The sequence below is a fragment of the Nicotiana tabacum genome, chromosome 12 (assembly GCF_000715075.1).
Source record: "Nicotiana tabacum cultivar K326 chromosome 12, ASM71507v2, whole genome shotgun sequence".
Lineage (NCBI taxonomy): Eukaryota > Viridiplantae > Streptophyta > Magnoliopsida > Solanales > Solanaceae > Nicotiana > Nicotiana tabacum.
In genome coordinates this window covers 122,967,281-123,037,206 of record NC_134091.1, presented here as the reverse complement: position 1 = coordinate 123,037,206, position 69,926 = coordinate 122,967,281, and the positions used below count along the sequence as shown (strand labels likewise).

Here is a 69,926-nt window from a genome sequence, read left to right as displayed (position 1 = left end):
GACTCCCGGGATAAAATCCAACTCAAAAAGGAGTAATCAAAATACAAGGCAACAAAAGGCACAAGAACTTGCAAAGTGCGGACCGTAGAATTCCATCTGCTGCCGCAAACAATGAAGAAAGACCCAACAGGCTTCCTAGCAAAATGCACTCCGCAAAGGAATTGTGCGGCCGCAATTAAAGATTTGAAAATCAACTTCAGAGTGTGTGCAATTGTCCAAAGTTCAAGTCCCTCAAAGATTGCGGACCGCACAGGAATTGTGCGGCCGCAGAAGTAAAGTTGCGGACCGCAGAAGACCAAGTTGCGGTTGCAATGTTAAATCTGCGGACGTAAAAAGACTGCCTCGCGGCCGCAGATCAGAATTGTGCGGCCGCAAACCTCGAATTCCTGAAAAGTTAAAGAAACTTGCGGACCACACATGGAATTGTGCAGCCGCAGAACCTCCCGAGGGGTATTTTTGTCCGATATTGACACTAATTGTATAAATAGAAGAGTTTTACGAAATTATGTCAACTTTTGACATCAGCAACTACAGTAGTCATTTCTCTTTGCTTCTTTTAGTAGTTTTTCATATTTTGGGATATTTTAACATAGATTTTATCATTTTGATTTTACAATATGAGTTTAATTAGCATTTCTTCTTCTATTTCTTCAATTTCAAGCATGAGTAGCTAGATTTTTACTAGGGTTGTGACCCAACCCTAGTGTGTAAACCGTATGAGTGTTTAATTTAATACTTGTTTATAGTTGGGTGTTTATGTCACGACCCAAAATTCCACTAGTCGTGATGGCACCTAACCCAACCCGTTAGGTAAGCTAATTTCCAACTATCCAATTCCAATGAAATTAATTAAAAGAAATTATCTAAAACTGATACATCTCCCCAAGAACTGGTAGTACAAATCATGAGCTTCTAAGAATAGAGTATACAAAGCGGATATGAAATAAATACATAGTCTGTTTGAATAATACATAAACAGAACTTTTATAAATCTAAGGCTACCCTGAACAAAAGGCAGCTACAACAGGAACGCAGGTACATCTTCAAGTCCCGCAACCATCGAGCACAGCAACAACAACAGCCAACGTCTGCACGCAATGTGCAGAAGTGTAGTATCAGTACAACCGACCCCATGTACTGAGTAAGTAACAAACCTAGCCGTAGGTTGAAAGTAGTGACGAGCTTCTACCAAGGTCGGGTCCACAACCAATAGTACACAATAATCCATAACAACATAACGCAAATAATACCATAAATAACTGAGGAATAAAATACTCAGCCAAATAATGATTTCAAAAATTATAGTTCTTCCTTCCAAATATCTCAGTGAAAACCCAAATCGTTTGCCGAAGTTTTTAATAATATAAATAGTATGAAAACATAAATTTCTCCCAAAATCTTGTCAATAATAAATAAGATGTTTCATTTTCCTTCCGGATAACCCGTGTAAAACAAATGCATCACTATGCCCATCTGTCAAAAATGTGTGAAAACTCATGAATGATGTGATGTTGTACAGCATGAGGAAATACATCTCTATGCATGTATGTCATGTGTGCATGCCAATGCAATGCAACTCAATGATAAAAATCATAAACAGCCCCTCGGGCAGAACATCACTCATATACAGCCCCTCGGGCAAACCTCACAGTCACTCGTGCCACTCGGGCAAACCTCACAGTCACTCTTGCCACTCGGGCATACCTCACAATCACTCTTGCCACTCGGGCATACCTCACAATCACTCTTGCCACTCGGGAATACCTCACAATCACTCATGCCTCCCAGTCACTCATCACTCGGCACTCGCACTCAGTAGGTACCTGCGCTCACTGGGGGGTGTGTACAGACTCCGGAGGGGATCCTTCATCCCAAGCGCTATATCAAGCCAAATCATGGCATAAATCACTCAGGTATGCTGCAGGCGGGCAGCCCCGATCCACACTCATCCTCACAAATCAGGCCCACGGCCTCACTCAGGTATGCTGCAGGCGGACAGCCCCGATCCACACCCATCCTCACAATTCAAGCCCTCGGCCTCACTCAGGTATGCTGCAGGCGGGCAGCCCCGATCCACACTCATCCTCACAAATCAAGCCACTCGGGCATTTTAGTAAAACAGGGCATTCGGCCCAAAACATTTATATGCATCAAAATAGAGTCATAAAATTGAGTTATGATATGTAATGAAATGAATATGACTGAGTATGACTTTTCAATTTAACATAATAATTCACAGCAATATGACCTCTGTGGGTCCCAATAATACTGGCACATAGCCTCAACATGATTTGTAATATGCTTTTCAGCTCAATTTCTTTAACACATAACACCGCATGAAAAATACCAAGGTTATTTAACTATAACATTCCACATAAACAATTATGTCACAATTTCTATAGTGCACGCCCACACGCCCGTCACCTAGCATGTGCGTCACCTCCCAACAATTCACAAAATACATATATTCAGGGTTCATACCCTCAACTCCAAGATTAGAAGAGTTACTTACCTCAATCCAAGCAAATTCTTTAATCCAATAAACCTTTTCCTCGTGATTCGGCTTCCGAACGCCTCGAATCTTAGTCAAAATAATTTGATACAATCAACACGAGGTATAGAAATTAATTCCATATGAAAATGCTAATTTTCCATAAAAATCCGAAATTTAGCTCAAAAATAGCCCATGGGGCACACATCTCGGAACTCGACAAAAGTTATAAAATCTGAACACCCGTTCCGATACGAGTCCAACCATACAAAAATTATCAAATTCTGACATCGGATTGACCTTCAAATCTTCATTTTACATTTTTAGAAGATTTTACAAAAATCAGATTTTTCTTCCATAAATTCATGGATTCATGATGTAAATGAATATGGAATCATGAAATATAATTAATATAGGATAAGGAACACTTACCCCAATATTTTTCCATGAAAATCGCCCAAAAATTGCCTAAACCGAGCTCCCCAACTCTATTTTTGTCAAAAATGGTCAAAAACCCCGTTTTATAGACCCTCAGATGTTTCGGGCGTCACAGGTAGCGTGGGGCGCTGCCTGTGGCGCATTTTCCAGTACTCAAAAATTTCCAGCGCCAGGGCTAGCGCCCCACGCTACCTTGGGCGCTCGCGGCGACGGAAAAAATCGTTCCAGTTACGAAAATAGGCATAACTCTCTCATACGATGTCCGAATTTAATGATTCTTTTTGCTATGGCTCCGTAATTTCAATACGAATCTAATACTGCAATCAAAACTGAATTTGGATCTCATTTGCTTAATGTGATACCACATATTCTTGAAGAATCGACATCAAACATTCCATGTTCGATGCCGAAACATAGCAAATCAATCCGGAATAAACTCAAATTTTGTGCATAAGTCCTAATACCTCGTAGGAAGTTATTCAATATTTCAAATAGTTTAAAGGAGAGTAATTACTCAAAAAAATGACCAGTCAGGTCGTTACAGTTTATTATTTAGCCTTGTTCATGCTTTAATTTGTGTAATTAATGGTTGCAAACATTAGTTCATGCCTATTTGACTTAGTCTCTGCTTGAGAAAGAGAGATTTAGTCTAGGAAAACTTGGCTAACAAGAAATTGGGTCAATCGAGAGATTGAGAATCTCAATTAAAGGGTTCAACCTAGAGATAGTAATAACCCGACTTGAGCTTTTATCAACCGTTTTGTACAATACCCATTTGGATTTGAGAAAGTCAAATTAGGCAAAATCACTCTCTGACCGAGAGGTATTGAGTGGGTAATTGAGAGTTGATAGCTATAATACACCCGATCAACAAAACAAGCATTAAAGTCTATATCTCATTAGGCAAATACATAGGTGATGGTCATAGCCCTAGGCTTTTTACAAAACTTGAAAAATAACAAAAATAATTTCTTAGTTTCATTTCTTAACTTTGCAATCTTAGTTTAAAATAGACATAGAAACAACCCCAATTTGTGGAAGTGTAAATTGAGGTGTTCAAGCTCACATACTACAATATATACTCCTAACTCCCATATATAGCTCCCTGTGAAAATCGACCCCGACTCTTGTTGGGCACTATTATTGCAATCGATCGTTTCATAACCTTGATTTGAGGTGTGAAATTGGACGAGATCAGTAATCATATAGGATTCCTAACATGTAGAATTATATCTTATAACTAATAGGATTACAAAAAAAATATATAGAATTTTAAAAATTATGTCCTTTTATTGTGATTTATTATGCTTAATATTATAAGATTATTTTTGTAAAACGACATTGTATTCATACTTTTATAATAATATAGATAAATAAATATAAATAGATAGATATTGAATTGAAAAAGAGAGAAACTACACACGTGGTAGTATGAGATTAAGTTGGCATAATGCAACAATAGATAAATATTCGTAGATGCACAAATCTACTGAAGACATAATTAAGTAAATGAAAATGTGCAATATCTAACAACTTAATCATTTAATTGAAACGATCATACAATCCAACATGATCCTAAAGCAAACAGAGATCTTGGGTGCAAGTCTCACCGCTACCTTTTTTTTTTTTTTTGGTCATGAAAGCTACCCATTTATTAAAAAGAAACTGAAGGACGATAAACAACTTAGTTCTTTTCTTTGACAGTCTTCACAGTAGCCACTATTGGAACTTGAGGGGGAGGGAATGTTGGTGGTAATGAACCTATCGTATGTTTTCACCTAATTGATAGGATTTGGAATTGTGATGGAGATTTAGAAGGAGGATGTCATATTTATAATGCAGGATATGTAATGTTCATGGAAACTGATCTATCTTTATTGTAACTTGTTTTTAAAATGTCTTTAGTTAAGTACTTTATCGCACAATTTAAAAGGTGTAATCAACTTTGACTAAGAGTTAATGGCTTGAAGAAAGTAACCTGCGATATGCGATATTTACATGCATCTGTGGGGCAATTAGTAGAAATATTTATTTGTAGTTTATAAATTGTATTCCCTCTGTTTCAATTTAGATGAGGTAGTTTGACTCGACACGGAGTTTAAAAAAAAAAAAGGAAGACTTTTGAAACTTGTGGTCTTAAAAGCTTAAAGGGTAAAAGCTTTGTGGGGCTATGGTATTTGTGTGGTTATAAAAACTTCTCATTATAGATGAAATGAACAAAATAAAAAGTTTAAAGTTAAATTATTTCCAATTATAGAAATGTGTCATTCTTTTTTAAACAGACTAATAAGGAAAGTGTGTCATCTAAATTGAAACCGGGGGAGTAATACATCTTGCTTAGACCCAAGTCCAAGGATGTTGATCAAACGTGATAATTCTTTTTTCTTCGCTTTCAATTCAAAGTCCTATCAGTTTGTTAGGACGGTTGTTACGTATCGTTTCATAATTTATCGTATTGTATTATATTGTACTGTATTATTTGATGAATACAATGTTTGGATATATTGTATCGTTTGCCATCGTTTCGATAACACGCACCAGCAATATGAAGAATAAACTTATAAAGAAAAATTATGGTACGAGATAGAATTATTATATAAAAAGATAGGGTAAATGATAAAATAAGCTTATTTATTAATAATAAAGGGCAAGATGAGAGAAAAATCCAAGATAACGATGCGATCACACCAAATCGATCGTTATATAAAATGACACTTTTCATCGTCACGTAACGACGAATTTAACGATACGGATTTAAAGTGTATATTTTTTTGCTGGGCTCGACCCGCACTGGAGGGTTCTCTGGACTCTCGGCCCGGTTCGGGCCACTAGGAACCAAACGGTACGAAGACCCCGGCCATCGTTGAACATCATTTAACTTTCTTGAAATCTTGTGTACTGCTAAAAAAGGTTGTAAGATTTTTTTCACCTTTTGCTGTTAAACTTTCATGTGGTAGTTGAATAGCTTGAACCATTTTCTCAGTACTAGGAAGGAACAAAGCAATAAGAACAAAGAAGAAGTGAAAGAGATTCATTTTTTTTGTAGAATTTACCTTAACCTTTTTTTTGGCTTCTTTTTTTGTTGATGAATGGTCCTTTAAGAGCCAGTTTGGGCATAAAAAAATTTTCTCTTTTTTTCAAAAAAATTTTACTTTTTTTCGAAATTAGCGTTTGTTCATAAAATTTTCAATTTTCACTTGAAAATGCATTTTAAAAATTTTCGAAAATTTGAAAAACTCCAAAAAACTGTTTTTCAAAATTTTTACTCAACTCACTCACGAAACTTCAAAAACAACCCAAAATTATATTCATGTCCAAACACAACTCTAAATCTCAAAAATTATTTTCACTTGAAAAAAATTTTCCTCCTATTTTAAAATTTTACAATTCTTATGTCCAAACGCCCACTTAATAATTACCACAAAGATGGTGAAATTTTTCTTGCGAATTAAGGTATGGTAAATGCGTTAGTTTAGATGGTATGGAAATTAATGAAGATTTGGTGCTAGTGATTATCAAGTTGTAATGTAGAAATTGATTTACTATATATTCATAGATTTTACTTACAGATTTGTCATGGAGATTTGTAAAGATCATGCATTTACAAAATTTGATAGTTAATGTTCATCAGTCATTTTGGAAGTTAATTAAGTTATTAAATATTTCCTAATTTGTGTAGAAAGTTCCTATGTTGCATCATAAAAATATTCTCTTTTTTCCCTTTCACAAAGAATATTAAAAAGATCCATTAGTTTCGCTTATGAAAGGTTTCCCAAATTTATTAATTTTGAAAAGATTTTACATATAATTTTACCGATTTGGCTGTGATAACCTACAGGAAACACAAAAAAGCACAAATAGTTCTCAATGATTAAGCATTAGAAAACTAAAACAAAAAGGTGAAAATAATTTTTCCATTTAAATTTTGCCTTAAAAATCAAATTCTCCTATCAACTACATACATTGTTTCCTCGTATCTGGAGGGGTAAAATTCAAAAATAGTCAGATTTACAAGTGGTAATTGAAAAATAACCACAGTTTCAAAAGTAATCGAAATTTAGCTATTTTTCATGTAAAGATAAATCTGAACGAAAACACTGTTCAAAATTCGGAAAATATTTCAGCATAATATACTGGAGTTCGAATTTTTTACATGTGAACTTCCAGCATAATATACTAGAGTTCCAGCATAATATACTAGAGTTCCAGTATAATATACTGGTCCAACATAATATGCTGGACATTCATACACATGTGCTTCAATCTCTAGTATATTATGCTGGAACTTTCCATGTGTAGGAGTTCCAGCATAATATGCTGAAAGTTCATACACAGGTGCACCAATTTTGAGTATATTATGCTGGAACTTTTCGTGTTGCAGCAAAATAGTGGCTATTTTTCAATGACTTTGCAAACGTTGACTATTTTTCAATTACCAGTCTGAAAACTGGCTAGCCCGTGCTATTTTTCACTATCTGGAGCGTCTATTTTGCCTTAAAATTATCGGTTCCAATTTATGTAAGGTTTTTAAAATTATAATATTTTAGTTCTTTCTTCAACTTAAGTCCTTCGTTTATAACTAAAAAGAAAAAGATTATACATATTATTCCCCATTATGATTTTCAAATGCAAATCACCGATGATTTACTATGAGCCCGTTTGGACATAATTGATGGAAGATTTTTCCAAAAAAAAATTTACTTTTTTTCGAAATCAGCGTTTGTTTATAAAATTTTTAATTTTCACTTGAAGATGCATTTTGGAAACTTTCGAAAATTTGAAAAACTGCAAAAAAAATGTTTTTCAAAATTTTCACTCAAATGACTCACAAAACTTCAAAAACAACCCAAACTGAAATTTATGTCCAAACACAACTCTAAATTTCAAATACCATTTTCACTTGAAAAAATTATTCACCATTTTTTCGAATTTTACAATTCTTATGTCCAAACGCCTACTATGTAATGTTGATTTTACTCTCTCTCTCTCTCTCTCTCTCTCTCTCTCTCTCTCCGCGCATGTATGTATGCGTGCAAAATTTTCATATTGTAATACTTGTGTTTTCTAACCTATGCTATTTGATTTGCCTATATATCATCTCAATATTTATTAATGGAGTAAAATATAAACAAATTAGCACTCGGATATACAAATAACTTATGAAAGAAATTGAAGTAACAGAATAAACCGTTTTTAAAAAAATGAAAATGAAATTGCTCGTATCACAAATTTTCATTAGTCGCGTCAATACTCGAATATCTATCTACAAAAAATCAAAAATAGAAGTAGGGGTAGGGGACTCAAATACTTAATATAAACCACATACAAGAAATATCGATTGATTTTGAAACATGAAAGAAATTCATGAAAGAATTTCTTTATTTATAATTAGAACGAATCTAAAATTACAATTTGGAATAAGATTGCACACAATTAGTATTATAGATAACACAATACAAATAGAAGAGGAATTAAAATATTATAATGCAAAAATTTTACATAGAGAGGAGATTGACAATTGAGAAAGGCAAAATAGAAGGGACAAAAAGTCTAAAATTGGTGGGTAATATTAATTCTTAAGGCAAAGTTAAGGGGGGGAATGGAGTTGCAGAAAAGAATGGAAAAAAAAGATTTAATTAGAAAAAAGAAAAGGGTAATAACCCAAACCTAAACAATATTGAAACCATAGTCTATTATAGTTGCGGCAAAACCCAAACCCCACTCAAAGACAACTTATTACACTTCTTATTTATATTCTCTTCTCTTACTTTTCACATAATAATACTCAATCCCTTTCACTCCTCTTACTTTTCACATAACAATACTTACTCTGTTTTATTTTGTTTGATAATCTTTTGGCGACAACAATTCAATCATTATTTTAAAATCTAGAACTCATAATGTTGAAACACTGTCGCCTACGAACATGAAATTAAAGTCTGCCCCTCAATTTCATCCTTTAGTTGCTAAAGCTGCAACCATAAGTTTATCATCATTCGGACCAGGAGGTCCTTTTAGCTTCGATTCTTTCTCTCGAAACTGGAATTCACATAAGAAAAACCCCGAATCATCCAAAAAGAAGAAACAGGACAATTCCTTTAAACACGAGACAACGGGAAATGAATGGTTAGAGACAGGGAACTGTCCTATTGCCAAATCTTATAGAGCTGTGAGGAATGTCCTCCCATTTTTGGCAACACCTTTTCCGCTGCCTCCTGGAGTGAAAGCTGTTGATAAATTAATTTATTTCAAAAAATATTTTGGAATAGTATGTGGCTTCTTGCATGAAGTCATATGTCCATGTGACAATATCTTCAATGAAACTTAACCAATTGTCATGCTAAATAACAAGTGGCATATGTATGGACAAGTGTATAAGTGTCCAATATACTTGTCTTATTGCTAGCCCTCTTTAAAGTCTATATATAGGCTCATATTATACTTGAAAAGATCATCAGAAACATTCCCTTTCTTTCCTTTGCTTCTTACACGTTTTGGTCAGTATGCTTTCCAACCAAAGCTTTAGTAATCTCCATTAATCATTAGCTATTATTCCTTAATAGCTAGCCACTGAAAAATAGAGAAAACCTTTATTTTTCCTTTAAGAAATTTGTATTCTAATTATTCCTTAAGATTTGCTGGTATATTATTTAGTTTTGCTGATTCCTGTATCCTCTAAATAAATAGAGATGAGCTTGTTTAATTCTGAAAAAATATTTCACATTGCTGAAATAGTTTCTTAGGATAATGCCTAGCACGACTCAAGTCAATCCGTGTGTTTCTGCTTACAAATAATATCATTGCAGTATTATTATCGTTATTTTTCGGTGTCATTTCCCTACAATCTAAGAAACTATTTCAGCAAGTAATACTACCACGAAAATTTTTGATGGTGCTACCAATTTTGGTATTGTCTCCGCTGCTACTATTCCAGTTGTCCTGCCAGATATCTACGGTGTTGCAAATACGTTATTGCATCCACAACTTGAGTAGACACTGATATCAAAATACAGGTATGTAAATAGACATGGTTATATATCCAATGCTAATATTAAAACCTTCAAGAAAAATGCACCTCAATGCAAGTGAAGAGATGAGATAAATGACAATCTCGCTAAGTCAAAGTTAAATTTGACTAAAGCGGATAATATAATTGTTGCGGTCATTTCTCAAATAAATAAGGTGGCCAATGTGAGAAATTGGGTAATAGACTCTGGTGCTACTAGGCACATTTGTGCAGACAAAAATGAATTTTTGTCTTACACCCAAGTTGAGAAAGGAAAAGAACTATTTATCTTGGTGACTCAAAAACAACTCGCGTTCTTGGGAAAGGAAAAATTCTTCTCAAACTCACATCTGGTAAAACTCTAGCATTGAGTGATGTATTGCATATACCTAATATCCAAACCAATTTGGTTTCTGTGGGATTATTAGGAAAAGTTGGAGTGAAGGTTTCTTTCGAGAATAATAAGGTTGTATTGAACAAAAATAATATTTTTGTGGGCAATCGATATTGTAACCATGGTTTATTTATGCTTAATATTTCTGATACTAGATATGAAAATACATCTTCTTCTGCTTATATGGTTGAGTCAATTTCTTTGTGGCATGCTAGACTATGACATGTTAATGTCGTGTATATAAAGAAAATGCAGTCAGTAGGATTAATATATGGTTTAGACTCAAATAATATTAACAAGTATAAAATATGTACTGAAGCTAAAAGTACTAGAAAGACTTATTTTTTCGTAAATAGAGAAACTGAATTGTTATCTTTAATTCACACTGGTTTAGGCAACTTGAAGCAGACTATGACTAGAGGTGGTAAAAGATATTATGTGACTTTTATTGATAATTTTTCTAGATATACTAAGTTGTATTTGCTTAGAAATAAAGATGATGCTTTTAATGCTTTTATTTCTTATAAAACTGAGGTTGAAAATCAACTTAGTAGAAAAATCAAGAGAATTAGATCTGATATAGATGGAGAATATTTATCTTTGAATGAATTTTGTGAAAAAAATGGAATAATTTATGAAGTAACTCCGCCTTATTCACCTAAGTCAAATGGAGTAGTTGAAAAGAAAAATAGAACATTGAAAGAGATGCTGAACTCTATGTTAGTTAGTTCTAATGCTCGTGATAATTTGTGGGGTGAAGCTATTTTATCTGCATGTCACTTACAAAATAGAATACCGCATAGAAGAATTGGCAAAACTCCCTATGAATTGTGGAAGGGTTATAAACCTAACTTAAAATATTTAAAAGTGTGGGGTTACCTTGCTAAAGTTTTTTTGCCTGAACTTAAAAGGAGGAAAATAGGTTCTAAAACTGCTGATTGTATGCTTATTGGATATGCTGAACATAGTGTTGCATATAGATTTCTTGTATTAAAAAGTGATGTGCTTGATTGCAATACTATAATTGAGACAAAGGATGCAGAGTTCTTTGAAAATATTTTTCCACCGTCTGATAAAATTTCGCATACACATGTTGAAACAAATAATGAAATTATCTCTAATGAGGAACTGAGAAGGAGCAAAAGGCCTAGGAAAGAATATTTTTCTTATGGAAATGATTTTCAAACTTTTCTTGTCGATAATGAACCATCAAATTATTTTGAAGCTATATCTTCTTTAGATGTTAAATATTGGAAAGAGGTAATAAAAGTTGAAATCGATTCTATTTTGAAAAATAACACATGGATTTTAACTGATTTACCTTCTGGTGCAAAGCCTATTGGTTGTAAATGGATTTTCAAAAAGAAATTTAATCCTGATGGATCTTTAGATAAATATAAAACTCGGCTAGTAGCAAAATAATTTTCTCAAAAATAAAATATAGATTATTTTGATACATTTGCACTAGTGATTAGATGTCACGTCCCAAAATCTAACCATGGTCGTGATGGCGCCTATCGTGTTACAAGGCAAGCCTACTTCCCAAAATATTACTACTAAACCGATTATAAAAATTTAATAAAATATTTTAACATTTAAATTTTTCATAAACTAAATCAACTCTAAATATAATATAGAAAAATACGAAAACGAGCCCCAAACATCGGGGTGTCACTCAGTCATGAGCATCTAAAACTATGAACTAAGATATATAAGATGTCTAACTGTCCAAAAGAAGAAATGACAAGAGGAGTAACAAGGTCCTGTGGATGCTAACAGCTACCTTGCAGTCTCCAAAGATAGCCAGCCTGAACTCAACGATCGCCGCCTTCTAACTCACATGGATCTGCACATAAAGTGCAGGGTGTAGCATGAGTACAACCGACTCAGTAGTAACCGAAATAATTAAGAAACTGAGCAGTAGTGACGAGCTAAGTAAAACAGTCCAATTATTTATTTTTACAATTTAAAAATAAACAGAAATAAACAGGTAAATTCCATAACTCAGTAAATGCCACAAAGAAGTTTAACAGATAAATGCAACAACACAAATAAATACAACCTCACAGCAGTGTCACTCCATCACTCATCACTCGCACTCAGCACTCAATACTCAAAACACTCAACACTCTGCGCTCACTGGGGGTGTGTACAGACTCCGGAGGGACTCCCAAAGCCCAAGGGCTAAGCACGGGCAACTCACGTGCCATCATATCAATACCTGGACCCGCACAGTTAACTCACGTGCTACGCGGACAACTCACACGCTATGGTATCAATACCTGGACCCGCACAGTCAACGCACGTACTACGCGGACAACCCATGCGCTATGGTATTAATATCCTCACAACCAGGCCCTCGACCTCACTCAATCATGTACCTCACTAGCCTCACCATCATCAACAAATAAGGGAACACAACCCACATCAAGTATCACAGTATATTAGCAAATAATAGAGACTAAGGTAAATATGTACAATAATTTTTATGACTGAGTACAAATAATATGAGCATGAATAAAGCCTAAGCATGATCTCTAACATGAAGGCAGACCGGTTCAACAACAAATAACAACGTAAACATAAATGATGGCCATGAGGCCTCACGGGACGGACCAAGTCTCAATCCCTCAAGGTATACACCCACATGCCCATCACCTAGCGTGGGTATCACCTCCAAACAGTCACAAGATATCAAAATCTCCAGGTTTATACCCTCAAGGCCAGAGTTAAAACTGTTACTTACCTTAACAACGTAAAATCCTACTCCGGGATGCCCTCGTCTCTGGACTCGGTCTCCAAAAGCTCTGAATCTAACCAAAAATCATAATAGTACTGTCAACATATTCTAAAGAATCGAATTCCACAATAAAAATTACATAAATATGCCAAAAATCCGAAATCGGCCAAAACCCGGCCCTTGGGTCCACGTCTTGAAATCAGTCAAAAATGGAAGAATAATAAACTTCGTCCTCTCTCGAGTCTAACCATATAAAATTCATCAAAATCGAATTCCGTTTGGTCCCTCAAATCCTCACTTAAACTCTCCAAAACTCAAATCTTAACTCCCTCAATTTTACTTTGAAATTATCAATCAAATCCTAAAAACGAATATGGATTTATGAAATGTAATCAAAATTAAGTAGAGAACACTTACCCCAATCCTTATGATGATAATCGCCCCCAAAATCGCCCAAATCCGAACTCCCCAACTCAAAATATGACCGAATGAACAAACTCTCGTTTTATATATTTTCTGCCAGCTATTCTACCTCGTTTCTCATGTCAAACGATCCCAAAACTCGCTTTTTATGCCTCCAATAGATTTCTTGTGAAATTTTAGTTAAGTTAGGCTTTTGAATCACTCAATTTGACCTTATAATAAAGGAGATATGTAGGTTTTAATATTTACAAATAGTGCAGATTTTTAAATACGAATTCAATGGCAATTTCGTAATTAATTTGAAAAATCTGACAACACAAAGTTTTTAGTAAAATGACCATATATTCCTCATACGATTCCCAAATTCGACGATTCTTTTTTCTATGACTCCGTAATTACGATACGAATCTAATGCTTTAATCAAAATAGAAATCGGAGCTCATTTGCTTAATATGGTACCATTTATGCTGAAAGAAACGACGTCGAAACATAAGAAAAACGAGCACAATGCAGCCCAAACCTATCCGAAACTCACCCGAGCTCTTCGAGACCCCATACGAATATACTAACAAGTTTCATAACATAACACAAACCAACTCAAGGCCTCAAATCATGCATAACAACATTTAAACGACGAAATGCGCCTCAAATCAAACTAAATGAACTTTCGAACTTTCGACTTCCAAAAATTCGCGCCAAAACATATCAAATCAACTCAGAATTAACTTAAATTTTGCACACACATCACAAATGACACTACGAACCTACTCCAACTTCCGGAATTCAATTCCGACCCCGATACCTAATTTTTCACTGCCGACCAAAATTGCCAAATTTTTAACTTTCGCCAATTCAAGCCTAATTCTACCACGGACCTCCAAATTATATTCTGGACATACTCCTAAGTCTAAAATTACCCAATGAAACTAACCGAATCATAAAAATCCCAATCCGAATTTGTTTACTCATAAGTCAATTTCCGATTGACTTTTTCTAACTTATCTTTCTAACTAAGAGACTAAGTGTCTCATTTCACTCCAAAACTACTCTGAACCCAAACCTACCAACTCGATATAACTCAACAAAGCTGAACAACACATAAATAAGCAAAAATGGGAAAAATAGGGCTACAACTCTCGGAATGACAGGTCGGGTCGTTACACTAGAATTTCTTCTATTCGAGTTTTAATTGCCTTAACTTCAATCCGTAAGCTTTTTTTCCACCAAATGGATGCAAAAACTGCTTTTCTAAATGGTGATTTAGAAGAAAAAAATTATATAGTTCAACCTGAAGGCTGTGTCATTCCTGGACAAGAAAATAAAGTTTGTAAATTAATTAAATCTCTTTATGGCCTTAAACAAGCTCCTAAGTAGTGGTATGAGAAATTTGAACAAGTCTTACGAAGAGACAGTTTTTCTTCAGTGGAGGTGGATAAATATATTTATACTAAAGTGGTAGACAATGATTATGTGATAATATGCTTATATGTTGATGACATGCTTATATTTGGTACAAGTTTAGATATTGTGCAAAGTACTAAATTATTTTTATCTGCTAATTTTGATATGAAAGATCTAGGTAAAGTAAATACAATATTGGGTATTAAAATTATAAGGAATGAAGATGGAATAATGTTGTCACAAGAACATTATGTTGAGAGACTTCTTAAGAAGTTTGAATATTTTAATGTCACATATGTGAGCACTCCTTTTGATGCTAACTCTCAGTTGAAAAAGAATAATGGTGACCCAGTTGCTCAGTCTAAATATGCGCAGATTATTGGGAGTCTGATGCATTTAATGAATTTTACAATGCCTGATATAGCCTATGCTGTGTGTAAACTGAGTAGATATACTCATAATCCCAACAGAGATCATTGGTCTGCATTAGATAGATTAATGAAATATTTGAGAAGAACCATGAATTATGGTATCCTATTTAGTGGATTTCCTTCTACCTTAGAAGGTATAGTGATGCAAACTGGATCTCTGATTCAGATGAGACAAAATCTACTAGTGGTTATGTATTCACCCTCGGTGGTGGTGCAATATCGTGAAAATCAACTAAACAGACGATCATTGCTAGATCGACTATGGAATCAGAGTTTGTAGTTCTGGAGTTAGCTAGTTCTGAGGCTGAGTGGCTAAGAAACTTCTTAGCTAATATCCCTTTAATAAATGACGTATTGCCTCCTGTGTCTATACATTGTGATTGCCAAGCGGCAATAGCTATAGCAAAGAATAAATCTTATAATTGTAAAAGTAGATACATGAAATTGAGACATGATGTCATAAAATAGATGTTGAGAGATGGAATAATTTTCATTGACTATGTAAAGTCAGAGATAAATTTGGCCAATCCTCTGACTAAACCTGTGGGAAGAAAATTAATTCTTCAAACCTCAAAAGAGATGGGGTTAAGGCCGACATATTGTCAATCGATATGGTAACCCAACCTATGTGATAGGAGATCCTATGAAGTAGGTTCATATGGGTAATAACAAGTTGATATTGGCACTGAAGCACTAAAAGAGAGTGCTTAACTGCTACTAATTGAGAAGCTGAGTTATAACTCTTAATGAAATTCATAGTCCTTATGGATGTTGTATTTAAAAGCAGTATACACTTGATGAATTCACCTATATGAGAGTGGAGTGGGCCGCTCCTATGAAATTTTGGCCTAGTCTCTAGAGTTTTCATGAATAACCAGGCACGCGCATGGCCTGTTGGGTGCAAAACCGTGTTGAACAGCAAAATTATCGGGGGTCAAAATGTGATTGATAAAATCTCTGACTTACAATAAGAATTATTGGTTCATAGAAATATTATATTTCACCCGTAATTCTGTGAGTTAAATTTTATTGATCTAAGTTTGGTTCATAGTCCAGAAGACACCGAACCTATTACATATGGACCATACAAATCCAGCAAATCTTACTCTCCTATTCATTACTCCTAAATTCCTAAAATATCTTTTGATGTGGGGATTGTTGATAAATTAATTTATTTCAAAAAATATTTTGGAATAGTATGTGGCTTCTTGCATGAAGTCATATGTACATGTGGCAATATCTTCAATGAAACTTAACCAATTGTCATGCTAAATAACAAGTGGCATATGTGTGGACAAGTGTATAAGTTTCCTATACACTTGTCTTAATTGCTAGCCCTCTTTAAAGCCTATATATAAGCTCACATTATACTCGAAAAGATCATCAGAAACATTCCCTTTATTTCCTCTCCTTCTTACACATTTTGGTCAGTATGCTTTCCAACTAAAGCTTTAGTAATCTCCATTAATCATTAGCTATTATTCCTTAATAGCTAGCCACTGAAAAATAGAGAAAACCTTTATTTTGCCTTTAAGAAATTTCTATTCTAATTATTCCTTAAGATTTACTAGTGTATTATTTAATTTTGCTGATTCCTGTATCCTTTAATTAAATAGAGATATGCTTGTTTAATCCTGGAGAAATATTTCATATTGCTGAAATAGTTTCTTAGGACAGTGTCTAGCACGACTCAAGTCAATCCGTGTGTTTTCGCTTACAAATAATATCATTACAATATTATTATCGTTATTTTTCGGTGTCATTTCCCTACAAAAGCTTAAATGTCCGCGGGCAGTTGTTGCCCTACTTAGAGCGGAACAAGATATATAATCGAATTCAAGTGAAAATTACTTACCCACAAATTAGTGATGAAAATATCCTAAAAATCGCCTTTTTTCGAGTTCCAAAACTCAAAATAATGAAAAAATAGCTAACTCTCGAAAATATAAAGTCTACCAAGGGTATTGTATCTACGGAACAAAGGGTCGCTTATGCGATATATCGATCGCATCTGCGATCCTCACTTATAAAGCCCCCCATCGCATCAGCGGAGAAACTGTCACAATTGCGGCTCCGCAGATGCGACCAGAAATGCAAACCTGAGCCAGCCCAATCTCGCACCCCGCACGACCCCCCACGTCGATCATTAAGTAATGAGTAGAGACTTAAAGCTGATCATTAAGTCTCAACAATGTTCCTCAAACTCTTCTTGGTTTTGGCAATATAGGGAACATTTTGTGGGTGAGCTCCACTGATTGTTTCGCTCTTTGGCAGCTGGGGTGAAATTTTTAATACCAATATAAAGATAGGAGACGGAAGATGGGTAACGTCTTGATCAGATCGTTTTGGTAGGGCATACTCCAACTTAAGGGCCATTTTCCAAGTTTGTTCAGATTAGCATCTTTTTGGTTTTTGTGATCAGAGGCGGAGCCAAGATTTGAAATTTATGGGTTGAGTATTCTAATTCTTTTGAGTTAGTAAATTCTAAATTAATAATTTGTAAATAATTCAATAATTTTTTAAAGATAAATACAGAGTTTGGACAAAAGTTATTAGGTTCAGCCGAACCCGTATATGAAGGGCCGGCTCCTCCCCTATTTGTGACGGCATAAAATATTTCTAGTTAGGGCAAATGAGCTTTTGAACAGCCTGAAAATCTAATGCTCTAACTTGGTGAGATGAAAGAATGGCAAACTTCAGACAGTCTCAAATTTGAAATTTCAAACATGCGATTGATACTATCTGATATTTGATTTTGAGGCGGCCAAACATTAATGACCCGCTTGGCCATAAATTTTGTTAAAATAAATTTGGGTTTTATTTGGCAAATACATGTTTGACCATAGATTTTACCTATATTTTGGCCAAAATATCACTATTACATTTTTAAAAAATTACCCCAAACTTTTATATTTTATAAAAAAGCCCACCATTTATTATTTTGTAAGAATATTACTTTGTCTTCTCGGTCACCTGATAGTGTATCATATAGTTCATTATAAAAATGATAATTTTGTATCAAATTTATTTATGTTCAGGACTATGGTTTGCGATAATATAATGAATGTTATTGATAATGATACTGTTGGGTATTTGTGATAGTTTTTAGAACTTGTGGGTATAAATCATGTATCATGTTTTTCCAAAATAAATTTGAGAAATATATTTTGAAAACTGATGTCCAAACACATTTTCATCTTTAAACCAAACTTCAACCAAATCAGATTTTTCAGAACAAAATTGGAAATTTATGGCTAAACGCTAGCTAAGTAACTATAAATTTACTGTTGTCTAGATAACAACTTGCGACAGTTGTCCCCCTAAGAGATTGGTCTTTAAATATTGTTCCCGTTTTTTACTTGGTTGCGGAAATAGGCCTTTTTTTAGTTTTATATGTGATAGTTCCTCTTCATCAAGAATATTATAATTCTTCAATTTTAGAAGCTTGGGAATTGAAATTCTGATTTGGGGTTGGAAAGTGAAAGTTAATCATTGAGTATTGTTAAAAAATACTGTTACACAAATAGCCAGCCATATTTAATATTTATTTTTCCTAGCGAGTATACATAAATTATACATTCATTATACATATTTATACATGTATTATTCATGAATTACACATATATTATACATCCGTCGGCTATTTTAAGTTTAAGAGATTAGATGTGCCGCTATTTGGGTTAAACCTTCTTGTTAAAATCACTTATATATTGATAATTAGTGCTTAAATTTTAATTCAAACGCCGTTGCTAGTGATTTTTCTTAAAATCTCAAAACTCCATTGTTGGTACTTAGAAAGTGTTGAAGAAGATAAAATAAGTCTTCTTGATTTGATATTATTTGATGAAATTGGTGATTGGGGATCATTTGTATTGGTATTTGGAGGTTGTCTTAAATTTGAGATCAATTGGTGGAGATTTGAGGTTGTTTATTCGAAAATTGAAATTGTAAATCGAGAACATTTAGTTGAACAATACATGCAAATTATGATAAAGGATTGTTATACAAATAACTATCCAAATTTACTGTTTACTATTTCTAGTAGGTGTATATAGATTTTGCATTGAATATACACAATCATACACATATTATACATGAATTATATATATATGTATTATACATTCGCCGGCTATATTTAGTTTAACAGATTAGGTGGACGGTTGTTTGGGTTAATTCTTCTTATGATAATTAGGTAGATTTTGATGAACAATTTGATAGATATGACGAATGTAGATAATACAAACTCGTGCCAATCTGGTAGAGTTTAGTGAATATTTGACAAGTACAAAGTCATACCAATAAGGTAGAGAGTTTGTGAGTTATCCAACATAATAGCTAGATTGCATATAGCATGAAATCCTACCAATGATTTTACTATAAGTGAAAAATTAAATTTTTGACAACCTAATAGAATTTATGAGTTATCTAACATGATAGCTAAATTGAATATAGCAAAAATGGGGCTATTATTTAAGGACAAGCTCCTTATAAGGGTGGATATTTTTTTTAATTTTAGCCTGTGTCAGAAACTATTTATATTCACTAGCCGAAAAATTATATAAAATCTTTCGGTTATTATTTTGAGAGCGTGTATAGTGTGTTATTTTTTTATCGCTCTAAAAACGGCTACTGAAGAGGCCCGACTTTCACCCGACCCGTTAATACTGGCAGAGCAGGAAGCAGGTGACGTGGGTTTAGGGTTTAGGAAAGCTCATCTCTTTCAGTCTCTCTGCGTAAATTGGGAAGAAGAACCCAATAATAAACACCAAAAAGCAAAAGCTTGATCTCCGGCGCCGAATAAATTTCAGTTCATCTCTCTCGCTCTCTCTACCTCCGATCTAAATAAATGGTTGCACCATGATTTTTTGCAGCCTTCTCTTTTATAGAAACCTGAAACATAGCCGCAAATTAGTCGACATTTCTCGGAATAATCATCGATTTATTTCGGCGAATCAGAACACTGCTAATGTCAATGCTAAAGCTCTTTACTTTTCGAGATACTACTGTTCTGAGTGGACTGAAGATGTAGAATATCTAGATGAATCAGGGAGTGTTATTTACTCAGGGAAAGGAATAAGGTCGGTTGAGCCTGGGGTTGATGATCATGTAATGGTGGGTGGGTTGAAGAAGCCTATTTTGAATGCTTCCGCAGTTGCAAAACTTGTTGAGATTGTGAAGAGGTGGAAGTGGGGCCCTGATATGGAGACTCAATTGGATAAGCTCCAGTTTATACCAAATATGACTCACATTATGCAAGCCTTGAAAGTTATGGAAGATAGTAATGCTTCGTTAAGTTTATTTCGGTGGGCAAAGAGACAACCTTGGTATAAGCCAAACGATGCTTGCTACATTACCCTGTTCGATAAATTGAACCAAAGCAGAGATTTTGATGGAATTCAATCGGTTTTTGATGACATGGTCCTTGATTCTGGCGAAAATGGGGCATCTCTATTTAATGCGTATAATCGAGTCATCCAATACCTAGCCAAGGCAGAGAAATTTGAGGTGGCATTCTGCTGTTTTAACAAAATTCAAGAGTCTGGTTGCATAGTTGATACCCAGACCTATAACTCCCTTATCACCGTGTTCCTAAACAACGGTTTGCCATATAAGGCGTTTGAGATATATGAGAGTATGGAAAAAGCTGGGTGCTCGTTAGATGCATCGAGTTATGAGTTAATGATCCCAAACCTCGCAAAGTCAGGACGCCTCGATGCAGCATTCAAACTCTTCCAGCAGATGAAGGTGAATAACTTTCGTCCAGGTTTTGGGATCTTTGCCTCCCTCGTTGATTCTATGGGTAAAGCTGGGAGGTTGGACACATCAATGAAGGTATATACTGAAATGCAGGGCTTCGGGCTCAGACCATCTGCTACTATGTTCGTATCCTTGATTGAGTCTTTTGTGAAGGCTGGAAAATTAGAGACTGCTCTAAGGCTGTGGGATGAAATGAAGAAAGCAGGGTTTAGACCTAACTATGGGCTATACACCATGATTGTTGAGTCCCATGCAAAATCTGGAAAGCTTGATATTGCAATGTCTGTCTTCTTGGATATGGAAAAGGCGGGATTTTTGCCCACTCCTTCCACCTATTCTTCTCTGCTGGAGATGCATGCTGCCTCTGGTCATGTAGATGCGGCTATGAAGCTTTATAACTCGATGACTAATGCAGGTCTGAGACCAGGATTGAGTACTTATACGGCCTTGCTAACTCTTCTTGCCAAAAAGAAGCTTTTGGATGTTTCTGCAAAGATTTTACTGGAAATGAAGGCCATGGGATATTCAGTTGATGTGAATGCTAGTGATGTTCTAATGGTTTACATTAAAGACGGTTCTGTTGATCTTGCTTTAATGTGGCTACGGTTTATGGGTTCATCAGGAATCAGGACGAATAATTTCATAATACGGCAGCTCTTTGAATCGTGCATGAAGAGCGGATTGTACGACTCAGCCAAACCTCTCCTTGAAACATACGTGAACTCTGCTGCCAAGGTTGACCTCATTCTTTACACTTCAATTCTTGCCCATTTAGTAAGATGCCAAGATGAGAACGATGAGAGGCATTTAATGTCGATCTTGAGTGCTACGAAACATAAGGCTCACACTTTCATGTGTGGGCTCTTTACTGGGCCAGAGCAGAGGAAACAACCAGTTTTATCTTTTGTGAGGGAATTCTTCCAAGGTATTGATTATGAGCTAGAAGAAGGAGCTTCTAGGTACTTTGTTAATGTTCTCCTTAACTATCTTGTCCTCATGGGACAAATAAATCGTGCTCGTTGTGTATGGAAAGTTGCCTATGAAAACAAACTTTTCCCCAAGGCTATAGTGTTTGATCAACATATTGCGTGGTCCCTTGATGTTAGAAACTTGTCAGTGGGAGCAGCTCTCGTGGCAGTGGTACATACGCTTCATAGGTTTAGGAAACGGATGTTGTATTATGGTGTTGTCCCTAGGAGGATCAAGTTGGTCACTGGACCAACTTTGAAAATTGTGGTGGCACAAATGTTAAGCTCGGTGGAATCACCCTTCGAGGTCAGTAAGGTTGTTTTGAGGGCTCCAGGAGATGCTGTCTTGGAGTGGTTTAAGAAACCAATTGTTCAGCAATTTCTTTTGAATGAGATTCCATCAAGGGCTGACATTTTAATGCATAAACTCAACATACTTTTTCCAACATCTGCACCGGAAATTAGGTCTTTGTCCCCTCCTAAGCCTCTTGTTGCTGGAAAAGCAATATAGTTATTAATGTGTAAAATGGCTTATATAGTTCATACTAGAGATTTGGTTTCACTTGTTCTGGTGCGCAAAGAGGTGGAAAAGATATTATTTCTATGTATCAAAATGCTAATGTGTTTGGGTGGATTGAAATTAGATCTGAATCCGTTATAAAGGATATATAGTTGCTTGCATACAAAATACATGCTGGAAATGTGTACAGATGCGTGTACCTTTTATTCTTAATCTGAAACTTAATGGTAGTGTTTATTCCTAACTTCCTCCACCTGATTTAACTGGTAAACCTGTTTACTCATGAACCGACGCTGAGTGCCTTTTGCTAAAAGTTCAGTACTCTCGTCAAACAGTAGAATCAAAGCTAATACAGGTGAGTTCTTTCCTAGTCTGATTTCAGAGTGTAAATGAAAAGAATGTCAAAGCTGATGTGTGCATAAGCTGTCCTGGAGACCACCGTTACTGGAAAAAAGAATGTCAAGATAAGCTGAGGTGTGCGCAAGACAACCATTTCTGAAAATACATGATGTTTCATATAATTTGCTCTAGGCATTTTTCTCGCTGCTGAATCTTTTTTTATTAAGTACAGCTGATTCCGAATATGAATCTACCGAGTCCGATGACGATGAATTTCAGATCTGTGATATTTGTAATTCGGAGGAGGTACTAGTCCCTGAATCTTGGATCTCCTATTTCCCTTGGCGTGTTATTTGGTTCTTTTGGATTGATCTTCTTACTGCTATCGGTGGTCATCCGCGTAGGAGAGGAAAAAATTGCTCCAGTGTTCCTGTTGTAGCCAACTTGTACATCCGACATGTTTAATTCCACCTGTTACAGAGTCAGTTTCTGCGGATTGGTGTTGCCATTCTTGCAAGGAAAAGACAGATGAATATATCCAAGCAAGACATGCCTATGTAGCTGAACTTTTGAAAAGGCGGAACATGTGAAAATGTGCTGCTCTGATTATATTTTCTTTTTGGCTTCATCATAGATCATCGCACTCGGTGTTTGAGGAAGGTCTAACACTAACCACCTATATGATGTTAAGGTATGAAGGAGCTGTTGAGAGAAGGTCCAAAATTTTGGATATAATTCGTTCTTTGGATCTTCCAAACAATCCGCTGGATGATATTATCGATCAGGTTCTTCCCTTTTCTACTTATACGAGTTTGGTAATCCCTCTCTGTGTTGGGTTTGGGTGCTTAGTGTACTCTTATTTTGAAATGGTAAATATTATTAAAACAAAATAGCACAAGGATTTGTGCCTGGTTACATCCCCAAAAAACCAACAAGGAAACCCTGACTATCTGTGTAAAGTTTTTATACATTGTGATCACGCTCAGCTATCTAGCGGTCGTCGCAAATTATAATTCGGTTTAAGAGTCCGGAGTCGAATCCCACAGGGAATTAACTCATCAATCACAACTTAATATATCACAAGAATTCAAGCAAATCAATTCTCAAAAATATTCAAATAATGATTTTTGTTTGGTTAAACTAACTAATTGCAAATAATGGAAATGCAGTATTGAAGACAAGATTAAGGAGGCCTAGAGTTGTGATTTCTCCGGCTGCCGAAATCCTTCTCGCCACGTTACCTATAACTTCGTCAATTTGTTCTTTGCTGATCGTGAGCACTATACTTACTGTGATTTCTCTCGAGCAATCACAATAACTTACTAGAAATATTTTCTCCAACTACTCTAGCTTGCAAATTCTCACTGCTCACTCTGACCGCGACAAAGTTTCTTTATCTCTAATCTCGCTTTTAAACCCGCCGTATTGATTTTTCGTATACCTAAGGAGTGATGCTGTTCAACAACTGTCTAAATAGGTTCTAGAAACATATTCCATGTGAGGTAGACACCCTAATTGCTAGGGCATAGTGCCCAGGCACTTACCTCACAAACAAGATTTTTGCCCTTCACTCCCTATTTTCCCAAGTTTCCGTCTCCTTTGTTTGTACTCCCTATGTTCCACTTTATGTAACGTAGTTACTATTTGGAGAGTCAAATACGGTTTTAATCATTTTTTGCAAATATTTTCGAATATTTTAAATTGCTAACTATAGTGACTTATAGTATTTTTTCCATAGTTCCTAAAAAATTATTAAGTCAAGTTTTCTTCACAGTATTCCTATATAACAACCATTCACTATAAAAGTCAAAGTTTTCCTCATAACCGATTTTTTAAGTTGTATTTTACCTCTCTATAACTACTTTTTATCTATAATAGCAACAACCCTTGTATAATAGCCACATCGAATCTTTAAGGTTACTACTAGTAATTCTAAAAATATGCAAGCAATCTTTTCCATTAAACAACGTTTCTATCTTGCATAATATATAAGATTTGAAGATTTGCACATGATATCTTTTGCATTGGACAAATTTCAAAAAATATTTAGATAGAAAATTTAACTGTTAAGCGCTTAGATTGTCTTCAAGGGAAAGCTATTGGATATATTTTTGCTGAAAATTTGGACACAAACCTTCGCCAATGCAAGTATTGTATTAGTAAGAGAATGAAATCTATGAAATAAGCTACAATTAGAAAGTACTTCCATCAATCTTGAAAGAATTTATTTTTCTCGGTAGCTTTAAAATGCCTGACTTAGAGTTTAAATATGTATAGGTTTAGTTATGAATTTATTAATAATATATTAGCTTTCTTCTATATTTAATTACTGAAATATGCAATTCTTTTGAGATTTTGAATTTGAATAGTTTTCTTATCCTTTATATGTAACATTAAAAAAAGAAAAATAATTGATTTTTGAATAATTTTTAGCTATAACAACCAAAAAAGATTTAAACGTCAAATGCTGTTTTAGGTGTATAATAGCCATTTGCTATAAAAGCCAAAAAATATCGGAACAACTGAGGCTGTTATAGAAAGGGTTGACTGTATATTCCTTATCAAAACAATTATAATTATATCAACTTATAGTTGTACTAGTCTCTGCGTTCGTGCGATACATGAATATTTTATATCAAATACTATCAAACACGTTTCAAAAGTAATGTATAAAATTCAATAATCAATTTCTTTAAATTTTAATATATAATTCAAACGAACTCATTAATAATATTTTGATACAATCAAAGGACGAAATGGAAATAAACATTCGGGAATCAATTTCTTGTAATCAAAAAAAATTCTCAAGTTTTTTTTAGTAAATCTATTTTAGGAGTCATCATTGTCTATGTAAGAGTAACGTAGTTTCAAAAGATATAAAATACCGTCTATAATAGTAGGACAAGTGAGAAGTAGGAGAGAGGAATTTAATCAAAGTTGTAATTAATGCCTGATTGAAATTTTAACAAAGATAAAATAGCCCTAGGGTATAAGCCACGCTATTTATCTTTCAAGGGAGAGAATATATGAGTAGTCAATTTAGTTAGAGTTGTCGTTAATAACTGATCGTAATTTTCAAGGAACAAATAATAGGAGTAGATAATTTCATTAAATTTATAATAATGTCTTATAGTATTTATTTTAATTTTAAAGTATTTACTACATTAAGACTACGGACTATCCAAATAGAGCTATCCATTAAAATATATTGTACAGTACTATCGGAATAAAGTTACCCAATAAAAGAAAAAAGAAAAAAGAAAAAAGAAAAAAAGTTTAAAAAGTTATTACATTAAGTATTTTTTTAGAATATCAGAAAAACCACAAGTCTTATTTTGTACTTTAAAAGTAAACAAAGAGTAATTCTTTTTACTCTCACATAATAACCCAATTTTTTCTGTTGCGATTAATGAGAAAAACATATGGCCGGCTCTCTGTTAGTGTTTCTTAAAGTTAAACTTCAAAAAAAATTAAATGCAGAAATTTTACTTGTATGTATCTATATACCAAAGATTGTAATTCTGACTTGGGCTTGGATTCCATATTTGATTTGGATGCTTCGACTAATAAACTAATTTTATTTATTTGTCCTTTCCTTATCAAAAAAAAAAAAAACTAATTTTACGTTTTTGTACATTAATATTATAAAATTCAATTAATATTTTAGGGCTATTTTGGTCTTCCAACATTAAATTCGCGCTTTTATAATAATGTAGATAATAGTCATTTTTCTTTTAACTTATTAGCAATAATGGATTTGAATCGTTCCGTTGTCTAAAATAAGTTAAATTTCAACAATCTTAAATAACTAATTGACATATATATTTATCAGCCATTTCCTGGCACTCGTATCTGTACTTGTATTCGCACTGAGATCCATACCCTTGAATCTTAAAATTTATATGATGCCGAATATGACCTTTATATTCACATCCGTATCCGAGCAATATAGGCGTCATGGTTGGCAAGCATTAAGGTTGCAACGAAGGAACACGAGGAAGGGGGTGCCATGACTATGAGATAATGTGGTTTAGTGCTTGAGCTTCCACGTATGGAAGGGTTAAGAGTCCTTAAAAGTTGTTGCTTAGTGTAAGCAATTATACGGAGCAAATTGTGTGTTGTAACAATTGTGAAATGGGGCAATCCACCATCAAAAGGCAAATATTGTTGAAAAATAAAATAAAATCCTTTTGGGTAACAGTACATATTTTTCATTATCCACTTTTAAAATTTTCCATTTTTGTTTTCTAGAATATTGCTGATACTTATATTAATTCTTAATTTTTTAACCAAATTTTATGCATAATTTATAAAAAAAATTGAATTTTATTCTATTTTAATAATTTATATGTGTAAACATTAAAATTTCATGGTGCTTATGCCCTACGCTTCAGTTTAGTTCCCTCCCGAGCTAGGTGAAATGTGCCCCATTGTGGTCCGATTTTTTAAAATATGGTAATGATCGTAATGGCAAATCTGTTATTTGTCATATTCCAATTGATTGTACTAACGGATAAGGGTCTGATTTGCTCTTCTACTACCATAAATAGGCCTTATTTATCCTCCGTTTAAAATTTTTATCAAATATGTCCCTACCGTTATACATTAGGTGCATATATATCCCTTACACGTTAAAAACACCCTCCCAACTTTTAAAAGCCATGTGACATCTCCTTATTGGACCAACTGGCCCGCCCCATTTTTTATTTCAAAACCACCCGATCCAACCTCTTAAACTACACCCATCGGTAAAAAAAACCTTGTTTTTCATCTCACTATCTCCTTCTCTCTCTATTTTTAACATAAAAGACCAAAATCTAGGATTTACTGCATTATGACCAACTATCTCCTTGAAAGTGTTGAAGCTTTTTTGTTGTTTGTTTTGGGCTTGTAGTTACTACATTATGACAGTATAATTAAACTGTTTTTTTTGTTTAATTTGGTGGTAAATTGGAGGTCGTATTATGACCAAGGGTCTGTAAGTTTTTGGGGGTTATAATTTTGCATCCAACAGTCCATCAAACTGAATTCTCAAGTTTGCTAAGTTAAGCAATATGCAGTTATGCATCAAACAATCCATAAAACTGATTTTAGTTTTTGTTAAAGATAGAGTTCCTTCTTGTTTGTCATACTGTTATGCTCTTTTGGTAAATGCTAGTATCAATTACCATACTTCATCTAAACACTAATTAAATTTATCCTACGGAAAGTGGCACATGAAAAGAAAATCATGGTTCTCTGTCTACTTAGAAATTTGCAACAAAGCAACACATTCACTAGAAAATATAGAGAATAATATTAAAACATCACTACAACACTTCACTCTTTACAAAAGAAGTACCAATACACTAACTTGAAAAGTTGCACTTAATATATCAATTTCAGTTCATTAACATTGCGGCAACAAATCCTATAAATATTGCCCATGAAATCATAATGAAGATCTTCATATTTAGGACTTTCTCTTCCAATTGACGGGCTTTGTTCACTTTCGAATTCTTTAAAGCCTTCAAAACATCCACTATTTCCTTTAATCTGTCCCTTTCAAGAATAATCGCATCCATGACAAAAATCGATATGGTGGAAAACCTTCACAACCCAATGTATGAAGTTAAGAAGAAAGCAAGTGGCAGAGAAAGACTTTACAATTGACGATTTTTTTATTCTCCAAGTGAATCCAAGGTCTTTTTCATTTGAGAGGGAGATTTCCAGCCAGATTCTCTCAGTAAATCCTAGATTTTGGTCTTTTTATGTTAAAGATAGAGAGAGAAGGAGATAGTGAGATGGAAAAAAAAGGTTTTTTACCGATGGGTGTAGTTTAAGAGGTTGGATCGGGTGGGTTTGAAATAAAAAATGGGGCGGGTCAGTTGGTCCAATAAGGAAATGTCACGTGGCTTTTAAAAGTTGGGAGGTTATTTTTAACGTGTAAGGGATATATATGCACCTAATGTATAACGGTAGGGACATATTTGATAAAAAATTTAAAATAAGGCCTATGGCAAATTAGACCCTTATCCGTTGTACTAATTGTACAAGCATCCATTCTCTACTATAGTTGTAAGCCTTTTCCTGGGCACCAGTTACAACTTTTGAGGCATTACAAGTTAAATTTGCCATATCACACCACTATTCAATGGAAAAAATTAGGTAGACCGCTCAAATTGTTTAGGTGGTTTATGCATTTGCAAATTAGGCATTATAAGCACAGATTTACATATTTCAAGTCAGAGAAGAAGGGTCCATTTGACTTTGGAATTACCTTGGAGTGCTGATCGGGCAATTCAGCAGTTTGGAAGAACTCATCGCTCAAATCAAGCTTCTGCACCTGAGTATAAGTAGGTACCGTGTCTGTTTATACGTGAATAATGGTTCTGCTATATGATGGCAAACCTGGACTGTACGAGTCACCATTGTAACTATATGATGGCGTACCTGGACTGGACAAGTTGCCACTAAATATGTTTTTCATACTTGCCAAAAATTAATCTCCCTGTATAAATCACTTATTTCATATTTTTCACATGTGATATTTTTCTCTTTCTCAATATACAGGCTACTTTTTACTAATCTTGGTGGAGAACGGCGGTTTGCATCTGTGGTTGCTAAGAGACTTGAATCACTTGGGGCACTGACTCAGGGAGATCGTCGGTGAGTGCGATATTTTTTAGCCTATATTGCAAGTCTGTCTTATGACAACATGAATTAGTGACGGCTCTTTTCAATTGTTCTTGATATATTGCAGAGCTGGACTATCTCTTAGTGCTTATAACTATGATAGTTCCTTTGGGAAGAGGGCCCTGATGATGTTGTATAGAGGGATCATGGAGCAGGTGTCTGACTGTTGCTTGATACTGTCATTTTTATCTTGTATTCGATTCCTTTCCCACTTTAACATGTATATGTGCAAATCAAAAGTCAACATTCTATGGTTTGCAGGATCCTTTGCCACTTGTACCACCAGGTTGTTCTGCTGATAAACCAGATGCTATACAGGATTTCATTTTGAAGGGGAAAGCTGCGCTTGTTTCTGTTGGAATAATAAGAGACTCAGTTCTTGGTACTATGTTTAGCTCTTTGAATGAATCAATTTAAAGTATTGTTAATGGAGACAAATGAATACTAGCATAAGAAGTTTATCAGGGCTATGTAAGTCATCACAGCCTCTCAATCAAGGGCTACTAGACCAGCCTACTATATATCAGGGCTATGTAAGTCATCATAAAGTATTTTTGATATTAGACCAGCCTACTATATATGTTGTTCTTTCGGCCCTCAATAGGATAATAAGGTAAGGTCTAGCCCCCTTACTTGTACTTCCTCTTTGAGTTTTTTAGTATTAATAAAAATGCCCACAGATGCTCCCTGCATAGGTGGTATTGGATTTAAGGATAAAAAAGAGATCACTTATTAATAAAGAAATGGACATTGGGCATAATTCAATCCCGAAAGCTAGAAGGTGAGGATTGCTCAAGCCATATAAGGAGACCAAGTCCCCCATCCCCATCCAATGTGGGAGACTCTCAACACCCCCGCCCTCCCAACCTGCACACCTAGGCCTGCCAACTGAAGCGTGGACAATATAATATGGGGGTCCGACATCGGCGTAACAAAGAATTGGGATGTGTACGGCTCTGATACCATGATAGAGAATGGACGTTGGGCCTAACTTAACCACAAAAGCTAGTTTACGAGGTGAGGATTGCCCATGCCATATTAGGAGACCAAGTCCCCATCACCATCAGATGTGGGAGACTCTCAACACTTATTAAGTTGGTTTCTATAGCTTGGAGGGCTTTTATTAGAGACTCTTAAGAATTTTTATATTTCTGTGCTCGCACACATGGTTGTGCATACATTCATGCATCTTTATGGCCGGTGGTGTTTGTCCGTGTTTCCTTTATATGCTAGGAAGAATTGTTGTCCGTTGCTGAAGACCGTTAAGTTATCCTTCTTAAAAAAATAGTCAAACTTGTTTGGGTTTGGTGACTAGCATTTCAGTGTTCATCCTCTCATCCCAAACTTACCCTTTTTCCACTCTTTGCTTTTGCTTATCTTTAAGGTAATGGAAAGGACTCTGGAAAGCTTTCTGGCCGTATAGTTGATTCGGACATGCATGATGTTGGGCGTTTCCTTAACAGGCTCCTGGGATTGCCACCTGAAATCCAAAATAGGTCTATTATCTATCAATTTAAATATGTATGCTTGCTATCCATGACTGTAACCAAAAGGTTTGTTTTGAATTCAGGCCTTTTGAGTTATTTGTCAGCATTCTTGATCTTTTAGTTCAGAATGCACGCCTTGAATGACATTTAGACTCTGGAATTGTTGATATGAAAGCTACCACTGTTGAACTGCAAGGGATGCCAAAGGTTATGCTGTTCCTGTTTTGTCTTTGCATTCTTATATAAAACATATTGTGACATCAACCTATTACAGACTGTTCATATTGACAACTTGTCTGGGGCTTCAACCATATTGTTTACTTTTACATTGGACCGTGGACTCATTTGGGAGGTATATATATATATGTATATATTACCATTATAAACTTGAGTTAGATGGCTAACTTCCAAGTTTTCTTTGTAACCTTTTATTTTCCACCTGTAGTCAGCATATGCGTTGCTTGAAGAGAAGCAAAAGGATGAGTCTAGTTCAACTAATAGTGGATTCTATGAATCCAAACGAGAATGGTTGGGTAGACGGCATTTTCTATTAGCATTTGAAGGGTATGGAAATTTTTGGTCGGTAATTTTGTTATTTCTGTATATTGGTATTTTGGTTTGCAAGTGCAATCAACCTTATTCAACTGGGTATAAGGGACCAGGTTGTGTTTCTTTTGCATGCACAAAGGATTATGTCTACTTCAATCAGTCAACTACATTTCAATCCCGATCCCAAATCAGCTGAGCTTTATGAGTGATTTGTACCTTTTCCGCTCTATCCAAGTCCATTTCCCCGTGCATAGCAGGAACTTAATGCACATGGCTTCCCTTTAAGGCAACTTAAGGATTTTCTATATCTCGCACTTACCTTACATGGATAACTAATTATTTAATCCCAAATAGTTGGTAGAACTTATATAGATCCATTTGTTTTTTTTTTAGCTAAGTATGCATTTATTAGGAGAAACTTAAGGTTTTCTGTGACAACTTCTCTCCATGTGATTTTAGGTCTATCTCATCTAATTTTAAGACCTTAGATAATCATATTCAACTTAGGTCATAACTAGACCATCTCATGCTATCTTTTCTCATTTTAGCGTCTATTTATGCTTCTTGCATCTGCTGTTGTATGTGATCATTGTAATCTTGTTCAATCTTAAATGACTGTGCATCTATTTTAACATTTTCATTTCAACGGAATTCATCTATTTTAACATTACTGGCCTCACAATTGTCCTATATAACTTGTTAGGCATCTTCCAATCTCGTGAGGCTCTTCCATTTCAGAATTTTATCTAATTTCCTTGTTATTATTTGATGAAGGAATATTTTAGGAGAAAACCCCACTATACAGGTATACAAAAGAGTAGCGGACCTAGAGAAAATATGGTTCTCAAGAATGACATCCAATTATTTTAACCTAATAGACCTTGCGGTGGGTATGCAAAATATTCACCAGAAACAAAACATAACTCTTTTAAACTCTACAGATTCATATGCTTACTCAGTGGCTAGACAACTTTGGGCTCAGTTTTCTCGTATATTTGGGCTGAATTGGGTCATGCTAAACTGGATCTTCTGACACACTGCGAATCCCTTCTTTCTTGCATGAGATATTGTTATTGTGTGTTTAGAAGCTCTTCGTGAAAGAAGAATTTCTAGGAGTGAATTCTGTTCTACCAGTGGAGGTACAGACAAGATTTGTACCACAAAACAAGGGAACTATAAACCAAACTTCTTTGTTCTCGATAACTGTGATAGATGTTTATGTTTATTGGCATAAACAAGAGGATGTACATTTATACATAATACATTCTGTCTTACTTCTACTTCTCCTAAAACCCTTACTCTCCAGAGGGGTTCTCTACAGTTCCTACTTTTAGTTGGTTCCTTGCTGGTTTCATCAATTAACACAAAATTATCTACGAACAACGTGCACCATTTATACCTCATGAAACTTTGAAGTAAAAGTGTGCATTCTCAAGCTTTCATCTAGCAATTTGAAGATTTTGTATGAATTGGAAAGAGACATAGCGTGATTTCCCCTAGCTGGCCTTCCTTTCACAACTAATGCAGGCTCATGCATGGTCCAAGTCTTTTTCCTGTAGTTGGATTTTTTTTCTTTTATAATGTTCAGTTTTGACCAGTTTAAAGAGTGCAATGTTAATTTTGTTCATAAAAGTGCCTTCGGCCCAAATGCCCGTGATTTTGATCATTCTGTTTCGTGGTTATTTCAGTTCTACTTCTGGAATGTACAAGGTTATTCGTCCAACTGTTGGAGAGGCCCTTAGGTACTAAAGGATCGACTTTTAAGCTTTAGGTTAACTTCTTCCTTTTAGGAATTAACTGTTTCATGCTCTGCACCCTAACCCATCTTCCTCTTGCTTGTGCTGTGCTTTACTTAACACTTCTCAATGTCTAGGGAGATGCCCGCAGAATTGAATGACAAGTACCGGAAACTATCTTCCTTAGAAAAAGCCCGTTGTGGATGGGAAGATGAATATGATGATAAATTTGAGTTTATTTTTTTGATAAAATTTTGGCATTATTATTTTGTGATTATTGCGGCATATATGTATATATTGAGTGGATTGTTTGGAGTTTGACACGAGTTTTTTGCCGTGCGATTGTGATTGTAATTTTGTCAGTGCGGAGCAATACGGGTAAATATGGTGATTTATGCCATGGCAAAGCTATACGGTCGGATATTGTGATTTTGTCAGGGCGGAGTGATAAGGATGGCTATTGTTATTGTGACCGAAATGTGGTGTGATTCCATTTGATGACTTCTTGTTGAAGCTGAAACTTTACTTGCCTTGAATTGTTATCACTTGTTCTGAAGAGATTATTTTTATTGTTTTCTGTTATACTTTCTATTGCCAGACTTTAATATATTGCACAAGTTACCAATGCAAAGAACATTCTTCTACTAGCAAGATCAGAATGCGATTACCCTATTTTCTTGGTCATTGGTTGAGCACAAATGAAGTATAAGTTTGTTCTCCTTGATTTTATTATCCTTCTCTAAGAACCAGACACAAGAAGATAAACCTCTTATACCATGTTTACAGGCTGATGTTTACGTGAAACAAGTACAACAACCACCCTCAATCCAAACAGGTTGAAATCAGCCTCAATCTCAAGCAAGCTGGAATCAACGACTATATGAATATCATTTTCAAATAAGTTGAAGTTTGACTATATGAATATTAATCTCAAGCAAAGGAAATTGACTATATGAATATTAACGACAAACACGTTGGAATTAGCTATATGAATTTTTTGATCATGTCTTACTCATCATGTCGCTCTAATTTGTGATCATTAGTAGTAGTTGGAAGAAAGAACACGTACAAGTTTATCATTGAGGATTTAGCGAAGATGTATTCGTGCTCGTTCAACATTAAAGTATAAAAACAGGACAGAACAACTAAAAAGCAAGAAAAATAAAAGGAAAAAAAGGGGATTTAATCATTTGAACCCACAACCTAAGTTGCTCCGATTCGGGGCGGGTGTCCGATATAGGTGCTGATCTAGAAATCGATTCCTTCATGATCTAAATTTTCAGATTCGGCAATATGGATTTTGCTAAAAAAATTTGAAATATCTAAAAGTAAAGTTATAAAAATATATCAAAATTATGAGACACTATGAGGAAAACTTATAAGTTATTATGAGAAAGAGAAAATATTAATCAAGAGGAGAATCCAAAAAGGAAATAAACGAAAAACGATGACATAGATTCCTATAAACAAGGTATTCTATTTTCTTAAATTTCGCCCTTTCCCCCATCAATTTTGGTCAAAAGTACCCAAAATTGATTGACGAGAAGAGTCAGTGTATAGGCCAACAAAAAAAATACTTTTTCGACATTATAAGTGAAGAATCCGACCAACTTAGCCCACAACCATCACTTACTTCCAAGAAGAACCAATTACAGGGAAGTGATTCTAGTATGTATAAACTCAAAAATTAAGCAAGCAAATATTTCACAAATGATAACAAAGTAACCCGAAAAGGATCTTGTGAATAATACATACACCAAAAAGATTAAAGAAGCTAATATCAATTCATCAACAACACCATAATCATTTAGAATTATACAAAAATTAAGAAGAATGAAAAAAAAACGCAAAATGATAGATGAAGACTGTAATCAATGGAAATTAAGTCTTAACAAGGGATTTGATTGGTAAACCACTCCATAACGTGGATAGGGGCCTTTATCAACTCCAACGCCAATTCAACTAACAAAGTTACACATATGCAACACGGGCATATTATACTCAACATCAACCTGTACAAAACATATACTACAAAAAATCAACAATTCCACCGATCAAGTAAAAAAATGATCCAATTGCCAATTAAAAAAAAAACAAAACAAAATGAAATTAATGTATAAACATGAAGAGGCGCATAGGCGGATTCATAATTAAAATTTGAATTTTTTAAAATTTTAATGATTTTCACATATACTTAAATATAAAAAAATACTAAGTTCAGTTGAACGAGCGAGAACAAAAGGAGAGAAGAAAAACGAACCCGATGATCCAAACGATGACGCCGACGAGAGAGACGAGAAGAGAGAGGAGAGCAAAAGGGAGGCCTAGAAGAAAGGCCAACGGCCTGCAACCTTCTCCACAGCACATTTTGTATCTACTGTAAGTTTAAGCAGCGATTACTGTTTCTATTTTATTTTAGTATTCTGAGGAAGAGTTCCTCTGCAATTTGCTCCGCTTGATGTAATGTTTTCTATAGAAACCGTCTATACCACGTAATACATTCGATTTTTATTGATTTTTTAGTAAAAGAGAGTGATGCGATTTTGATGAGGAATAAGATGGACGCGTTATTTGCATTATCCTTTACGTGAAAGAGAGGTCTCTCTTTATATGAAAATTAATTGGGAAATGACACTGTATAGCTGCTATCAGACATAATAGTCGAAAAGATATATATATATATATATATATATATATATATATATATATATATATATGTTATATAGAAAAATATAAAAATTTTATATGTTTTTGCAGCTATCGGATATATAATTTTGGCCGCGGGTTAAAAGTGATCTTTGCCCATTAATAATAGCTTGTTTGACCAAATTTCTTTTGGGCCAAAAGTGTTTTTTCTTTTCTTTTTTGTTTTGGGATTTTTTTTTTTTCAAAGTTGAAGTGTTTAGGCTGAAGGGGAGCCTTGGCGTAGCTGGTAAAGTTTCTGCCATGTGACCAGTAGGACACGGGTTCAAACCATGGAAACAACCTCTTGCACAAATACAGGGTATATGGTTGCGTATAATAGACCTTTGTGGTTCGGCTCTTATCTGGATCTCGCGCATAGCGGGAGCTTAGTGCACTGAGCTGCCATTTGAAGCGTTTAGCTGCTTTTAGAAGATAAAAAATGATTTTGAGTGGAAGCAGAAGCAGTTTTTGAAAAACAGAAAAAAATAGTTTCTCTAAAAGCACTTTTGAAAAAATTACACCTAGAGGCAATTTTTAAAACTTGATCAAGTACTAATTGTTGCTCAAAAAGACTTTTTAAATTAAAATAAAAAAATATATTTATGAAAAGTACTTTAAAAAAAATATTTTCTAAAATAAATTGATTTTAGAAGCCCACCAAACAAGCTATAAGACTCTCTGCGTGATAATAATGCACTGCAAGCCAAAAGGTGAGACACGTGAACCCTACAGTTCCTTCAAAAAGCTACCAATTGATTGAAAGAGATCTGTGCGCAAAATTCGTTGCAACAGGTAACATAGATTAATAATTTTACTTAATTTTACTTATTTGTTCAATTTTACATAATATTTTCTTAGTGAACTTGTGTATAGTTAAAGTAATTTTATTGGAGTTTAAGTTTTAAACACCAGAAAGGTATATAGTTTTTGCATCATCACACAAGGTGTGTGTAAAATAACAGGTAGCTTTTCATAGTAAACTTGATATTATAATTTACAAAATTGAATATAATCTATGTATACGGGTAAAACCGAGCTCGATATTCGATCGAGCTTCCAAAACTCCCTGATTAGGCCAGGGTCGAAATATTTGTGATCGGGTAAAGTCGAGCTCGAAGATCGATCTAACGTCAAATACAATCAGCCAAGATCGAAACATGCCGATTAAGATCTAACCCAAAGCATTGTTAAAATTAGCCATCGAAACCATCATATTTGCCCTCGAATTTACCGAAGGCGTAACCGGTACTGTTTCTAACGGTGTCGAAGAAAGCTTTGCCAACTCATCCGACAGGGGTCCGTAATTCTCACCATTAACCAATCATTATGGCGGAAATCACAGAACGACTCAAAAAGGGAACCGACGGTTAGCAAATCAAGGACTTTTGCCTTTTATAGAACAATAAAATAATATCTCAAAAGGTAGATCTCCCCTAATATAAAAAGGGGACTTGACAAATTATTAAGGAGATGGTAATATATACTCACAAGCAGTACATTACCGTTATCCTAAAAATTCTTATTTCTTTGTTATCTTTGTGTCAATAAAAGTGCTTTCAACTCAAGGGTGGCTTGCTTTCCTAATCTGAAATCATCCAATTCATGTGGTTTGCAATCTAATTTATCGCTTTGTATCAAGTTAATCCGCATATCCTTTAAACCACTTACAAATTCAATTGTTATCTGATTTTAGGGGTAAATAGTTTGGCGCCCACCGTGGGGCTAAGGATATTAATGGTTATTTGATATAAATCTTCATAACGCACACTACTTTACGCTTGTTCTTTGAAGTGTCTTTGATTTGTGGCTAAAAATGCCAAACTATCAATCGGCACCCCTACATATCGACACCGAGTCCGGTCATCAAGGTGAGAATAACAACATGGCGCCCGGTAACGAAGGGCCGCCTGCTGATTTTGTTGGAACTCTGATCGTAAATCCATTTGACGTTAATTCACATGTGGTTATCGACGCAAACTTGCCTACCGACCCCGAAAATAGCGTCCGTGGTGAAACCCGATCGGCATCTCGAACCACACAAAATATTGAAGAATACGGTATCAGCCTACAGATGATCTTCGAAATGCTGCAAGCTCAACATGTGGCAATAACTCAGTTACAGAGCCAAAGTCGGGCACCGAGCAGGGTTCAACCCGATCTGCCCCGTAAAGCCATCCGCAGAAACGAACCAATCCTGGAAAAAATTAGCAAGAATGAATCAGGTACTAACCCCGAAATCCTGAAATTGCTCGAAGAATTGACGAAACGGATAGAAACAGAGGAAAAGAAAATCGAAGCCAATGATAAAAAGGTGGAAACCTACAATTCCAGGGTCGACCAAATCCCAGGAGCACCCTCGATATTGAGAGGCCTGGATTCCAAGAAATTTATTGAAAGGCCTTTTCCCCCGAGCGCGGCTCCGAAGCCGATCCCCAAAAAATTTTGCATGCCCGAAATCCCTAAGTACAACGGAACGGCCGACCCAAACGAGCATGTGACCTCTTATACATGCCCATCAAAGGGAACGACTTGGAAGATGATGAGATCGAGTCTGTCTTGTTGAAAAATTTCGGAGAGATCCTGTCAAAGGGAGCTATGATATGGTACCACAACCTTCCTCCTAATTCTGTTGACTCGTTTGCTATGCTTGCAGATTCCTTCATAAAAGCACATGCTGATGCTATAAAGGTCGAGACCAGGAAGTTATACCTTTTTAAAGTAAAGCAGAGGGATAACGAGATGCTCAAAGAGTTCGTATCCCGGTTTCAAATAGAACGAATGGATCTGCCACCGGTCGCTGACGATTGGGCTGTTCAAGCTTTCACTCAAGGACTCAATATTCGAAGTTCGGTGGCTTCACAGCAGTTGAAGCAGAACCTGATAGAATACCCGGCTGTTACATGGGCCGACGTGCATAACCGATATCAATCGAAAATCAAAGTCGAAGATGATCAACTCGTGGCCCCTTCGGGATCTGCCTATCCCGTCAGAACCCTCGACAGAGTTAAGAGAGACATCGACTGTGAACCAAGGCCAAACAGGGATCGGTACCAGCCATATAATGGAGATCGGAGAAGTAGTGGGCCCGGACGGAACTCCATGAGAAACGAAAGGAAAAATGACCGAGGTCAAGACAACCGGGGTCTCATGACAAAAAATGGCTTCGACAGGTCCGTCGGGCATAAAGAAGCACCGAGGCTATCAGAATACAACTTTAATATCGATGCTACCGCCATTGTATCACCTATCGGGCGCATCAAAGATACCAATTGACCTCGGCCTCTACAGTTCGATCCAACCCAAAAGGGATCCTAACCAGATGTGCAAATATCATGGCACTCACGGTCATAGAACAAAAGATTGTCGGCAGTTGAGAGAGGAAGTAGCCCGTCTATTCTACGATGGGCACCTTCGAGAATTCTTGAGCGACCGAGCCAAGAACCACTTTAGGAACATGGATTCTAACAAACAGACAGAACGAGAAGAACCTCAACACATCATTAATATGATCATCGGTGGAGTCGATATCCCACAAGAGTCGATGCTGAAACCCACCAAAGTATCCATCACTAGGGAGAAATAAACTCGAGACTATATACCAGAAGGAACTTTATCTTTCAACGACGAGGATGCGGAAGGGATCGTACAGCCTCACAATGATGCACTGGTAATATATGTAGTCGTAGATAAAATTCAAGTTAAACGTGTGTTAATTGATCCAGGTAGCTCGCCCAACATCATTCGCTCGAGGGTCGTGGAACAGATCGGCCTGCAAGATCAGATCATACCAGCGGTCCGAGTCGTGAACGGATTCAACATGGCATATGATACCACAAAAAGGGAAATAACTTTACCAGTAAACGTCATTGGGACAGTTCAGGAAGCCAAGTTCTATGTGATCGAAGGGGATATGAGATACAATACTTTGCTCAGAAGACCATGGATTCACAACATGAGAGCAATACCCTCGACATTACACCAGATGCTAAATTTTCCGATGCCAGGATGAACCAAAATAGTTTATGGGGAACAACCGGCCGCCAAAGAAATGTTCGCAATCGAGGAGGTGATTCCGACATCCACTCTCTCAATGACAAAGGATCCGATGGTCAAAAATAGGGCCAAATAGCAGTCACCGATACCAACCTCGACGGAATCAGAGTTTCGAGGGTCATACGAGGGCGAAGATTAAGGGATCCCCAGATCCTTCATAGCCCCTAACGATTCTGATGCTACAAAATCAATGGTCGAGGAACTGGAGCAAGTCGTATTAAGTAAACACTTGCCCGATCGAAAGGTATACATGGGCACGGGGTTAAACTCCGAGCTCAGGAAAAAACTCATTCAATTGATCATAACTAATGAAAATTATTTTGCTTGGTCCCATCTCAACATGACAGGTATCCCACCGGAGGTAATCACTCACAAGCTAAGCTTAGACCCGAAGTTCTACCCTGTCAAGCAAAGGAGGAGACCTCAGTCCGAGATCAAGCATGCTTTAATCAAAGACAAGGTATCTAAAATTCTTAAAATATGGTCTATTCGGGAGGTTAAATACCTGAATTGGTTAGCAAACGTAATGGTAGTCCCTAAAAAAGGGAACAAACTAAGAATGTGTGTGGACTACAAAGATTTGAATAAGGCATGTCCCAAAGACTCTTTTCCTTTGCCCAACATCGACTGTATGATCGATGCCATGACCGGACATGAGATCCTCAGTTTTCTCGATGCCTATTCCGGGTACAACCAAATACTGATGGACCCGGATGATCAGGAAAAAAATTTCTTCATCACTAATACGGCACATACTGTTATAACGTAATGCTATTTGGATTAAAAAATGCTAGTGCCACATACCAACGCCTAGTAAATCGGATGTTCGAGGAACAAATAGGAAAGTCAATGGAAGTTTACATTGACGATATATTAGTTAAGTCCCTGCGAGCAGGGGACCATTTAAAATATTTGCAGGAAAACTTCATCATACTAAAGCGATACAATATAAAGCTGAATCCGAAAAAATATGCATTTGGAGTTGGGTCGGGCAAGTTCCTCGGATTTATGGTATCCAATCGGGGAATAGATATCAATCCCGATAAGATCAAAGCCATCAAATATATCAGGGTCGTGGACAACGTGAAGGCCGTGCAAAGGTTAACCGAGCACATAGCCGCCCCGAGCAATTTATTTTGAGGTCATCCGACAAGATTCAGCGATTCTTCGCACTGTTAAAGAAGAAGAATGACTTCTCATGGACACCGGAATGCCAACGAGCTTTGGAGGAACTCAAGAGGTACTTATCGATCCCACCACTGCTTCACACACCAAAGACAGATGAACAATTATACTTGTATTTGGCGGTCTCGGAGATAACGGTAAGTGGAGTCCTAGTTCAGGAGGAGCAAGGTACGCAATTTCCAATTTACTATGTTAGCATAACCTTAGGTGAGGCAGAAACTAGGTACCCTCACCTAGAAAAACTGGCGCTCCCTTTGCTAAGCACCTCTAGGAAGCTAAAACCGTACTTCTAGTGTCACCCTATATGTCTCGTAACTACTTACCCATTGAGAAACATTATGCATAAGCCCGAACTCTCAGGTCGGTTGGCCAAATGGGCCGTAGAAATAAGTGGGTACGATATTGAGTACCGACCTTGGCAGACTTTATGGCCGACTTTACGCCGACCCTAATACCCGAGGTCGAAAGAGAACTATTAGTTAACTGAGGAATTTCCTCGGGAATCTGGACCCTCTTTACGGATTGCGCCTCAAATGCAAAAGGATCCGGACTTGGCATCGTACTAAAATCACCAATAGGTAATATAATTAGACAATCTATTAAGACTGTGAAACTGTCTAAGAACGAGGCCAAATATGAGGCCATGATTGTAGGCCTTGAACTAGCCAAGAGCTTGGGGGCAGAAGTGATCGAAGCCAAGTGCGACTCCCTCCTTGTGGTAAACCAAGAAAATGGAACATTCGAGGTCACAGAAGAACGAATGCAAAGATACTTGGACAAGTTACATGTGACATTACATCGGTTCAAAGAATGGACTCTGCAACATGTACCTCGGGATCAAAACAGCGAGGTCGATGCCCTCGCTAACTTGGGGTCGTCAATCAAAGACGACGAGTTCAACTCGGGAGAAGTCGTACAGCTTATGAGATCGATGGTGAAAGAAGGCCACGCCGAGATTAACTCAACGAGCCTAACTTGAGACTGGAGGAATAAGTACGTGGAATATCTCAGGACCGGTAAATTGCCCTCGGATCCAAAAGAATCGAGGGCCATGCGTACAAAGGCAGCTCGATTTAACCTGTCTGAAGACGGAACTCTGTTCAGGAGAACATTCGATGTCCCACTTGAAATATGTCTAGGGCCGGGGGATACTGAGTATGTTTTGAGGGAAATCCACGAAGATACCTGTGGAAATCACTCGGACGCCGAATCACTGGTCTGAAAAATAGTTAGAGTCGGTTATCACTGGATCGATATGGAAAATGATGCAAATGAATTCGTGCGAAGATGTGATGAATGCCAAAGGAATTCTCCGATGATTCATCGAGCCGGAGAGCTTCTACATTCAGTCTTGTCACCATGGTCATTCATGAAATGAGGGATGGATATCGTTGGCCCCCTTCCACGGGCACTCGGTAAGGCTCAATTTATTTTATTTACTACTGACTATTTTTCTAAATGGGTGGAAGCACAGACATATAAGAAGATTAGAGAAAAAGAAGTCATCGATTTTATCTGTGACCACATCATATGTCGGTTCGGAATACCGGCCGAGATCGTGTGCGACAACGGGAAACAGTACGTTGGCAGCAAAGTAAGCAAGTTTCTCGAAGACCATAAGATCAAAAGGATCTTATCTACTCCCTATCACCCTAGTGGGAATGGACAAGCTGAATCTACCAATAAAACCATACTCCAAAGCCTTAAAAAAGAGGTTAACAGACGCCAAAGGAAGATGGAAGGAAATGCTACCTGAGGTCCTATGGGCATGCCATACAACCTCGAAGTCCAGTACAGGGGCCACCTTTCTTTGTTTTATGGCACTGAAGCTTTAATACCAGTCGGGGAACCAAGCATCAGATTCTGATATGCAATAGAGGAATCGAACGACGAGGCTGGAACTATTAGATAAAAGACACGAAGCCGCCCAAAAACAGCGGATCGAAAGATATTACAATCGAAGGGCCAACCTTCGACACTTCAATACATGGGACTTGGTACTAAGAAAGGTCACACTAAGCACCCGAACCCCGAACGAAGGGAAATTAGGGCAGAACTGGGAAGGACCATACCAAATTATCGAGATCACTGGAAAAGGATCCTACAAGCTCGGAACGATGAACGACGAGCAATTACCGAACAACTGGAATATAACTCACTTGAAGAGATATTACTGCTAAGGTACAACCCCGTTCTTTCTTTTATTTACATTTTAAACTAGCACTTGCAGGTAACCAACAAGGGACGATACGAGATCCTAGGTCTGAAAGCACACGTTGTATTCTTTTTCCCTTGAACCGGCTTTGTCCCAAATGGGTTTTCCGGCAAGGTTTTTAATGAGGCAACAAGTAAATTGTGCTAACTGAGAGTTGAAGACCTGTTACAAATCGGTGACAATGATCACAAAAACATTCGAGGCCTCTCTTCGGTCAGCCCCGAACACTGGGGGCAATACCTCGTGATTAAAGGGTCTCAATCAATAGGATTTATTGTAAAGGCCAAATGATCAAATGAACCGTGTCCACTCAGATCACTCGAGCCCTGGCACAAAACATGTATACATGTACAACTATTATGCACAAGAATAAAAAAGAAGACTCTTCTTTGCACATAAACATCTTGACCTATAAAATATTTCTTGCATTTCTCATATCGAGCCCAAGGGCCACCTTAATTTGAGTTCGAACATTCACTCTCATTCGGGGACTACCACTTAGGCATTGCCCGAATTAAAAGGCCAAGGACATTCCCAATTAAAAACACCCGAGGGCACAAAGCTTATTTGGCATTGCCCGAATTAAAAGGCCAAGGCCATTTCCGTGTTAAAAAAACCCGAGGGCACAAAAGCTTATTTGGCATTGCCCGAATTAAAAAGGCCAAGGCCATTCCCGAGTTAACAAAACCCGATGGCATAAAAGCTTATTTGGCATTGCTCGAATTAAAAGGCCAAGGTCATTCCCGGATTAACAAAACTCGAGGGCACAAAAACTTATTTGGCATTGCCCGAACTAAAAGGCTAAGGCCGTTCCGTGTTAACAAAACCCGAGGTCATGAAGCTTATTTGACATGGCCCGAACTAAAGGCTAAGGCCATTTTCGGCTTAACAAAACCCAAAGTTACAAAAGCTTATAAAAACCTGAGCAAAGCACACTTTGGGCAAGTCATATTCTAAAAAATGTTGTGGGAGAAAACTTCCCAGACATGTCGGATTCCACGATGCCTTAGAGATTGATTCTATTAAAGGCAAAAGCCTGTTCGGAATTCCAAACAAGACTAATTAATGCTAAGGCATTTTAATCTTTGTAAAACATAAAAAGAAAAGCAAAGGAAGAACTCGAGAGTTATCAAAAAGAAATGGAAAATTTGTATTTACGAAATATTGTCTTTACAAAGGCAGAACAGCCTCAACACAGAATACTAAGTACAAAATGAAACAAAATCAAATAGAAGCCATCTGATCTTGGCCGGAGCTCACCTTGTCACCGGGATTCCCGGGGTTTTCTCCATCCTCGGACCCGCTTGAGTCCTCGGAATCTTCCTCCTCGGGATAGGCTAGCTTCCTAGCCTTGGCTTCGAGCACCTTGGCATCCTTGATCTCGGTCGATAAGTCAAAACTCCGAGTGTGAATTTCTTCAAGGGCCTGCCTTCGAGATTGCCACTTCATATGCTCGGCTATATTTTTTGATTGATCTTGAGCAGCTTCGGCATCAGCCTTGTACTGGGCCACCATTTCAGCAGCTTCGGACTTGGCCATGACGACCTTTGACTTGGACGTTTTAAGCTCCTTTGCTAGATTATCTCGATCTGAGACGGCAGAACTGAGCCGAGATTGGAGCTCCTCAACCTTTTTTGTCTGAACCTCAGCCCTTTCCTTTGCCACTCTTAGCTAGATTTCGGCCGAAGTTAGTTGTGCCCGAACAACCTCTTTTTCCGAGGTCAAGCGATCCATTTTGCTTCTCCATTCATCGGTCTCAACTTTGATTATATCCATTACAGCTCAGAGTTGAGCAATCCGATCGAGCTTTTGCTGGACCTGCGGATTTTGACCATCAGTCATCGAATCAAACTCATCATCACTTACTTCGAAAACTTTTACCTGCTCGACCAAGTCAGCATGATCCTTCCGGGCCACTTCCAGCTCAGCACGGAGGTTCTTAGTCTCCCCTTCGAACTGCTCACTAAGAAATTTAAAGGCGTCTCTCTTCTCAGTAAGCTCTCGAACTCCGGCTTCGAGTTGTTTCAGGTCATCCCGGTACCTCAAAAAAGCCTCGTGATAAAGCACCGAAGCCTACAAGCAAGATGGGAAATGCTAAAACATCTGTAGAATAATCTAAGTATAAATCAAAAACTCACTTAGGAAAGCAAGAAGTTACCCGGTTCAACGCCTGTTGCACTTCGTTGAAAAGGCAGGGTGCATCCACCTCGTTTATCTTAGCTTGATCATCCTCGGTCACCAGACACCGAAGATAGCTGGCCACCCCAACGGGAGCGGAGAGAACCCGGGCATCCTCCGGAAGGGAAAAACAATGGTGTGTTTTCGATCAAGATATGCGCTCGGGGCAGGGAATCGATTGACCAATTTCGCGCTCGAGGAAGGCCTGCTTACTTCTGAGGGAGAGCTCTTCCTCGGTATCTCTATATCGCCAAATTCAATGGCGTCCTCCGTGGCCGTCGAATCCACACCGTTGAAAAAACCACGGAAGGGGTCGTTCAATCTATGGGCCCCCTCGAGGGGGCGTTCTTTTACAACCTGGGCCTCGTTAAACACCAACTCAGTGAACGAGGGAGACTCGGCAATCTCTATCGGGCCAAGTGATTCCTGCAGGTCTTTGCCCTCATCTCGGGAAGCCTCAGCTCCTGCCTCCACCCCGGTCTTCCCGATATGATGAAATTCGGTCTCACCTCCCCCTGGTTCGGAGGTCTCTTGACCTTTGAGCTGCGACGACATACTGGCCACGAGATCAAAGGCCTCTCTTTCCCCCTCAGACTCATCCTCAATCGAAAGAGTGAGTCCGGGGACAGTGTTCGACCACTGGTGCTTCCCTTGGGTTTACGAGCCAACTTTTCTTTGGCCTCTTCTTCTCAGGGCCCGGAGAACTCGGAGCCTTTTTCCTTTCCTTCTCTTTATCCTACCCCGAGGCAGGGGGCTCGGTGAAGATATTGTCGTCACCGTACGGAGGACTCATCTCAACATCTTTTGGTAAACCAGCAGAAAAGAAGTAAAGCAAGTTAGAAATCGATAGCGCGAAAGGGAAATCAAAATCACTTGAGAAAACTCTTACCATGGGAACGGGCCTCCCATCGGCCCTTCGAGAGCTCGCGCCACGAATGCTCGGAATAAAGTCTTTGCTTCATGATGCGCTCGACCCATTCTTTGAATCGAGGAACCGCATCCGGCATCCGAGCAACAACTGCACCACCACAAAATATAGATGAGGGGGGAGAAAAAGAAAATAGCAACAAACGAAATCTTAAAAGCGAGATTATACTTACGTTTCATATTCCACTTCTCAGGAAATGGCATATGCTAGGCTGGGATCAAATCCGAGGTCTTCACTCGGACAAAACGGCCTAACCAGCCTCGATCCCGATCTTCATCGATGCTGGAAAATGGAGCCTTACTAGCCCGACGGGCCAGCTTAATCAGTCCACCTCGATAAAGCCGGGGGTCTATACAAGCGCATGAAATGATCGATGGTAAAGGGACACCCTTCGATCTTGCTCACAAAGAAGCGGAGTAGAATTACTATCCTCCAGAACGAAGGATGAATCTGACCGGGGGTCACCTCGTACCTCTTACAGAAGGCGATGATGACCGGATCTAAGGGGCCCAGCATGAAAAGGCAAGTGTAAACACTTAGAAAACCCTCCACGCGGGTAGTAATCGTCTCCTCGGGCGTAGGGATCACTACGTGCTTATCAACCCAGTTACAGTCTTCCTTGACCTTGGCAAGGACACTATCGGTGACCGAGCATATATATCTCGAGACCGGCTCACACCAACCCGGTACCGAGGAGGTTTTCTCGACCTTGAAATCAGCTCTGACTGGGCACCCCGTAGGGACAAACATTTGCAGAGGAGGTTCCGGTGTCGGTTCCTCGGCAGCGGCGGACGAAATATTTTTCTCAACAACCGGTCGCGAAGCAGAGGGAGTTTCTTTTTATGGAACTGATTTTGAAATCTTTGCCATTGCTTTTAAATAGTGAAAAAGGTGGAGAAAGGAGGATGTTAATGGAAAAGAGGGTATGGTTGGCATATGTGCAACTTTTACGGAAGTTTTCAGAAAACCTGAAGGGAAGAAGTTTGAATGTAAGCGAGAAAACCAGAATATGAGAGGGATGAAGTTTTCTTAAAGCACAAGAGCAAAAGTTTGAATGTAAAAGTTCTAAATGAATGGATGAGGGGGTATTTATAGTTTTCTCAAAATGGCGGTTCGTATCCTGAAGTGGCAGACCGTTAACTGACACACATTTAATAACTTGAAAACTAGACCGACAGGACATTTTAACTATTCTTATCACTTACTCATGATTTCGTTATATCGAAGTGAGAATCGGAGGCTCATATCGTTTCTCATCATTTACTCTCCGAAAAACAAGAGGATGTTACGTCATGATTTTGTCACTTACATCATGATATATCAAAGTGAGAATCGAAGGCTCATATCGTTTCTCGTCATCCATTCTCCGAAAAACGAGGGGACTATCTGTATACGGGTAAAACTGAGCTCGATATTCGATCGATCTTCCAAAACTCCCTGATTAGGCCAGGGTCGAAATATCTGTGATCGGTAAAGTCAAGCTCGAAGATCGATCTAACGTCCAAAACAATCAGCCAAGATCGAAACATGGTGATTAAGATCGAACCCAAAGCGTTGCTAAAATTAGCCATCGAAACCATCATATTTGCCCTCAAATTTACCGAACGCGTAACCGGTCATGTTTCTAACGGTCTCGAAAAAAGCTTTGCCAACTCATCCGACAGGGGTCCGTAATTCTCGCCATTAACCAATCATTATGGCAAAAATCATGGAACGACTCAAAAAGGGAACCAACGCTCAGCAAACCAAGGACTTTTGCCTTTTATAGAATAATAAAATAATACCTTAAAAGGTAGATCTCCCCTAATATAAAAAGGGGACTTGACAAATCATTAAGAAGATGGTAACATATACTCATAAGCAATACATCACCGTTATCCTAAAAATTCTTATTTCTTTCTTATCTTTGTGTCAATAAAAGTGCTTTCAACTCAATAAAAGTGCTTGCTTTCTTAAGTTGAAATCATTCAATTCACGTGGTTTTGCAATCTAATTTATCGCTTTGTATCAAGTTAATCCGCATATCCTTTAAACCACTTACAAATTCAATTGTTATTCGATTTTTGGGGTAAACAATCTATGATAACCAGTTAAGTTACAATAACAATGTAATAATATTTTAAATCCTTCCCATATCTTTTATTCATGTTCTCTCTTTTTCTTTTCTTTTTTTCTTTTTGAAACGTAATTTTTTTTCGAGGCGTAAATTCTCTTTTTTCCCTGCTGTTTAATTCTTTCGACAGAAAATTATGTAAAAAGTGATTCTTCAATTTGGACCAATAACTTTTTAAAAAGGAATCAGAATTTTATATTGCACTTATTAAGCATTCCACGCTTTATCTTTTTTTTCCCTCTAAAATAACTAACTAATTCTATTCAATTTGTGACTTTTCTTTTCTTTTCTTATTTATTGAACAGATAGTAGGAATTGGATTCCTTTTTTGCTACTTGTTACTTTCTTGGCTCAGCCAGAAAGACCCAACCAACTTTTTCTATTTCTGCAGCTCACTAGTACGAAACATATATCTTTATACAATAACAATTACAAGTCCAGTATAATTTCACAAGTGAGATCTGAAGAGAATAATATGTATGTAGATCTTACCCCTACCTTGAGAAGGTAGAGAGGCGGTTTCCAATAGACCCTCGGCTCAAGAAAAGATGAAAAAGAAGAAGCAGTAAACAACAACACCGGCAAAATAACAAGAATATGTCTCTACATATACTATTATTATTTTATTTTATTTTTGGAAAATTTCCAGGAAAACCCGCAGTCGCTGCCCTTCGGGTGTGCATTGGGTAACCTGCTCAATGTGCAATAACTCGCAAAATACACAGGAGACGTAAATCGTACTAGGCAAGCCCGTTGCGACGAACTCTAACGGAGGAGACTGTTGTTAAGAAGAATCAATCCCAGACCTCCCATTTGAGAAACCACTCACCCAACCAACTCAGCTAACGGTTGCGAGCTTTATATATACTGTTATCAGTTAATCATAGTGGATTAAGACACAACTCTTACCTCATTTATATCACTAATCATGGTAAATAAATGTAATTTGGTATAAACATGCAATATGAGCAAGTTATTTTTTATGTGAGAATACCATGGTTGCTGTCGATTTCATCCCAATCTCTGGAGAAAGGGAGTATACTGCTGGGCATACTGCCAGGTAGATTCTGGAAATGAGAGACCTTAATCAAATAAGAGGAAATGAGCAACAAATTAAGGATAGATTGAAAATCATGAAGATCAGTATCAAAGATGTTCTACAGGTAAGCAAATTACTTTTTAGAGACAAATGTGTCTTCATTCAACACTCAAAATCCCTAAAGTTTGGTTATTTTAAAACTTACAACCTTCCAAAAAATTGAAAAAGAAAAGGAAAAAACTGTAATAGCTATACTTGAATACCAACATTTGTCCTGCCAAACAAATTCTTGCCACCGCAGCATGAGTAGAAGCTGGAAGGGAGAGAAGTCTTCAAAATATAAAGAGCTTTGATGCTATGTCAGTGTTCTGATCATGAGAAAAAGCCGTCCTCAATCCAATATGATGCTAGGAATCCAATGCTTGAGTTTTGATGGACAGAGTTACCCGATACCAACTGGTGGTAGGCAGCACATACCCAGTAGAATAGTTGAAGTGTGCGCAAGCTAGCATGGACACCACCATTATCAGAGAAAAAGAATGATGCCAGGAATCCAGCCATGAAGGACGAATACCTTTCTACAAACCATCAGAGTTGAGCTCCAAATTTACGCTTCTGAGGCCAATAGTCTAGGCTTTCTGTTTGAAAGACCAATGTGGTTACTTAAAACATATTCCGGAAGTACTAGAGCCAAGGCAAATAGGTTATAGTGGTGGCAGTAAATCATGCTCAGATTGTTGGATCAAAGATGTACTCAGTTTGCTTACAATTGACAGACCAGCTCCCTGAAATTTTAGCTGATCTGTTTACGAAGTCAGTCTAGAGCCGGAGCTACTCCTGCAGCAAAACTAAACTTTCCACCAAATCGAGTATATCCATCGGTGAACCAATTGAGCATTCACTTGAAACGGAATAATCATCAGAACCAACTGCAGTTTATTGATCAAATGAACTTCAGGCAGAATCAATTCCTCCGTATAGGAATTATTGGGGTGGAGTGCCCAGGCTCGAGTTCTCCTTTTCCATAGAAATTATGCATTCCAATCTGTCATAAACCTGCAATTTTTTTCCATGTCCTCACATTTCTCGGATGCAATAGAGAATATAAATTCATCAAGGAAACTATAGCTTTTCTAAATTAAGTTTTTTCGAAGTCCAAGGACGGAATACCTGAGATAGCTTCTTTTGCTTACTTTCTACATTTGATGAAGGAGGATCATACCTACGTACAAAAAATACAGAGTATTCTCCATTTTATCAGACAATAAATGTGATCTATCAAACTGTTAACTTACCATTCCCGTGGAAGACCAGCTTCATCTCTAGCCAAATGGTTGAATGGTCCTTTTAACTCCACATTATATTCCTCTAATAAATCTGCCAAAGAAGAAATTGGTGAATTCACTAAAGAGGCTAGAGAGTGCCTGCACCTTTTAAAAACACACACACACACACACACAAATAAGTGGACCTCTGAAAGTTGTGCAGGGGATGCGTCCCATTTGCTGACAAACCGAAACAAACCAGAAGACACCGACAGCCACATGTGCAACTTCTTCATCAGCAATTCTAGCCACAATGTTGGAAGTCCTATGGTCTCCAAAGCCAATGAGCTTTTGCACCAGCCGAGGCCCAGCATCAAGACCTCGTGCTTCCTATAGGAAACAAGAAAATTCATGAATTCACATAACATAGTAGAAATGCATCTCCTAATATGACAGCAAGAAACAAGCACCTCATGAAAACATATTCCCATCCGCAACACCAAAATTTAAAGATCATACTGATTACAAACTTTCAGGCCAAAATATTAGAGCCTATGTGCCCATTTTTAATACGTGTCAACATCTTATTTAATGCACAAGCCAAAAAGAATTTCCATCTATATCAACATTTCTGCTGTAATTAGAATTGTGCTAAAACACAAGATGTTTTACATTGCAAGATAACTGACCAGTTATGGAAGATCTCTATTAATCTCAGGGGCATAGCTTGGACAATGCCTAGTAAGATTACTGAAGTTCTTTTCAGTTGGGATGAAGATGGAACTGGAGCAAGAGACAGAGATAGATGGAGAACTATCCCAGCATGTATTTGGTGGACAATCTGGAAAGAAAGGAATTCCAAATGTTTTGAGGATAGAAGAAACTCTGTGCAGAAGATCAAGCTTAATTGTGTTTTGCTTTTTTGCTTATGGTGTAAACAGATCTACGCAAAAGATACTATTTCAATCGTAGATATCCTAGAATCTTGTTAGGCCTGAGGACCAAGTTTTTTTCTTTTGGCTACTCACTTGTAAATATGATTTCAGTACAACCTATGTACTGATTTTATTATAATATACAATATGTTACCATCTCAAAAAAAAAAGAATTGTGCTAAAACACTTGCAGGAAATTACTCCAACAGTAGAACCCAATCTGAGAAGTGAGCTTGGCCACTTCTTCAGTAAAGGCGCCTGGGCTTTGGCTATTTAGACGTTAAAATCACTAAAGGGGCCATCCCGTTCTTGTTTTCATTAATGAAGCCAACTTTAATTTATTCACTTGGATAACTATGCCTTGAAAGAAGAGTTGAGTGACATTGTTCTGACTCATTGATAGAAAGCATGAATGAGCCAGAATAGCTTTATCAACTCATAGCCCAATGAAAAGTGGTTTCGTGTGTACTATTCATTGAAAACATACTAAATGAAAAAAAAAATTGGAGAAAGGAAAGAAAAGCAAAAACAATGTCCACCTACGTACTGTCAACATCTAAAAGTTTTACTTTCAAACAGCGGATGAATCATGTTTGGAATTCATCTCGAGCATATGCTATTTGGCCCTTATAAACCAACCAAGCCACTCTTCAGGACACAGGAAGTATGTCATGAGTCTTAAAGTGCGACTTCTACATTTTGTATTTCAAAACTTCTAGTGCTTTCTGTTGTGGAATAAGAAGCTGTCATATCTAACTAGTACATTTTAAGATCAAAATATACACCTAAATCTAATAAAAGGGCACGTAAATCAAGAGACACACATACACAACCATGTTACTTTTTAGTCCAGCGTCATCATTCAGTAATGGCACATGCCGGTTGTCTCTAGTAACAAGTGCTTGACCCTTGACCTTTATTTTACCAATTTAGCTACATATACCCTTGAAGATTCATAACCGGCCCTAACTAGTTTAAGATTAAGGCATAGCTGTTATTGTTGTACAACTGATTTTTCCAGAAGAGAGGAAATTCAAAAAGAAATAGAGATGTAGCGATCCTGCAGGCTAAACTGTTGAAGAAGAAAGAGATCTTAATTAGAGGCAGAGTAGAAAATGATAGTGAGAACTTCATCCAGGAACTTGCCAAAATTCAATATTCGCACCTCTAGCGAAATCATTTAAATGAATTTTCTGATAAGAGAATCTAACATGACATACTTAAGACAACCTAAGAAAAGTCCGACACCATATTTATGATTGCCCACATTTACCATTTATTAAATTGATAACACCATTGCAGAGACTTGATCACAACACCTTTTAATGACAGAGTTTAGCCTCACCTAACTGCAGACTACGCAACATCTGCCATCGCTCAAGTCAATTTAATGACGCAAGCAGCGAAAACTGCTTGAGTAATTCAATCTTTAAGCAGTAGCAGAAAACTGCTACATAGGAAAGTATATTATTTTTCCTTTTCTCTTTCTGGAAGTAGTAGTTGAAACTTTGACGAGTAATTCAATCTTCATACTTCTAAATTTCAAGTCAGGAGAACATACTCAGAATTCAGGATACCTCATAGCCAACACTAAGACTACTGAAATATTTGTAAGAATAAATCTTCTAACATTTCCTACCACGTTAACTGCTGAATTTCCAACAGGATATGGTTATAATTGGTCTATGGAAAATATACTGATAGTTCATTCACTCGTCCATATTTCTTAGCATCTTTCCTCCACAAGTAAGTAACTACACCTAGAAGCTTTCTTAGTATATTAGAAACCAACCTCGTCTAACTACTATTACTTAATTGTCAATAGGCGATGCTTGCCCATTTCTAAAGTTGATTATTATTTTTCCTTTTATCAATTTCTTCCCAATTTTAAACACACTTATTGCACTTCCCAGAGAAAGCATAATCACACAGCTTTAAAATAGATCCCCAAGCAATCAAAGACAAATAAGTGGAATGAGTTGAGCAATCGTCACTGCATAATATTCCAACAGTTTAAGCAATTGATTTATCGTTCATATCTTTTTCAAAAATAGTGGAGGACCTGAACAAGTGGGATTGCAGCGAGCCGTGCAGCAACATTATTTGAAGATTTCTCACACTCCCTCCAGAGCAAATTATGAGCAGGCATGTCACCGTAGCTGTTCAAGGAAGCAAAGAGATATAAACATCCATCTTATTAAATACAACACATTTCATAGCAAAATTGAAGACATATTCACCTAAATCCAAGCTCAGATAATCTCTGTGAACACCAAGCAAAATGGCGACTCTCATCATCAGCCACATGTGCAAAATCAGCAAAGAACCCCTCACCTAAAATCTCACTGTATGGTGAGAAACGGACTACAGTATCCCAAGCGAGGTCAACTGCATTTAACTCCACGTGAGCAAGATTGTGAAGCATATATGCATTGAGAGGTAAACCCGAGTGTTTAGGAGGTGGAATTTCTTTAGATGGAACCTGTATTCAAGACTTAGAACACATAAGCTAAAGCTACAAAATCATTGGCGAGAGAATCAAAAGAAAGTAAAAACATCAGCATCTTAAGTTTTGACTGAACTACTTCAAATTGGGGTTTGTAGGGCGACGTATCACACACAGTTCTAGCACGAAGTAGCACTGAAGTCCCTAGTCGTTTGTTGACAATATGTATGAACTTGGTAAGACTATACACTTTTAAATTTCGAAACTATCTATATGTTACAAATGGAAGACTGTAGGTACACGTACCCACTGCCAAGAAACTACATGCACCTATGTCTTTAAAGTGAAGACTAAAGTCAAATAATCAAGTAATTCAATGTTAAACAACTGATGAAAACCATCATAAAAGTAAAGTTCACCCCTTTGCCAATACATCTCTTAAGAAAACAAATAGAACGAGCAAAGTTGGTACTCCTTCCATCTCAATTTATGTGATCTGTTTCCTTTTAATCTGTTTCAAAAATAATGACCTCTTTCTAAATATGGAAACAATTTAAGGTAAACTTCTCATTCGGCATTGTGAACCTTATTGAGAAGCTTTTATAGATACACAAATGTTACGACACAATTAATTTCAAAAGCTTTTCTTTCTTTCTTAAACTACGTGTTCAATCAAATAAATTCACATAAATTGAAACAGAGATTGTAATTGAATTCAATTTACTAAAGAACTTCAAATAATGGGGAAAACAATACCAGTTCAGGTTTGGAAGGTCGAGCAGGCCGAGCCGGGGATTGAAAAGTACCAACAGGGAGACCCTCTTGACGCCACCTACAATAAGCCAAATGGGAAAGCTTCGATTTCATTAAAGGATCACTGGTGCAAAGAACAGCAGTACCCATTTCAGCAAGAGACGACGCCGAGTTAATTGATTCCCACAAAAGGGATTCTTTAGTTGAATTTGAGGGTATAATAATATTATCAGGGCCATTGGGTCCCCATAAACGCTGGTGGTTAAGTGGGCTTTGTCTCCAATTTTGCAAACCTGACCACTGGTTTGGTAATTCTGGGTAATGAATAGTTAAAGAAGAGGAAGAAATTGTGCTTTTCTGTGAGGAGCAGAGAGTGAATCTTAGCGGGGTGGAAAATATTGGTCTGAATTTGAAAGTATATGCTGCCATTTGGGATGAAATTTGCGGTTTATGTGAAGTCTGAAAGTGAAGGCCGAAGAGGATGATAACTAGATAGTCTAGGACTTGAGATTGAAGTATTGAACTATGGCTCCACTTCAAAAAACTATACTTTTCGAAAAAATATTTTTTTGGGAGATTTTTTTTTTTTTCTTTCTTTCTCAAAAATTACTTTTGTTTTTCCTTAAAAAAAAAAAAATTCTAGAAGCTTGGCCAAACAAAAAAGTACTTTTGCCCAAAAAAAAAAAAAGAAGAAGCACTTTTGCCACAAAAAAACTTCGGCAAAACAGACTATTTGTCTATAGGATGTTATTGTTATAGTAGGTTAGTTATTATTTATTCTAGACTACATATCAATATCATTAGATATAGTTACTTGTAATAATCTTTTAAATGATTTAATTGTGCAAATATTTTTCATAATTAGTATATAGAACTTAAACTTTGACAAAAGTGGGTTGCTCTAGTGGTAAGCAATCTCCACTTTCAATTAAGAGGTTGTGAGTTCGAGTCACCCCAAGAGCAAGGTGGGGAGCTCTTGGAGGGAGTGAGCCGAGGGTCTATCGGAAACAGCCTCTCTATCCCAGAATAGGGGTAAGGTCTGCGTATACACTACCCTCTCCAGACCCCACTAGTGAGATTATACTGAGTTGTTGTTGTATATAAAACTTAAACTCTTTTGTTATTATTAAGGAAAATATAGTGAGAGAAAATGGTCCTTTGAGTATAAAGTTAAACATGGCCACTTCTAATAGTCGTTTAAGATTAGTAGTGACTAGTGACTCTGTTACTTACTTACTAGTAGCATTGACCTTTTCCATTAGCATTAACTTTTTTTCTGTTTGATTTATGGTTGGCGATTGAGGTTCTTTTGCATTTGAAGGGACTTCTAATGTCTAGATTTGTATATAAAGGATCAAAGTTAAACTTACCTTTATCTTTGAGGCTAGTCCACCATGGCTATGGCAATTCCTATGGGGGTGACATTTTGGTAAAGTGGACACCACGTGACATGCACTTAGTCACCAAATTCTTAATAATATTTTGCAAAAATAAAAATCCAAAGTAAAATAATTGCAAAAAATAATCTAAAGTAAATAAAAAATTTTAGTTGCCAGTAACCAGTTAGTCAAATTCTTAGCACTAAAACTAGTTGGCTATAACTCCCACTCTTTTAGGTCCTGGGAATTGCAGTTAGACAGTTAAGGTCTAAACAAGATTGGAGGTTAGAGTAATGAGATGATATGCCGCGTAACGTTCACCTCATCAAAATTATGACTAAGTATAGTTTTATTCACAAAATATAACATAAATTAAATAAAAATAATATTTGAAAGTAAATGGGTAAATCCGACCCTTAAAAAGTCATTGACGCTTGATTTCGAACATACTTCTTTAAACATGTGCTTCTTCGACAAAGCATTTACAATTGTATCACGAACTGCTCACCGTTGAGCACACAAACGACTAGGCCAAATATAAAGCAAAACAAATATAACAGAACCTAATATAAGCATAATTTCTCAGTAGAAAAAAAAAGAAAATTAACAAAAAAGAGGGTTGTTCATTCAAAAATATAAAAATTGGAAAAGGATATTAGTTAATTGTCCTGATTGACTTATTACTACTTTATTAACATATGTACAGAGCATCTTTAATGTTACGAGTAGGACAGATAAAGTTCTACCACATTCAAGTGATCCAATCACTAGAAAAATATGACTTCAAACTGCACAAATTAGAGATCCACAAGCGAATGTACATAAGCTACAAACTACAGGCTACTATTATACAATTTGAGACCAGACAGCATATGCCATTACCACCAACAGCACCCTCTTAATTGAAGGACGACATCAGTATGCTCGTAGAACTTGAAATCTGCACACAACTAAAAGAGAAATATTAACAACTCGAGTTCATCAAATTTGCACACGACTTATACAGAAATATTAACAACTCGAGTTCATCAAATATGCACACAACTTAGAAATATTTAATTAGTGTTAAATTGGATGGGAAAGCAAAAATAAGATTAACTCAGCAGAAAAGAAAGCCAGCCACTCTAGTTGTGGCAAACTTGGTATCAATCAACATGGAGCCAAATATACTGTCTAATTTGTATCTTGCATCACTCTATCAGAAACGCCAGCTGTAAGGAATTTCCAAAAGTTGATACATCCAAAGAGTAGATATTTCCGAATTATTGTTTGGTCTTCACCTACAAACCTGGAAGAGCAACAAGACTATGGGGCGCTCAAAATATTCTCCCTCCAGGATATTGGGAGCTCAAAATCTTCTCCCGAAAGGATATGATAGCAGTTCACCTGAACACCAACCATTCAATGTAACATAACTATGATGTTCAGACCTCTAGCATCTCACATAGGTGGTACTTTGTCATTTTACCTACACTACGTCATAATTGCATTGCCTTCATGATGCATGTGAATTCGTATTAAGGGCCCTCTCTACAACAACAACAACATCAACCCAGTATAATCCCACTAGTGAGGTCTGGGGAGGGTAGTGTGTACGCAGACCTTACCCCTACCCTGGGGTAGAGAGGCTGTTTCCGATAGACCCTCGGCTTCCTCCCTCCAAGAACTCCCCGCCTTGCTCTTGGGGTGACTCGAACTCACAACCTCTTGGTTGGAAGTGGAGGGTGCTTACCACTAGAGCAACCCATCTTAAGGGCCCTCTCTAGATAGGCATAAATATGTTTTCAACTCTAAGCCACTAGATGTGACGCAGTAAAAGAGGACTATATTACCCCTACATAAAAGGCATAAAATCATGCCAGCAAGACTTAAATTACATTCATCAAACATATTATGCAGCTTCTATATCATTTGCCGACTCAATGCCATCAATGTTACCTCCTCCGGTAAATCATCCAGTCCCAGTAATTCAAAGAAGACACCACTACAAGACCATAATGTTAAGCTTTACCGTTCTATGTTCAGCATTCTTTATTTTGCTGGTTGACTGCTAACCTTTATAAATTTAGAGGTCGAAAACATTGCCTTAACCTCCGGGTATATAATTCCTTCTGCATAACTTGCAAGATCAATCAATAAAGTATACCTCGATCTCAGACTAATAAGAATCGACTATATGAATCCTCTATATCATTCCACTCGTTTGAATTATATCCTCTGTATCATTCTACTACTTTTAAGCTCATTCTATTCCAATGTCCTTTAAAACAAATTAGGTGGTCTCTACAACTAGAAATGCTCCAAAGCTCATACCTATCCATACAGTGTGCATACAAATCTCTACAACTAAATCTCAGTCCAAACAAGTTGGGGCATACAGATCTCTAACCAAACTAAAAACTAAAAAGAGTCCAAACGAACACTGGACCTAATGTAAGTGAAACAACATGTAATTCTTATCCAACAAACTGGTATCGCTTATATGGTACCTTTGCATTGTTTTAATTAGGTAAGCATAGATTTCGAGATCATACATATATTGAAACAACTTCTCTTAATGTGATCTTAGATCGACCTTATCCCCTTTTAGCTCCTTCAATTATCATAGCACCACACGACATCATACAGCCAAACCATCTCATCTCAGGTGTGTTATTTGCACCATCTATCAGAGTGTGATTATTTCTAATATTTTTCAATTTTATATGATTGCGCATCCACTTGACATCCACATTTTTATGCCACTCATCTTGAGAATATTTTGAACCTTAAATCGCAACAATGATTCCCTATAACATTGTTGGTCTCAGGGGCGGATGTACCATTATAAGTACGGGTTCAATTGAACCCATAACTTTCTAAGCGAATTATAATTTATGTGTAAAACTTTCCTGAAATTGTAATAAATAGTAGACATGAACCCATAACTTAAAAAATATAACGGCTTCAACGCTAAAAGTCTTAAAAGTTGAACTCATAAAGTTTAAATCTTGGATCCGCCTTTGGTTGGTCTCACAACCTTTTTAACCTATCACATAGTACTTGCTTAGCACTCCTCCATTCCAACTATCCTATTTTAGTTACGTGTCACATCTTCATGTGTCATGTCATTCTCTTGTAAGATGGAGCCTAGATATTTGAATGCCTGCATTTAGATACTATAATCCTATCTTATGTTGCTTACCCTTCAAAATCCCTGCCGCACCCGACACGATTTGAGTGTGGGTGTGAGATCCACACTGGATTTGGTCAACTTACCTTGGGTGCTTTAGCTACATCTATGACCAACAGACCAAGCAGTATAGATTGCTTCCGTATTTGATTTAATTTTTTGGTTTATGTCATATATTCATATAACGTATTGAGAATGCTTGGCTCTACACGAGATATGTTATGAATAAAATATTAGGTGTTTATAAAGAATTAAATTTTATTATCTTTAGTTTAATAACTTTAATTAATCGGATATATACTTGCATATATGTACAGTTGTTGGCCGTATTTCAACACTCGTATCCACACTCAGATCCATACCTTTGAATCCTAGAATTATGTGATGAAGAATCCGACATCTAGATCCGCCCCCGAGTCCGGGCAACGTAGATTTCATCTAATCTCACTTTAGCTTCATTCTTCATATGGGGTTAGAGTTAAACTTTAATGGATATACACTTTCTTCCTTCTATCCATCTTAAAACACTTATTATCTAGAGTGCCTTTCAATAGTTCAATCTTTTGATTGACTCCGTCATCAGTTAGTTGATTAACATAATATCACATGCAAATAGCATGCACATTAAAACTATATGATTTGTAAACTAAATTACAACTAACATAAACAAGTAGGAGCTCAAGAAAAATATCTAATGTACTGAAGTATACTGGAAGCTCCTTTATATTTCCTCTAACTATTCTCACACTTGTGACCTACTTTCTTAGTTAGGTTCTATTATTCTAGAGATTATAAAGCGATTCATGTTTGATATCACTCAAAAAATTGAATATCTTAAACCTTCTCATCCTGCAAACATGGCGCTCCTTGATACATGTCCTTTATGATGTTATAACATTTTAGTTGAACTTATTTAAACTTAAAAACCCACAACAGGGCTTATCTTGACACTTTATTATGTACTTTTTCAATGTTCACGAATAACCCTTTGGAGATACTTTCTCCTCCCCTTTTAAATTCCCATCAATCGTTTTAGCAAAAAAAAAAAATAGCTTTTGTTATAAACCTACTAGGTATAAACCAAAACTATGCCTTTGCCACCCTTGTAATCTCCTAAAAGACGTTGTATCACTCTTCTAAAAAGTTTCATAGTATGATCCTGTTTAGAAAAAAGGTTTCATAGTATGATTATAAGTTTTACACCACAATTGTTCGCACAACTTTGATGTTCAGAAAAATACCAGACTATAGAGTTGACCAGCAGTATTCTATGTTCAGAATTTTTTATGACTCTAAGTGACTGGAAACCTAAAGGAACTTAAAAGTCCAAAGCATCATCTTTAGTTATGTTATAGTTTAAGAACACCAGAGCCCAACCAATCACCACATTTTGAGTCATATTTGATACCTTGTGACCAAGTGACTGATACTTAACATTTTCTCCTCATATTACATTGCAATATTAGGCTGATCCACCATCAAAATGGTGGCATCACATCTCTGGAGCTGAATGTAATGAGAATACCAGGATGCTTCCAGAGCAAGACATCTATAAAAAGGCTTTTGGGATTACATTTGTTCTGATTTACTATTAAGAGTTGGTTCTAAATGCTCTATTCCTAGAAGGAGAAAGCACAACAATTGAAAAGGTGCCATCTCAGACCATCCTCTGATGGTCTTGATCACCAATCCACTATTCACTTCAAAGAGACACCCTTCAAAATTGTCAAAGATAAAGGAAGCCGTACATCACCTATCTAAAAGAAATTAATTTATGCAAAAACGACAGGTGCATTGGTTAAAGGCAAAACAATCATCTGGATTATTCAAATTACCTATCAGTCAATAGAATCTTAAGAGTAAATATAAAAATAGATCCAAGGGAAGTTGGATTGCTGTTGTACTTAAGGGAGCAAGTCAAAAGATTTCAGATAGCATCGACAGAGGAAACAGATTCCAGCATTTACCATAAGACTTTGAAAGAGAGAACATTATATCTGGACAACAGAATCAACTCTTTGGTGAATGATCTGCATCAGATCCACCTACTGAAGAGTTTTCGCTATCAGAATCTGCAATTAATGTGAAACAATAAGGGAAAATGAAGACTTAGACTAGAGAACGAATCCAATCATGACACCCCAAAAAAAGGCAAATGAAACAAAAGTGAGAGAGAGAGATGAAAGAGAAAAATAATCACTACCACTTGATGATGACACTGAGTCAGTGCTACAGCTGCTTGCTTGACTAACATTTTCCATTTGAGCAGGATTGGAGGAAGTGCCTTTCTCTTCTACTAGCATATACAACAGAGTTAATAACTATTTCCAACGAGATTACTGGGCATGGAAATTCTCACATTTTAAGAACTTACCTGCTTTGCTTTCTTTTGGAATTTCTACCACAACTGGGTTAGCATTCTGCAAAATAGCAAGAACGCGAGCTCAAAACATGAAAAAATTACTCAAACAGAAAAAAAAGGAGAGAATCAAATCGGAAAAAATTAATGCTCGATATTTTACCTTCTCCTGGACATTCTTCTCAGCTTCACTTTTTCCTTGATCTGCAAGTCCAGCTTTTCTTTTGTTCTTGCTCAAGCTCTTCTTGTAATTGGTAACAAACCTGTCGAGCTCCCATAGGGTCTCAGTATCAACACTATCAATATCCACTTCAATCTCATCATCCTGTTGGCAAAGAGATGAATTCCTCTTTTTGATGATCTGTACTACCTGTTCAAGTTTTCCAGAAGGTAAATTCTGTAGGCTTGTGCTAAGCTTTTGCTTTTCATCATATGTCATCTCTCTTTTATTGGGATCCTTTGCTTTCGGCTTCTTTGGTACAGGGGTCCTTCCGGATTGGGGGAGAGCGACAGCTTTAGTCTTCAAATCAAAGGGATTGGATGTTGATTCTGACCTGTCTAAAGTCCTCCTCATTACAGGGGGTGGCAATGGTTGGGAATGAGGCTTCTTAGATTTAGGAGTCTGCAAACTCACCTCAGAGTCCATTGTCAATCTCAACTCGCGCATATAATCAGCCTCTATAGTGGCCCACTTTTCCTCAAATATCTTGGAAAGTTGCTCGGCCATCATATGAACATCTTGGCCCTTTGGATTATACGTCATAGCATTTTGAAACGTAAGTCTCACATCCTCGGCAAAGTCTTTAGGAGACTTGTAGCAATTTGTATCCAGCCTGGACTTCACGGTTCCCAAATCCATTGGATTCTTAATAATGTCAAAATAGTCATGTAAACCAAGACCCTTTGTATCAACAGGCTGGTTAAACACCCAACCATGCTTGTGCTTCATCAATCTTTCAAGCAAAGCACGACAATTCTTGAGTATTTGATTTGAGAACTTCCCCTGGCCCATACCATGTACCGATTCTGGCCCACTCACTTTCTTTGCATTTGATTTCGACTTCTTGTTGCTTTCAGCTGGGGAAAACTTATCTTTAGCTAATAAGAAATCTGAGTTCCTATAAAATTTGTTTGCCTTTGGTGTCCTCTTCTCTTTCTCCGCATTATCAACCACGCCATGGCTGTTCTCCAAGACGGATACGCTTAACTGATTCAAAGGCCTGGACTCAAGCTGTTGCCCCATTTGTGAGACATCTGAATGTACCTGTCGTACCCCACTATCCTTATCAATTCCAGTGCCGATCTTCTGTGCATCTTTCCTCTCGATCTTCTTCACCAAACTCTGAACCAAATCCAACTCACTCTGCAGCTTCCTTCTTAGCTCTCTCATCTCACGCTTGGACTTAAACGCTAAATTGATTCTAGCACTATTCTCTTGGCCATTACCTGCCAATATTCCGGTATTCTCTAATGTTAAGAAACGGTTCAGACTCGAAGAACCTTCTGAGGCAGCATCTAAGCAAAAACCAACTATTTTTTTAGACGAATTGCCATCTTCCAGAGCTGTTTTCCCTATATTATTTAACCCTTTAAATGACTTCCGTCTGTAGACTTTGCTTTCAGTCAACCTCTGCTGCTCTTTCGATCCTCCATTTTCATCATTCGCCATTGTTCCCGAAGTCATACATTCAACAACAAAACCCTAATTGAATAGGTATGAAAAAAGCAGTTGCATAAATACTTGTCAATTAACTTGCTCTTCAACAAATTGAGTAATTTGTCATCACCAAATTCCTACTGCTTAAGAAAAAACTAAATCCCTACTGATAAAAAATAGTACAGAATTTCCTCTCAACAAGCTTATTTTACACAAAGAACAAAGTAGAAGCGTACGCGCGCGCACACACACTTGTATATGTACTGATAAGAAAAACACTGCATTTCTTCTCAATCAAGCTAATTTTACACAAAGAACACGTAGTGCGTGCGCGCGCACACACACACTCTAGTATATGTACTGATAAAAACACAGAATTACCTCTCAAGCAAGCTTATTGTAGACAAACAACACGTAGAAGCACACGCACTAGTATATGAAACGAGATAGAAACCCTAAGCAAACAGCCGTTAGAGACGATATGATTTCATAGCACAAACATATAGCTCAAAACAACGAGAAACAAATCTTTACACACTCGCAAGTTGAGAACTTTATAAGCCGTAAATACTCATAGATGCCCCAAAACAAAACGGATTTATGCAAACTACATCAATTTTATCCGAGATTTAGGGTTTAAACTGAATCACAATAATGAACACATACTTTTGGCAAATCTTCACCCACGCACTTTCTCTCTCTATCAATCAGCTGCTCTCTCTCACTAAGATTTTAGTGTTTACTGCAAATCGCTCATTTTGTTTTTCCTAATATCGGAGAAGAATAGTGGTCGGTAAGAGGAGGAGAGGCGAAAATGCGAGTCGCGTGCTGGCCACGGCGGAATTGAGGGCTAGGATTTTGTCACTGAGAAGAAGGGAAGAGAATGACGGCCGTAATTTCGATTTGGTCGGAACGTTGACATTTGCTTGGTCTTTGCAGATGTGACCCACGTGTTGAGGGTGGCGCGTGGGAGTAGACGTGGATCGGGGAATATTTGGCCCTTTTTGACTCGGAAGGTCATGGGGCAAGTGCACAAATATACCATGTTAATACTTATTTTATCCTAAAATTTAAATTAAAAATCTTAATTTGAGGACAAGTCCGATGAAAAATTAAAATTCAGGATGCACTGATTAATTCCTAAATAACAACCCTTTTGTAATGACTCGGCCGATTGTTTTGAGTATTACAGTCTCGTTCCCCCATTTACTGCTTATCCTGTGTTTAATTATAATTTTGTGACTCGTCGGAGAGATTTCAGAATGAACTAGTACACTTAGTGGGTATTTGGACATAAGAATTGTAAAATTCCAAAAATAAGTGGAAAAAAAATTCAAGTAAAAATTGTATTTGAAAATTAGAGTTGTGTTTGGACATACATATAATTTTTTGGTTGTTTTTGAAGTTTTGTGAGTAATTAGGCTTGAAATGGCGAAAATATGAAATTTAAATTTGGAAGTTTGACCGGGGAGTTGACCTTTTGATATCGGGGTCGGAATTCGATTCTAGAAATTGGAATAGGTCTGTGTATGTCATTTATGACTTGTGTGTAAAATTTGAGGTCAATCAGACTTAATTTGATAGGTTTCAACATCGAATGTAGAAGTTGGAATTTCTTAGTTTCATTAAGTTTGAATTGAGGTGTGATTCGTCGTTTCGATTTTGTTATATGTGATTTGAGGCCTCGAGTATGTCTGTAACATGTTTTGGGACTTGTTGGTATGTTCGGACGGGGTCCCAAGGGGCTCGGTGAGTTTCGAGATGGTTTCCGATCATTTTTAGGCCATTTTTATTGTTGGTTTTGTTTACAGAGGTGTGCATCGCAATCGCGAACATTTGGTCGCGTTCGCGAATAGCAAACAGCAGTTTGTGGCCTTGTGAATCGCGATTGCGTAAAACAAAATCTCTGTTGTACTGACCCGACTTTGGAAGCTTATATCTCGCAATCTATAAGAAATTTGGATATTATCCAAAAATAAAAGTTGTAGCCCTTAATGTCTAGTTTTCAGAAAGTTAAACCATTTATCATTTGGAGTTATGTACAAAACATTATGACCATTATACTAGAGGTTATCTGGAAGAATTGGGGAGTTTGTTCTTTGCGATCGCGATTGGTTTTACGCGATCGCGAAGGGCAAATTTTGGGCTGAAAAATTTTGTGCTTCGCAATCGCAAAGCATTTTCCGCGATCACAAAGAGTAAATGTCTAGACAGAAGCTATATTTTGAGGTTTCGACTATTTTAATATATTTGGAGCTATAGAGCTCGGATTGAAGCGATTTTTGAGGCGATTTTCACCATATGGATTGAGGTAAGTGATTCTAACTCAATTTTGGTTAAATTACATGAATATATTATTGTTTTCATCATTAAATTAGTATTTTGGGTTGGAAATGGTAGAAAATTTCATAAACTTTAATTGAGGATTTGAAGGCCGAGTTGTGGTCGAATTTGAGTAATTTTAGTATGGTTGAACTCGTGGTTGAATGGGTTGTCGGATTTTATGAGTTTTGTCAAATTCCGAGATGTGGACCCCACTGGCGATTTTTGAGTGTTATTTTGGATTCTGTAGAAAAATTAGTATTTTCATATGGAATTAATTTTTATAATTTGTATTAACTGAATCGAATTAATTGTGACTAGATTCGAGCCGTTCAAAAGTTGATACGCGTAGAATGGAATTTATGGAGCATTGTTTGGCTTGCTCGACATTGGATTTGGCTTGTTTGAGGTAAGTAACGCTTCTAAACTTGGAGCTGAGGGTATGAACCCTGATTTATACGTGTTATGTGTTTGGTGTCGAGGTGACGCACATGCTAGGTGACGGGCATGTGGGCGTGTACCATGTGAATTATGACTCGGTTATTTCTGTGTTACTGTGTAGTTACCTAATCTTATTTGTATCTATAAAATCTCTACGTGCTAGAGTAATTGAGTTATGATCCATGTTAGAAATCATGTCTAGGATATATGCTTATCATATTGGGACCCACTGATGCCATTTCTGTTGTTGAGTTATTTGTTTACATTGCAATTACATACTCAGTCATACGCATTCATTTGCATATCATATCTCAGTCTCTATTACTATTTATTGATACATCATATCATCATGTTGGGCTGATTTTCATGACATTGTGAGCCCGAGAGACTGGAGAGATTAATGACTGAGTGAGGCCGAGGGCCTGATGGTGAGGATTTATGATAGGATCGGGCTGCACGCCGCATCATGTTGTATTGATTTATGCCATGATTGGCTTATTATAGCGCTTGGGCTGAAGGAGCCCCTCTGGAGTCTGTACACACCCCCAGTGAGGGCAAGTACCTACTGAATGCGAGTGCCGAGTGCCGAGTGCGAGTGCCGAGCGATTGGGAGGATTGAGTGACTGTGGGGACTGAGTGAAATGACACTCTGAGAGTATGCATATGGTTTTATCACTGAGTTGCATCGCATTGACATGCACACTTGACATACATGTATAGAGATGCATTTTCCCTCATGATGTACGATATTGCGTCATTCATGACTTCTCCTACATATTGACATATATGCATAAAGATGTATTTTCCTCACGCCTTTTAAAAATGAAACATTTACCTGTTGAAAGTTTTGGGAAAAATCACAGTTTTCAAACTTACTCATAAATTGGTGATTTCGGTAAAGGATTTGGATTTTTACTGATATATTTAAAAAGCATGACTATTTTTTCTGGAACTGTGAACAAGCTAAGCGTTTTATCTTTGAGCTATTTCTTTTATTACTTATATTATGTTGTTATGAACTGTTGTTGGCTTTTGGTGTTGGACCCTGACCTTTGTTCCACCTCGTCACTACTTTCAACCTAAGGTTAGGTTTGTTACTTATTGAGTACATAGGGTTGGTTGTACTCATACTACACTTCTGCACCTTGCGTGCAGATATTGGATGATGATGTTGTTGTGATCGATGGGAGCTGGATTTGAAGATGTACCTGTGTTCCAGTCGTTGCTGCCTCTTGTTCATAGTAACTTTATATTTATAAAAAATTTGTTTATGTACATTTCGAATAGATAATGTATTTATTTCATACTACCTTTGTGAATTCTAATCTTAGAAACTCATGATTTGTACTACCAGTCATTGGGGAGTGTATTAGAGTCAGTTAAATATTAATTGAATTGGATAGTTATTAATTGGCTTACCTGATAGGTTGGGTTAGATGTCATCACGAGTAGGTGGATTTAGGGTCGTGACACCTTTAAAGTGACTACCTGATGTCATTTCTACCCAAAACAAGGCTCGATTCGTCATTGAAGCCCATATTCGATTGGACATGATAGTGACCCTCCCAATGAAATTAGGGATTTTTTTCTTCCTATACAATATTTGAAACTTATTTATCAAAATTGTCCTTATTTTGTATATAACCCAACCTAAACAAGGATTACTTACAAATTATATACAATCTATTATTAGTGCCTTAAATTAGGAGATTTAGTTACACCTTTTCCTTTTTTCTCTCCTCTCCTCTTTCCCTATTCTCTGCCACCTCTCTTCATATTTAATCCATTATTAGTGCCTTAAATTAGGAGATTTAATTACACCCTTTTCTTTTTTTTTTCTCCTCTCCTCTTTTCCATAGTGCCTTAACTGTAGTATTTATGTAAAATGAAAAGCAGGAAAGTATTATTTAAGAATCACTTCCTCTCTAAAGAAAAATAAACATTTAATCCCATTCTTAATGGTAAGATTTTGCCGAATTCAAAATTGGATTGACTTACACGACCTTTACCTTATATATATATATATATATATATATATATATATATATTAATTGTGAGTACTAAATATATTTCACATATATACTTTAACCAAGAGATATAATTTAATTTTCTATTCCAAATAGAAAATTTCAAATTGTCCACAATATTAATTATATCCTCTGTGCTAGCAAAGAATATAATAATATTTCATTTGGACCAATAATTTAATTTATTTGTCTACTTAAATTCTTTAGTTTAATTATCAAAAGGAATTCTGAATGCCAGAATATTTAATTTTGATACAAAATTTGATACATCTATAACAATATATAAACTAAAAACATATTTTATACGATTAATTATGTAGTATACAATTTTTTATAACTTATTTACAACTTTCATACATTATTTTTACCCGGTTAAATACAACTACAACATCAACAACTTAAATACATTTTTCATACAAATTTTATATAATATGTCTTTTGTATGTATTTTGTATATATATATTGTATGTAATGTGTTCTTCTTCCTCTCGAAAATTTCAATCAAAAATTCCGTTCTTAATATAATTTTGATACATATCAACAACTTTATGTAAAGAGATAGTATTTATAACTTAAATACAAATTTCATACAATAATTCATACATTATGCAACTATTTTTTAACTTTCATACAATATTCAAATAAAATAATATATAAGTACAACAGAATACAATTTAAATATAATTTATATACAACTATAATACAATTTCATAAGTATATTGTATGTCACGTCTTCTTCTTCTTTTTTGAGTTTTAAAATAAAATTCAGCCAAAATCAAGTCTAATCTTCAAAAAACACCCTCAAAATTGAGATATAAACTCCAAAGAATATTTTTAATTATTTGCAACAACACCCAATCCAAACAAACAATAGTTTTTGAAAGCCCAAATTCGAATTCAAAGCTTCAGAGCTTTTTAATGGCTGTCAATGGTAGAGAATCAAATACCTTCAAAATTTATTGGTTGACAATTTCAATTCGAACACCAATTGTGCAACATGAAAAGGAAATTGCTAAGTTAAAACTGTCACGACCCAATTTCATCTATAGGTCCTAATGGCGCCCAACATCACAGCTAGGCAAGCCAATTAGTGAACTAAACATATATTTCCTCTTTTCATAAATTTTCGAGTAATTAAACTCTTCTTACTTGCAAGATTTAAGGAAAATAAAAAAGGTTTTTGATAAAAAAAAATCAAGAAAATAATTCAAATCACAATTCTACTAGTGATTGTGTCAAGACCTGGTATCACAAGTATATGAGCATCTAGTAGATTATACAAATGAAATCCAAAATATTGTCTGAACACAAAATAGACAGAAAACAAATACAAAGGGAGACACTAGGTGCTGCGGAACGGCTCAGGAAAAGAAGCTCACTACTAGTGGTTAAAATCTCATTTTTATCAAAACCTAGGTT

At 36.6% G+C, this 69,926-nt stretch overlaps 3 protein-coding genes and 1 pseudogene across 6 annotated transcripts; 2 read left to right on the top strand and 2 right to left on the bottom strand.

Annotated features, from left to right (window-relative positions):
* Positions 1-19,969: 19,969 nt before the first annotated feature.
* Positions 19,970-22,813, top strand: LOC107822029 (pentatricopeptide repeat-containing protein At1g79490, mitochondrial). The gene has a single exon (XM_016648517.2). It carries the CDS (start codon positions 20,182-20,184, stop codon positions 22,558-22,560), a length of 2,379 nt encoding a protein of 792 aa, XP_016504003.1. The 5' UTR covers positions 19,970-20,181; the 3' UTR covers positions 22,561-22,813.
* A 5,978-nt stretch (positions 22,814-28,791) lies between these two features.
* LOC107809453 (protein FORGETTER 1-like) lies at positions 28,792-33,937 on the top strand (annotated as a pseudogene).
* Positions 33,938-49,814: 15,877 nt separating this feature from the next.
* Positions 49,815-55,678, bottom strand: LOC107809457 (uncharacterized). Its single transcript, XM_016634094.2, has 7 exons — positions 55,154-55,678; positions 54,192-54,433; positions 54,014-54,110; positions 51,223-51,406; positions 51,047-51,128; positions 50,922-50,973; positions 49,815-50,807 (listed from the first exon to the last, which is right to left on the bottom strand). Exons 1-7 carry the CDS (start codon positions 55,577-55,579, stop codon positions 50,736-50,738), a joined length of 1,155 nt encoding a protein of 384 aa, XP_016489580.1. The 5' UTR covers positions 55,580-55,678; the 3' UTR covers positions 49,815-50,735.
* Positions 55,679-57,184: 1,506 nt separating this feature from the next.
* On the bottom strand, positions 57,185-64,744 carry LOC107809455 (transcription factor GTE4). Of its 4 annotated transcripts, none has more exons than XM_016634093.2 (6): positions 64,384-64,744; positions 62,224-63,762; positions 62,076-62,121; positions 61,905-61,994; positions 61,669-61,773; positions 57,185-57,469 (listed from the first exon to the last, which is right to left on the bottom strand). In XM_016634093.2, the coding sequence occupies exons 2-5, from the start codon at positions 63,742-63,744 to the stop codon at positions 61,712-61,714; spliced, it is 1,719 nt and encodes a 572-aa protein (XP_016489579.1). In that variant the 5' UTR covers positions 63,745-63,762; positions 64,384-64,744; the 3' UTR covers positions 57,185-57,469; positions 61,669-61,711. The 4 variants fall into 4 exon arrangements, with proteins under 4 accessions (XP_016489579.1, XP_016489578.1, XP_016489576.1 ...); XM_016634092.2 differs by having other exon boundaries at positions 57,185-57,479; positions 61,905-61,997; positions 64,384-64,743; XM_016634090.2 differs by having other exon boundaries at positions 61,905-61,997; positions 64,384-64,743.
* Positions 64,745-69,926: the final 5,182 nt, after the last annotated feature.

What these genes read in the sequence shown, in the direction of transcription:
- LOC107822029 (XM_016648517.2), top strand. Translation starts at nt 20,182, where the DNA reads ATGATTTTTTGCAGCCTTCTCTTTTATAGAAACCTGAAACATAGCCGC.
- LOC107809455 (XM_016634092.2), bottom strand. Translation starts at nt 63,744, where the DNA reads ATGACTTCGGGAACAATGGCGAATGATGAAAATGGAGGATCGAAAGAG. An exon ending in TCCAAAAGAAAGCAAAGCAG is followed by an intron (nt 61,998 to 62,075) that starts GTAAGTTCTTAA and finishes TGTATATGCTAG; the next exon opens with TAGAAGAGAAAGGCACTTCC. An exon ending in CTCAGTGTCATCATCAAGTG is followed by an intron (nt 61,774 to 61,904) that starts GTAGTGATTATT and finishes CATTAATTGCAG; the next exon opens with ATTCTGATAGCGAAAACTCT.
- LOC107809457 (XM_016634094.2), bottom strand. Translation starts at nt 55,579, where the DNA reads ATGGCAGCATATACTTTCAAATTCAGACCAATATTTTCCACCCCGCTA. An exon ending in TTATCTGAGCTTGGATTTAG is followed by an intron (nt 54,111 to 54,191) that starts GTGAATATGTCT and finishes TTCCTTGAACAG; the next exon opens with CTACGGTGACATGCCTGCTC. An exon ending in CTGCAATCCCACTTGTTCAG is followed by an intron (nt 51,407 to 54,013) that starts GTCCTCCACTAT and finishes TGTTTCCTATAG; the next exon opens with GAAGCACGAGGTCTTGATGC.